The sequence below is a fragment of the Rattus norvegicus genome, chromosome 7, assembly GCF_021556685.1.
Source record: "Rattus norvegicus strain SHRSP/BbbUtx chromosome 7, alternate assembly SHRSP_T2T, whole genome shotgun sequence".
In the NCBI taxonomy this organism is placed as follows: domain Eukaryota; kingdom Metazoa; phylum Chordata; class Mammalia; order Rodentia; family Muridae; genus Rattus; species Rattus norvegicus.
In genome coordinates, this window is record NC_141540.1 from 9,534,812 (window position 1) to 9,606,900 (window position 72,089).

Here is a 72,089-nt window from a genome sequence, read left to right on the forward strand (position 1 = left end):
GCATCTAATGAAATGATCATGTGGTTCTGTTCTTTCAGTTTGTTTATATAATGGATCACCTTGATGGTTTTCCGTATATTAAACCATCCCTGCATGCCTGGGATGAAGCCTACTTGATCATGGTGGATGATTGTTTTGATGTGCTCTTGAATTCGGTTTGCCAGAATTTTATTGAGTATTTTTGCGTCGATATTCATAAGGGAAATTGGTCTGAAGTTCTCTTTCTTTGTTGTGTCTTTGTGTGGTTTAGGTATAAGAGTAATTGTGGCTTCGTAGAAGGAATTCGGTAGTGCTCCATCTGTTTCAATTTTGTGGAATAGTTTGGATAATATTGGTATGAGGTCTTCTATGAAGGTTTGATAGAATTCTGCACTAAACCCGTCTGGACCTTGGCTCTTTTTGGTTGGGAGACCTTTAATGACTGCTTCTATTTCCTTAGGAGTTATGGGGTTGTTTAACTGGTTTATCTGTTCCTGATTTAACTTCGATACCTGGTATCTGTCTAGGAAATTGTCCATTTCCTGAAGATTTTCAAATTTTGTTGAATATAGGTTTTTATAGTAAGATCTGATGATTTTTTGAATTTCCTCCGAATCTGTAGTTATGTCTCCCTTTTCATTTCTGATTTTGTTAATTTGGACACACTCTCTGTGTCCTCTCGTTAGTCTGGCTAAGGGTTTATCTATCTTGTTGATTTTCTCAAAGAACCAACTTTTGGTTCTGTTGATTCTTTCTATGGCCCTTTTTGTTTCTACTTGGTTGATTTCAGCTCTGAGTTTGATTATTTCCTGCCTTCTACTCCTCCTGGGTGTATTTGCTTCTTTTTGTTCTAGAGCTTTTAGGTGTGCTGTCAAGCTGCTGACATATGCTCTTTCCTGTTTCTTTCTGCAGGCACTCAGCGCTATGAGTTTTCCTCTTAGCACAGCTTTCATTGTGTCCCATAAGTTTGAGTATGTTGTATCTTCATTTTCATTAAATTCTAAAAAGTTTTTAATTTCTTTCTTTATTTCTTCCTTGAACAGGTTATCATTGAGTAGAGCATTGTTCAATTTCCACGTATATGTGGGCATTCTTCCCTTATTGTTATTGAAGACCAGTTTTAGGCCGTGGTGGTCCGATAGCACGCATGGGATTATTTCTATCTTTCTGTACCTGTTGAGGCCCGTTTTTTGACCAATTATATGGTCAATTTTGGAGAAAGTACCATGAGGAGCTGAGAAGAAGGTATATCCTTTTGCTTTAGGATAGAATGTTCTATAAATATCCGTTAAGTCCATTTGGCTCATGACTTCTCTTAGTCTGTCTACATCACTGTTTAATTTCTGTTTCCATGATCTGTCCATTGATGAGAGTGGGGTGTTGAAATCTCCCACTATTATTGTGTGAGGTGCAATGTGTGTTTTGAGCTTTAGTAAGGTTTCTTTTACGTATGTAGGTGCCCTTGTATTTGGGGCATAGATATTTAGGATTGAGAGTTCATCTTGGTTGATTTTTCCTTTGATGAATATGAAGTGTCGTTCCTTATCTTTTTTGATGACTTTTAGTTGGAAATTGATTTTATTTGATATTAGAATGGCTACTCCAGCTTGCTTCTTCTGACCATTTGCTTGGAAAGTTGTTTTCCAGCCTTTCACTCTGAGGTAGTGTCTGTCTTTGTCTCTGAGGTGTGTTTCCTGTAGGCAGCAGAAAGCAGGGTCCTCGTTGCGTATCCAGTTTGTTAATCTATGTCTTTTTATTGGGGAGTTGAGGCCATTGATATTGAGAGATATTAAGGAATAGTGATTATTGCTTCCCGTTATATTCATATTTGGATGTGAGGTTATGTTTGTGTGCTTTCATTCTCTTTGTTTTGTTGCCAAGACGATTAGTTTCTTGCTTCTTCTAGGGTATAGCTTGCCTCCTTATGTTGGGCTTTACCATTTATTATCCTTTGTAGCGCTGGATTTGTAGAAAGATATTGTGTAAATTTGGTTTTGTCATGGAATATCTTGGTTTCTCCATCAATGTTAATTGAGAGTTTTGCTGGATACAGTAACCTGGGCTGGCTTTTGTGTTCTCTTAGGGTCTGTATGACATCAGTCCAGGATCTCCTGGCCTTCATAGTTTCTGGCGAGAAGTCTGGTGTGATTCTGATAGGTCTCCCTTTATATGTTACTTGACCTTTTTCCCTTACTGCTTTTAATATTCTTTCTTTATTTTGTGCGTTTGGTGTTTTGACAATTATGTGACGGGAGGTGTTTCTTTTCTGGTCCAATCTATTTGGAGTTCTGTAGGCTTCTTGTATGTCTATGGGTATCTCTTTTTTTAGGTTAGGGAAGTTTTCTTCTATGATTTTGTTGAAGATATTTACTGGTCCTTTGAGCTGGGAGTCTTCACTCTCTTCTATACCTATTATCCTTAGGTTTGATCTTCTCATTGAGTCCTGGATTTCCTGTATGTTTTGGACCAGTAGCTTTTTCCGCTTTACATTATCTTTGACAGTTGAGTCAATGATATCTATGGAATCTTCTGCTCCTGAGATTCTCTCTTCCATCTCTTGTATTCTGTTGGTGAAGCTTGTATCTACAGCTCCTTGTCTCTTCTTTTGGTTTTCTATATCCAGGGTTGTTTCCATGTGTTCTTTCTTGATTGCTTCTATTTCCATTTTTAATTCCTTCAACTGTTTGATTGTGTTTTCCTGGAATTCTTTCAGGGATTTTTGCGATTCCTCTCTGTAGGCTTTTACTTGTTTATTAATGTTTTCCTGTGCTTCCCTAAGTGTGTTCATGTCTTTCTTGAAGTCCTCCAGCATCATGATCAAATATGATTTTGAAACTAGATCTTGCTTTTCTGGTGTGTTTGGATATTCCATGTTTGTTTTGGTGGGAGAATTGGGCTCCGATGATGGCATGTAGTCTTGGTTTCTGTTGCTTGGGTTCCTGCGCTTGCCTCTCGCCATCAGATTATCTCTAGTGTTACTTTGTTCTGCTATTTCTGACAGTGGCTAGACTGTCCTATAAGCCTGTGTGTCAGGAGTGCTGTAGACCTGTTTTCCTCTCTTTCAGTCAGTTATGGGGACAGAGTGTTCTGCTTTCGGGTGTGTAGTTTTTCCTCTCTACAGGTCTTCAGCTGTTCCTGTGGGCCTGTGTCTTGAGTTCACCAGGCAGCTTTCTTGCAGCAGAAAATTTGGTCTTACCTGTGGTCCCGAGGCTCAGGTTTGCTCGTGGGGTGCTGCCCAGGGGCTCTCTGCAGCGGCAGCAACCAGGAAGACCTGTGCCGCCCCTTCCGGGAGCTTCAGTGCACCAGGGTTCCAGATGGTCTTTGGCTTTTTCCTCTGGCATCCGAGATGTGTGTGCAGGGAGCAGTCTCTTCTGGTTTCCCAGGCTTGTCTGCCTCTCTGAAGGTTTAGCTCTCCCTCCCACGGGATTTGGGTGCAGAGAACTGTTTATCCGGTCTGTTTCTTTCAGGTTCCGGCGGTGTCTCTGGCAGGGGTCCTGCTGCTCCTGGGCCCTCCCCCACGGGAGCCCAGAGGCCTTATACAGTTTCCTCTTGGGCCAGGGATGTGGGCAGGGGTGAGCAGTGTTGGTGGTCTCTTCCGCTCTGCAGCCTCAGGAGTGCCCACCTGACCAGGCAGTTGGGTCTCTCTCTCACCGGGTCTGGGAGCAGAGAGCTGCTGCGGGCCGGGATCCGCGGGCGTAATCGAGTTGACCGTTTTTAAAAATCTGTTTGGATTTTAATTGTGATGCAGAAGTTATAGTAACAAACATTTGGTTTTGTACAGGCATTGTTTCCACTCTGGTGGATAAGCTCAATAAAGTTCAGATCCCAAAACTAGTTTTAAACTTGCTTAATAATTGGGACTTATCTCTTCGATCTCAGCAACAAGTACATTCTTTGCAGTGTATCTTTACAGTGTATTCTTTACAGTGTATCTGTAGATCAAAGTCATAAAAAGAATAAGATTCTTTAGATTGGCTTACACAATAAGTCTCCATGACCCAATAATGGCTGCCTTCACTAGTCACACTGAAACTGGCAATTGTTCAGAACTCCAAGCTGGACACTGGGGACACTACTACCATTAGCAAAAGATTCATTATCTTCAGTCCATGTTGGAAGGCCAAAGAGGCTGCTTCTGATGTCAACAAAGGAGGATGGGGGCACCTCCATCAGCAGCAGAAGCAGAAATAGGGTAGATTAAATTGACAGCAAAGCATGAAGGCAAAAAGTCAGGGATATAAACATACTCAGCTAGGCCCGTCATGTTTAGTTATGTGCATATGTATCATCACATAAATTAATACAGTAAATTTGCATTTTGACTTATTATCTGAACTCTTCTTGAAAATTAAAACAAACAAAACCTGAAATGAGCCTCTAAATCTAATGCTAACCTACAGAAAAGGACAAGGACACAGTTCGAGGCACTAATATAAACTGTTCTCCTGTGGTTAAAATAAAAGGAACATTTTTACTACTTCCAAAGAATTAGGTTAAAAGAGATCTTAATCCTTGTGTTGTGGAGCTAAACTTGCCAAGGTCCTTCAAATCCTCACATTCTGTTACAGTAAAGGAATTCTCAAGTTTGCATCTCACACATAATGTACTTCTGAATGAATAACTTACTATTGCATGCACAATATGTCCATATAAATGTATCATGTTATATATCTTAAATGTATTTGGATGTTGTCACTCATATTTTAGTGAGCTGGACAATATAAATATTTTTTTAATTTTATATACCATCTCATTTTTATATTAAATAAATGGTTAGTTGTTTTATCAAAATGCATAAAACTTATTTTTAATTAATATTAATTTTGTTAAAATGTACACTATTTTTGGGGGGACAGTCGTGATAGGCCCCATTTGGGGAGCACTGCATAGTCTCAGTAATAGTGTCAGGCCTTGGGGCCATGCATTGAGCTGGATTCCTTTCTGGGCCTGTCGCTGTACATCCTTTTCCTCAGCCTTTTCTCCATTTTGGTCCCTGCAGTTCTTTCAGACAAAAAAAAATTATGAATCAGGGTTTTGACTGTGGGATGGAAACTCCATCCCTCACTTGATGCCCTGTATTTCTGCTGGAGGTGGGCTCTCCCAGTTTCCTATTATGACTATATGGCATTTCATCTACAGTCCCTTCCTTGAGCACTGAAAGTCTCTCACATCCCAGTTCTTTGGTACATTTTGGAAGGTCCAATAAATATGAACATTGAAATTAAGTATGACATTGAAATTATATTGTAAAATGTCATTTTGTTTCATTGTGAGCACAAAGTGTTTTTTCGTTTGTTTGTTTGGTTTTTTTTTTTTTTGGCTTTACTTTTTTTTCCCTCCATCTTTATTAATTTGTGTATTTCTTATTTACATTTCAATTATTATTCCCTTTCCCAGTTTCCAAGCCAACATCCACCTAACGCCTCCCCCTCTCCTTCTATATGGGTGTTCCCCTCTCCATCCTCCCCCCATTACCACCCACCCACCAACAAACACATTCACTGGGGGTTCAGTCATGGCAGAACCAAGGGCTTTTCCTTCCACTGGTTCCCTTGGTAGGCTATTCATTGCTACCTATGAGGTTGGAGACCAGGTTAAGTATATGTTTAGTCTTTGAGTAGTGGCTTAGTCCATGGAAGCTCTATTTGGTTGACATTGTTGTACATATGAGGTCTCAAGCCCCTTCAAGCTTTTTCAGTCCTTTCTCTGATCCCATCAACAGGGGTCCCATTCTCATACCAGTGGTTTGCTGCTGGCATTCACCTATGTACTTGCTGTATTCTGGCTGTGTCTCTCAAGGGCATCTGGGTTCTTTCCAGCTTCTGGCTATTATAAATAAGGCTGCTATGAACATAGTGGAGCATGTGTCTTTGTTATATGTTGGGGCATCTTTTGGCTGTATGCCCAAGAGAGGTATATCTAGGTCCTCAGATAGTTCAATGTCCAATTTTCTGAGGAACATCCAGGCTGATTTCCAGAATGGTTTTACCAGACTGCAATCCCACCAAAAATGGAGGAGTGTTCCTCTTTCTCCACATCCTTGACAGCATCTTCTGTCACTGGAGTTTTTGATCTTAGCCATACTGACTGGGGTGAGGTGGAATCTCAAGGTTGATTTGCATTTCCCTTAGAACTAAAGATGTTGAACATTTCTTTAGGGGTTCTCAGCCATTCAGCATTCCTCTGCTGTGAATTCTTTGTTTAGCTCTGAACCCCATTTTTAATAGGGTTATTCATCTATCTGCAGTCTAACTTAGTGAATTCTTTGTAAATTTTGGATGTAAGCCCTCTACCTGTTGAACGAATGGTAAAGATCTTTTCCCAATCTGTTGGTTGCCGTTTTGTCCTAACCACTAACCTAAGGCTCTTTGTCTCTTCCTTTGGTTTTCTATATCCAGGGTTGTCTTCCATTGTACTTTCTTTATTGCTTCTATTTCCATTTTTAATTCTTCACCTGTTTGATTGTGTTTTCCTGTAATTCTTTCAGGGATTTTTGCATTTCCTCTCTATAGGCTTCTGCTTGTTTATTTGTATTTTCCTACATTTCTCTAAGGGAGTTCCTTGTCTTTCTTGAAGTCCTCCATCATCATGATCAAATGTGATTTTAAACCTAGATCTTGCTTTTCTGGTGTGTTTGGGTATTCAGTGTTTGCTTTGGTGGGAGAATTGGGCTCTGGTGATGCCATGTATTCTTGGTTTCTGTTGCTTGGTTTCCTGTGCTTGCCTCTTGCCATCACGTTGTCGCTGGTGTTACCTTGTTTTGCTATTTCTGACAGTGGTTAGACCATCGTATAGGCCTGTCTGTCAGGAGTGCTGTAGACCTGGTTGCCTGTTCTCTTTCTGCCAATTATGGGAACATAGTGTTCTGCTTTCAGGCATGTAGTCATTCCTGTCTACTGGTATTCAGGTGTTCCTGTGGGCATGTGTCCTGAGTCTACCAGACAGGTCACTTGGAGCAGAATAGTTTGTCTTACCTCTGGTCTCGTGCCTGGAGTCGCTTCTCAGAGCTGGGTTTCACCTGTCCGTGAGGGCAGCAACCGGAAGGGCCTGCCCGGTCTTCACTCAGGATCCTGTGAACAGGGGGCCCAGATGGTGTTAGTTGTTTTCCTCTAGAGTCATAAATGTGGGCAGAAAGTAATCTCTTTTGGCTTCCCAGGTGAGTCTGCCCCTCTGAAGGTCTAGCTCTTTCTCCCATGGGATTTGGGTGCAGGGAGTTCTTTGACCAGGACACTTCAGACCTGGGCAGTATCTGGACCGCAGCGTTGAGTGCCCCTATCTTTCTGTTCCCAGAGACCCTATACATTTTCCTCTTGGGCCAGGGATGTGGGCAAGGTTGGGCAGTACTGGCGGTCTCTCCTGCCCTGTGGTCTCAGGAGTTCCTACCTGTCTGGGCGGTGAGCTCTCTCTCTGAGCACAATGTGTTTTAATTGTTAATATTTAACACAATATTGTAGCCTTTTATTTTATGATACACTGGCACCTAACAAAACTAAGAATAATCCACAAAATGTATAGAAAAAATACATTTGAAAAGTATAATTAAATGTCAATTGTTTAAGGGCTCCAGGTTTTCAAGAAAGCACATTTCATAAATATTTCTGTTTGCTCATGGATTATTAGATGAGAATATATGTAAAGTAACAAATGTAACTAAATGTTACTAATGGCAATAGGTATTCAGAAGATGACAAAATTGTGTCCTTTCTGGGAAACAATTATTAACACATGCTCAAGAGAGAACCACTGGTAGCAGGGTTAGAGGCTATTGAAATATTGAGGGTTGTCTCCAGAAAATCCCCCATGGTCTACAAGACAGCAAAGCTATGGTCCAAGGCTTTTGAAGTAAAAACCTACATATGTAGACCATTTATTACACAAGTACAACTTGTCAGAAGTGTTTATAGTTATAATTGCAGAGTGGTCCCATCCTTTTGTTCTCTCCTTAAATGGTACTTCCTGAAAGGCTACTTAAAATTCAAGAAGGCTAGAGTATATTTCCATATCTCTGAGGAATTTAAATAATCTATTGTTGCATGGAGTATTTCTGTTCAATAATCATAAAAATAAAAAATTAAAGTCTGATTAATATGACTGTTGCAAATGTCCAGCAGAGCAGCCATACCTTATACTCTGTTTCTCAGAGCAAAAACCTACCCTTACAAAACAAATATACAACAATTTTTAGTATTTAATAGAAAAAATCTAAAGAATATCATATCCTCTAGTGTTGTGTTTGAATAGCTGGCAACTAATTAATTGGTGAAGATGAATGGGAACACTTTTCTATGTACATCTGGGTATCCTTGTGGATGAATGGACCTATACAATGAGTGATCTTATGTGGATCAAGAAAGCTGGGAAATAGATTATCTACCATGAAGCTTTGAAATAAGCAAAAGTATGATCAAATGGAAAAGATACTGTAGGACAATTCAAGAGACAGAGCTACTAAGACCTAAGGCAAGTAACACTTTCTCCCATTTTTGCTTTAGAGAAAAATGAAAGCAAATAGTATCTGCATCTTTAATCTCAAATGGAAAATTTTCTTATTACACTAAATGCATATCTAACTTTCTAGACATAACTAAGTGTTAAATATGTTGACTGAATTATAAGTTAATGTCTAAAGTATATATTTCCGTTTTAAAAAATAAGAAAGAAAATTAAAATTTCCATCTTAGTAATATATGTATATTATTTTTTCTCTTGTTCTTAACAGTTGGTCTACAATATTTCTATTAAAATAAGTTTAATTTCTTAAACATAGATAAAACTTTTAAATACTTTATTTGCTAAGAAGAATTATTGACTGAATTCTCATATATAAAAAATAAGAAACTGTCAATACCTTCAACAGCACTAGAGAAACATTTTTGCTTGTAGAAGGAAGTCCACTCTAACGTATATATTAACTTAAAAAGGAAAATTCATGTTTCAATGTTAACAATGATTTGTCCTAATGAGACATGAAGTAAAAATTATTGACTTTATATTCCATCTTCTAATGCTTTAACTTACAATACAAAACTTTTCCAACATGTTATACTTAAGAGGCTATTAAATAAGCTGCAATTATAAGTATATACTAAAACTATGTGATAATAATAGTTCATATCTAATTGTTATGAGTTATAGAAGATATTTTAAAACTGTATTAGAATGATATCAATCATGAACCATATCTTTCAGTTCATTTAAATATTTTTTTACCCTAAATATATTTAAAAGAGGAAATAGAAGAGGAAGCATCATCAGAAGGGGGAGAAGACAGAGGATATGAATCACGCAGAGATTACTTAATTTATCCTCTTAGGGCCTTCTGATGACCCTGACCTTAAGATTGAGATTTTCCTCCTTTTATTAATCACATACATATTAAGTGTCACTGGAAAACTGACTATCATCATTTTGACCTCTGTAGACTCCCATCTACAAACACCAATGTATTTCTTCCAGGATTTTACTTTCTTGGAAGTCTCAATTACAAGCGTATGTATCCCCAGATTTCTGGGTTCTATTGTCACCCAGAATAAAATAATTTCCTCTAACAACTGTGCTTCCCAGCTCTTCTTCTTTATCTTCATGGGAGTGTGTGAATTTTACATTCTAACTGCCATGTCCTATGACCACTATGTTGCCATATGCAAGCCCCTTCACTACACAACCACCATGAAGAGGAAACTCTGCACCTTGTTTGTGCTGTATGCCTGGCTGGGTGGTTTTCTGACTGTTTTCCCACCCCTTATGCTTTTGCTACAGCAGGATTGCTGTGCTTCTAATGTCATTGATCATTTTTCATGTGACTTTTTCCTCCTCTTACATATGTCTTGCTCAGATACATTGTTACTAGAAGTGATTGGTTTCTATGTTGCTCTGGTTGCTCTGATTTCACTTTGGCATTGGTGATTTTATATCAATGTACATTATCAGGACTATTTTAAGAATTCCATCTACTAGCCAGAGGAAAAAAGCTTTCTCTACCTGTTCCTCTCACATGATTGTCATCTCCCTCTCATATGAGAGCTACATATTCATGTATGCCAATGCTTCTGCAAAAGAAAAGGCCTCATTGACCAAAGGTGTGGCAATTCTCAGTACTTCTGTTGTCCCCATGTTGAACTCCTTCATTTATACCCTGAGGAACTAGCAACTAAAGCAAGCATTCAAAGCTGTAGCATACAAACTAGTATTTTCTGTAAGCAAATGAAATTAAAAGCACTTTAAAAAAGAATTCTACTAAGACGTAAGGAATTATAATTTAGAAAAAGTATCTTCTCTGATAAGATACTTTATGTGTTATATAGTACTAACTTAGATAGTGTCACAGTTTCTTCTCTTATCTTTACAATCATTATATATATTCTAACATATACATATGTTAGAATATATATAATATATATATATATATATATATATATATATATATATATATATATAATTCACTGCTGTTTGGAAATCTTTAATAAATATTGACAGAATGGGAAAATCCAAAGTCAAACAAATCCCAGTACTGAGACGAAACTGAGGCACAAAGTTACACCCCTAGCCTAGGAGCTCTTGGTAATTCTTGGATGCCAGGAAAAAAGAGTTTGTTTTTTCAAGATATAAACTTGGATAAAATGTTCACATTATAATGGAAAACCACACACCTTAGAATATTTGGGCAACAAAACCTGGCCTTGATGGTCATAAAAAGACAAAGACACAAAGTTGATTGAGAAGGAAGGGGACAGTTCTGGGAAGAATTGTGCAAAGGTGAATGTGACCAAACAATGTTGTACACAATTCCCAAAAAGCTAATAAAAACAATAAAATGTATTTTTCTCATAGATTTTTGGAAATGTTATGTATTTAAAAAAATATTCTATCTGAGGACATCATAACAGTTTTAATTCTGTTTATATGTCCATAATCTATATATATTCTGTCATCAAAATAATCAGAAATAGAGTTATAAATTTTATTTTCCTTATTTCAAGATAAATTGACATTTTTCATAGCATTTAAGATTGTCTATGTTCTATATACTCATTCATTGTGAGCAATAGGCTCTATTTCAATGCATCTTAAATGCAAGTTTATGTTTTGTAGATTTTAAACTGTGCCACACTTGGTTCCTCTGTAAATTAAGTGAGTTACTTCTTTAAAACACAAAAGGTAATTTGGGGATGCCCTCTAATTGGTTCAATCATTTGGGCATCAATTCAATAACTTGTCTTCTGCCTTGAGGTTGCTGATTAATAGTTACACTATGTGAGAGTTCATTTCTTTCTTTTACATTTTCCCAACTAGTTCACATTAGAAAATGTTATATCTCATATAACTTATTTCTGTGTGGGACACCATAAAATACAAACTGAAATGTGCAAATGAATAAAAGTCTTTTATACCAATTTTAATGCATTTGAGAGGGAAGTTTTAGATTTTAAATCATAAGTACATGCCAAGATCCAAAAACCAAAGCATTCCACTGTGAGAAAAATGACATATCTCTGGGGAATTTAATGTTTCAGAGTCATTTTAGCACTCTAAATATTGACCTTTTAATTAAGTATTTTCAAATGCTACTTACTATTCTCTTTATCCATTCATTCCTCCAAAAGACCCAGCAAGTAGCTGAAAGAGTCAGATAAAGATATGTGTAGTCAACCAATGAACAGAAGCTGCTAACCCTTCTGGTTGTATTAGGGAAAAGCTGGAGTAAGCTGAGGAGGAATGCAACCCTGTAGCAGGACCAGCAGTCTCAATTAACTTGGACCCCTGAGATCTCTCAGACACTGGATCACCACCCAGGTAGCATACACCAGCTGATATGAAACTTCCAGCACATATACAATGGAGGACTCCCAGGCCTGGGTTCAGTCAGAGAAGATGCACCTAACCCTCAAGAGACTGAAGGCCCCAGGAAGTTTAGAGGTCTGGTGGGGTGGGTAGGGTGGGGACATCTTTGTGGAGATGGGGGGATGGGTATGGGATGTAGAACAGTCAGGGAGTGGACCAGAAGGGGAATAAAATCTGGAGTGTAAAAATAAATAAATATATGCATACTAAATAAAGAAATGAGTCAATAAAACAAAAGATTTGTCTTGTCCCAATATAGTGATAAAGGAGAAAAAATACAAGTGTATAAAATATATGCCACAACAGATAACTTTATAAAATTTTAGCACAGCACATTGTACAAATTACCAATGATATTGAAACCTAAATAATAAACAAGTTAGTATTATCAACAGTGTATTCATTATACCAAGGAGAGAACAAACTTGCCATTGTTATTTTTCCTTATTCAGGAATAGCAAGTAGGCTTCAGAGAGAAACATGGTAAGGAAATACACATATCACAAAGTCTCAGATGAACAGACATACCCATAATAAGCAGAAAACTCTTGATATCTAAAACCCATTTAAGACGTGCTATAAAGTGGAGCTTATGAGATATGGAGAAATAATTCTTTTCTGTCACTAGACAACTTATCAATACTATAACACAATGATATGACACTTTTTTTTTGCATTTGAAGTTGAAGTGCTATGTAAACACAACTGCCATTCTAACCATTAAACTGAATTTTTCCCTCTCGTATAATATTTGTTCTATGCAACTCTTTTTTAAAAAGGGTGAAAGAAGCTTTTACTGTTTGTATACGTTTATTTGTTGTCTCTTCCAATATTGTCTATTTATGGATTCATTATAGTTGAAAAATAAATTATTAGTAAAGAAATATATTTTTGGCTAAATTGTGAAACATTATTGGTTTAATTTTAAAAATAATTTTGTGTTATTCTGTTATTGTGTGAGTATGCCACTTCCCCTTCCCTTTTCTCTTTCCATCTTTTTTTATGTACCAGACTTTCTTGCTCTTTTGTTCTCTTTCAAAATCCCATATCAAGGGCTGGGGAGCTGGCACAGTGGTTAAGAACACCGACTGTTCTCCCAGAGGTCCTGAGTTCAAATCCCAGCAATCACATGGTAGCTCACAACCATCTTTAATGAGATCTGATGCCCTCTTCTGGTGTGTCTGAAGACTGCTATAATGTATTACATATAATAAATAAACAAATCTTTAAAAAAAATCACATTTCACCATTAATCACTATTGTATACATGTAAATACAACCTAGCTAGTCTGTGTATAGGTCTGTGTGTCTGAGACCTAAATTACAACATGCCCTAAATAAAAATTCAAGAAAATTTAGACACACTAGCATTTTGAGGCTAATACTAAAGTTTATTATTACTTTAGTATGAACTTAACAACACAGAAGTGCAAATCACAACTGGAAGGAAATACCTTCCTATTTCAGAAATAAGAAAATTAGGTAAAATTGTTTTAAATGAAGTGCTGAAGATTTTTTTCCAAGACTTTAACATGAAGGGGTGTTGAATTTTGTCAAATGTTTTCTCAGTATCTAATGAGATAATCATGTGGGGATTTTTTGTTTGTTTTCTTTCTTGAGTATTTTTTTATTTACATTTCAAATGTTATTCCCTTTCCTGGTTTCTGTTCATAAGCGCTCTATCCCATTACCCTCTCTCTTCTATACGCGTGTTCCCCTCCCCAACCACACCCGCTCCTGCCTTCCCTCCCTGGCATTCCCCTACACTGGGGGAGGGAGTCCAGCCTTAACAGGACCAAGGGCTTCTCCTTACACTGGTGCCTAACAGGGCCATTCTCTGCTAAATATGCATCTGGAACCCTGGGTCTGTCCATGTGTGATCTTTGGGTAGTGGTTTAATTCCTGGAAGTTCTGGTTAGTTGGTATTGTTGTTCTTATGGTGTTGCAAGCCCCTTCAGCTCCTTCAATTCTTTCTCTAACTCCTCCAATGTGGACCCCATTCTCAGTTCATCAGTTTGCTGCAGAATTCGGCTCTGTATTTGTCATGCTCTTTTCTAGCCTCTCAGGAGATGGCAATATCATATCAGGCTCCTATCAGCATGCACTTCTTGGCTTCATCAAGGTCGTCTAGGTTTGGTGGCTAGATACATATATATAGTCCTATATATATGGGCTGGATCCACTGGTGGGGCAGTCTATGAATGACTATTCCTTCAGTCTGTGCTCCAAACTTTGTTTCCATATCTCGTCATATGAATATTTTTGGTTCTCTTTTAAGAAGAACTGAAGCGTCCACGGTTTGGCCATCCTTCTTCTTGACTGAAGATTTTTTTTAAGGAACTCTTAAAATCCTTACCTATTTTTGGTAGAAATATGAAATTATATAGCAATTCTCTATGGATTTTCCTAAAAATATTAAATATAGAAGTGCCATATAATTCAACTATTAGGTAAATGTGAAGTGAAGTCAACATGCTGAATAGCCAATAAAATGGAAAGAATATCACTGTCCACCTAAAAGAAAAACTAGGATAAATTAGCACTTATATAGAATAATTAATCGGCTGTAGAAAAGAATAGACCCTATCTCATGTAGTAACATGGAAGAAAATAAAAATCATGTTAAATAAAACAAAGCAAGCACAGAAAGTCAAATGTTAGTTGTACTCCCATGTGTACTTGAATACATAGAAGAAACTACAGAGATACTGTTGATTACTACATATTAAGTTGCAGTTAAACAGAAGTTCTGGTGCACTACACAAAGAAGGATAATGATAGACAAAGCTAATGTATTGTATATTTTGAAAACTTAGAAAATATTTTGAAATAATATACTAATTAAAATTCATATTAAATAGGCATCCTTCAGAAATCTGTATCTCATTCCTTGATACGGTTATAATTGATTTAATCACTTGACCTCTTGTTATAAATCATTGTTTTATTAACATAATTAATAAATAAAATGAGAAGTTAGTATTGAATTTCAAATGATGGCTTCTTAAAGCAAGGCAAGGAAGTATCTGAACTTCTCTGGATGAAGGAATAGCACTGTCATCACATTTCAATAGAATGAAAATCAAAACAGTACATTTATTTCAATCATGGGAAAGTATGACATTTGTTTCTTTACTAATTCTCTAAGATACTATACATTTTGTTTTGATCGTATTGAGTACCTTCTTCAACTCATTCCGGATCCATCCCCATCTCCTAATTTCATGTTCCATTTTTATTTTTAAATACATTGTATCCAATTAAAATAAATTATATACAAATATCCTGGATTAAAGGATTCCCCTGGAATGCAGACAACCTACCATGGATCACACCCTTAAAAAAAAGCTTACTCTCCCTCTCCCAAGAGCTACCAATGGTCAATATCTTCTCAGCTAATTGTGGTGTGGCACATTGTGCCTGTATCTTCAAACTAAGCTGGAACTTTGTACGGCTTGACCTTCCACAGCTCTTCAGAATGTTTTTTATGCCATTCTGAGTCTATATGTGCAACATTCCTGTTGTGTCTTGAAAACAATGCTTTGTTGTAGTCATTTACCCCCTCTAGCTGTTACACTTTTTCTGTCCCCTTTCCACAGTGACTCTTGTGCCTTTAGAGGTTAGACTATAATGTAAATGTCCTATTTAGGACTGAGCACTCTGCTAGCTTTTATTCTCTGCAGGATCACCATTTGTGGGTTTTCATATTAACTGCCATCTATTGGAAGAAGAAAATTCTCTAGTAAGTGCCAAGAGGTACACTAATTCATAGGTGTAGAGTTAAGTCATTATAAATCACTTTATTATGTCTATTTATCAAAAGGACGCCCCTAGGGCTTATGACTTTTCTATGGCAGACTTTTTGGACTAGCAATGGTGTCATAGGTATATTTTCTTGTAGAGCAGACCTTAAATCTAACAAAGAGTAAATGTTTATTATCAAAACATTCACCCCACTCCTATATCAGTGGGCATTTCTTGCTGAGATCATCTTTTTTTATGTCTTGCAATGTTCAGAACTAAGTAAACTGATGATTACTCTTCTCCTTCAATAGCATTAACACCTTTAGCACTATGAAACCCAGACTGCTGGAAGACCAACATGCATTAACACATTTAGCATAAGAAACCTAGGGGGCTTATGTCCAGAAACCGGGAAAGCGAATGACATTTGAAATGTAAATAAAAAATATACAATAAAAATTAAAAAAAAAAGAAACCAACCCTGACAGAAGAACAGCATACATTAACAACTTTGGCACTAGTAACCTAAGCTGCCTGAGAACTAGCGTGCATTAACACCTTTAGTACTGGAAACTTAGCCTACCTGAGGACCATCTTCATTTCTCTATCCTGTGGTTCAACTGTGTGTTGGTTTCTGGGATACTGTCTTGCCACCATATCCTGAGGATAACCAAGAGCAGTAACAATAATCTGCAACGTTTGGGTAGTCTATGTGTCCACTCTGGCCAACAACTATAAAAAAGGTAACTCAGTCCTTACATTGGGCCTTTTAATTACTAGCCTGTGTGTCTGGTAGAAACATAAACATTTTTTATAAATGGATATGAATGTTTTTTTTTTAAATTTTTATAATAATGGGGTTCCAGGTGAGTTTTCCATGGGATGTTTCTTGTTACCCCTTCCCGTACTTAATTAGTGAGGCAGTAAATCTCATGAAATTAAAAAAAAATTACGTTCAGAAAAGTATACCATCATTTAACTGAAAAGGCAGCTAAAAGAACAGGATAAATCTTTACCAGATATACATCTGACAAAGATTTAGTAACTATAATATACAAAGAACTTAAAACTAAACAAAATATGAGACATTAAACAGAAAATTGCCAAATGGTAAATCACAAATAACTTAGAAAAATTTCTAATGCTCAATATACTTAACCATCCAGGGAAATAAAAATTATAACTTCTTTGAAATCCATATGGCGATTCTCAGAAAACTGAGAATTGATCTACTTCCCAGAAAGCTAATCTCTATTTTATTTCTGAAGGAATGCTGATAGAAGGTGTCTGTTTTCTCCCTCATTTTGAATTTAAAATCCCATTCTTTCCAGTATATAAGATTTTTATTAAGATCTCTTCTGGTAGGCACATTGAGTCTCCTGTGAGTTATCTCCTTTTCTCTTGCTACTCTTAGGATCTACTATTTTTCTCAGGTCTCAATGGTTTGATTACCCTAACCCTTGAGGTAACTTTACTCAATATAATCTTGGTTGGAAATTTTACTGTTCCTGTCCCCATATATTTTAGCTTAATCTATAAGAAATAAACTTAAATTTTTGTAATTTCTTTAAATAAATTTTCAGCCACTTGTCTTTCTCCATCTTGAAAGTTAAGGAGTCATTCATCTCTTCTTTTGAAACTCATAAATATTTGTGTGCTATTTTCATTTTATTTTTTTCTATGAGTGTTTATTTCCAAATAACTTACCATCAGCTTAACAAATTGTTTCTTTGGGTCTTTCAGTTCTGATGATGTTGCTCTCTACCATATTTCACTTCTTTAGTACATTGATCTCTCTAAATTTATGTAAGTTTTAAGTTTCTCTCATAAATTTCTAAATATTTATCTGTACTTACTATTTTATATTTTATAATTTCATACACGAATACTGTATTCAAGTTTGCTGAACATATATTAAGACATCTATTTTGATTGTGTTTTAGATCATACCCCTCTCTTTTGAGACAAGTATGATAATATTTTTATTTACTGGGTAATATCATGGCTTCCTGGCTCTTTTTGCTTCTTGTGATTGTGTATTAATTTCTATTTTTAAGAAGTTATGCATTTCCTTTTTAAAGCTTGTTGTTCACTGGGATCATCTTATAACACTAAGTCTTTCAAGTAATTCTGGGTGAATCCCATAACATGATCATGGTCCTACACACAGCAACTATCTTCAATAAAAGTGGACAACTTAAACCAAGGTTGCCATAGACAGAGCAGCATGGAATAGGTTACTTTAGCCTCCAAGTCTGACTCAAGACCAGAGTGAAATTCTATAGCCACTAAATCAAGTGTAATGTGGAGGAAACATGAAGATCAACATCTCTGTAGCCTTTCATTCAAGGGGTTTGTCTAAAGGATGATCACTGCAGTACACTGGTTGTTATATAGATGTCAAGTTGAATTTATGATGGAATTATGGATTCCCATGTATCAGAGTATTATAGGTTATATATGTAATTTCTTCTATATGCTTTTGTGTTTGTGCACCTGGCACTTGCTGGTGTTACTGCTCTGGAAGACTTAAGGATGTTTAAGAGACAGATGTTCCTGGAAGAAAGAGATTCCTGGAGGCAGACCTTATATACCATGGATTAGCCTCAGTTTGTTTGTCTCTGATTCCTGACTGCTGACCTAAGTATCTACATCTTGAGCTAATCCCCAACTATTCCTTCCCTTCTATGATGAAATATATCACCTTAAACTGTAAGACAAAATAAAATCTTCTTATGTTTCAGATGTAACAATGATGAAAATATCAATGATTAGTATCAAGAAGTAGGTGAATAAAAGCCAACCAGAACCCCAGAGCTCCTAGGGACTAAACTAACAACCAAAGAGTACACATGGAGGGGACCCATGACTCCAGCCATGTATGTAGCTGAGGATTGCCTTGTCAGACATCAATGGGAGGAGACTTCCTTGGTCCTGGGAAGGCTTGATGCCCCAGTGTAAGGGAATGCCAGTGCAGGGAGGCAGGAGTTGGTGGGGTATTACCCTCATAGGAACAGCGGGAATCAGAAGTCACCAAGTCTGCTTGAAAACCAGCATACATCTTGAGCTGAGCAGGAGAACATGACACTGGTGACCATCTTGTACTGACTTTTCAGATCACGAGATTTATGAATCATGGGAATAATGTCCCAGAAAGCCAATATGAAACCAGTCAATGTGGCACATATTCTGATGTCACAAAGATCAAGCTTCTTTGCCTTACTTATTATAAAGTTAATCATGTATGGATCACTGTTCATATGATGTTCTATAGAGGTGTAATTCCTGGAATGCTGTTTGACAGTAGATAAATTATTCTTGTAAATTGAAAGAAGCATGAAACTTTGCAGCCTAACTAGGTTTCATTGGTTTAAAATATGATACCTGATCATCCTCTGAGTATCCTGGAAAAAAAACTGGATACATTATTGAGAAGTGTTCCATTAATTTATGTATAGGGAGTGTAATACATACTACCCCTGTGAATTAAGTTTGAAATGTTAGATAATGAAAAAAGCTAGAGTTAATAAAAACTAGAAATGAATAAAACCCACAAATGTCAGGAGAAAGGGATAAAGAGATCTAAGCAAGTCACAATTTAAAATATTTAAAATGATGTTATGCCTCTTTACCTCCACCTGAAGCAGGTGGCTCCTAGGGCCTGAGAGTCCCTGCCCCTTACTTGGGAAAAGCTGGAGAATTAGCCCTAGTGTTTCTGGTGTGGGATTGCTGGAGGGTTGACCAACTCAGTTTCCACTCAGAAGGCCTAAATCCAGGACTCTGAATTGGCCTATCCCAACATCAACCCCAAATATGAACTGCTATAATACATAAAGGGGGCTGGTCCTCAGGTCTAAGGCTATGGGATCTCTATGACACAGGGCAACAGCAGAATATCTGAAAGGAATCCCCAAAAGGATTAATCCCCAGTTAATAGTGTAGCAGAAGCCAGAGGCCTTGAACCAGACCAATGACACATTGTAAGTTAAGACGTTTAAGCAAAAGGGTACACTATGTGATACACTGCAGTTTCCATGCCAATGTGGGATTAGGTACATGGTGTGAAAATCACAAATAATCAATAATAAGTGAAAAAGTTGTGGATCTCATAAATCATATGCTGTGGTGTGTTTTACCATCACTAAAAGAGAATAGCCACATGGCAGCATCTGCTTATGAAATGACTTTGCTTTAATAAACAGAGAAATATATATATATATATATATATATATATATATATATATATATATATATATATATATTATGGAGGAGAAATGCTAGGAGTTTTCAAAACTGCTGCTTTGCTCATAGATATTTTCCATTTTCCTTATAAAAATTAATAAGAACTGCACTTCTCACAATTACAGATATGATCAGGGAAATATAGCAAATCAACATCTCCCTTCCTCAAGCTTTTATATGAATTATCACTATATCAATATGTGGGACCTCATACAGTTTTATTCCATTAGAGGTAGTTTACTCAGAGTATTATTGATACATTTATCTTCATTAGGGTGTTAATGGAATAAAATAGGCAAATATCCCCAAAACTAAAGCAGAGGAATAAAACTTTCCTGAACATGAACTAAATTTTCCATATTTCTACATGAATATTTTGAATCAATTATTGTTATATAATGTATCACTTCAACTCTTACATTTTAACTGAGGGATTTTTAATCATTAATTTAATTTTCATTGGCAGTTACTCCTAGCTTTAAAACCTTTCAGTGACTAGCACTTAAGGAATTAAATGCAAATATGTTTTAAGTTTTATTTGTACCTGAAAAGAAGATAAAGAGAAATTGTGAAGTGCAATGTAAATTGAAAATACATTTTCCACATGTATTTTCCAGTTCATAATTATTTTCACAAATAGAGAATTCATATATCCAGAAGTATAAGCAAAACATAGTTAAAATGAGTGATATAGTGGATGGAAGCAGCTAGAAGGTTATAAATGTAACTTGAAGATATCTTCTCTGTGATATTATCATGAAAAACATTGAGAGGATTTTCCAGAATATTAAAAATTGAGAGACAGCCAAATGTGTGGTTTCCCCAACATTATGAATTTCAAATTACATTTAAGTCATACAAGAAATCAAAATAATATCTCATTGTTATCCAAGAAAAGGACTTCCTTGGATTAGTAAAGTCAAAGGATGTAAGCATGACAATTCCCTTGAAGACATGTCCAGAAGAAAAGTATAAACTTATGCAATCAAATAGATTAATAAATAAACCTCAGGGTTGTATAGATTACTTAGTCATTAAGAACATATCCTGCTCTTCCATAGGATCTGAGTTTAGTTCTCAGTATTTGCACCTGAAGGCTGCCCACCTATAACTCCAGTTCTCAGAAATCCAATGCATCTGGCCTCTATAGGCACTCACACACACATACACATACACAACCCTGATATTCACATTGTTAAAAGCAAAAGAAAGTTAAATTGCATTGCATATTGTTCATATGTCTGCCTCATTGGCTCTCAGTTTTTTGTGAACTTCCTGTTAATACTAACAAAAAAGAACATATCAATGGCTCATCTGGGTCTTAATGATGTCTTTCAATGACATGCTCTTTTCACCAATTCCCGTGGGCTGACAGAAAGACAAAGATAAGTTGAGTCTAAGTCCAGGTCCATTTTGAAAGATACCCAGATAGAAATCTTCCTTATTTTTGATTATTTAAGATATCATTTGCAACAACAATAACAACAACAACAACAACAAATTCTCTTAAGCCTAATGAAAATATTACTTATTTTGGAAGTATAAGTTCTATTGCTGCAAAATCTTCAGCTAAAACACCTATGTAAAGGCAGAAGAAAAAGTTTTAGTAAGTCCTTTGTGCTATATGAATAAGCTAATGAAAGAGGAAATCATCAGCCCAGGCTTTCCTTGTCTAAGGAAGAACAGAAAATCATGGCTCTCTATTGTAATCGGACACATTGTCTCAAAGTTCATAGAGTAACTGAAATTCAGCATACAATGAGTTAAATACTACTAGTCTCTAAGAAAAGGAAATACAATCTGGAGAGACACAGTTCATTCATCTTATTTGTCTCAGCAAAGATGAAATCAAATGTTACTGAGTCAACTTGCCAGCTCTAAAATCACTATTTAAGAAAGTAGGATTTCAGACTTCATTTTTAAGATGAACTCAAAAGTTTGTTATCTTCATATATTATAAATATTCCAATTTACTTTAGCATTCACAATGTTATCTGCACATAACATATACAGAATGAGAAAACTAAAGTAGGTCTTATCAGGGATATAAAGGAAGGAAGGAAGGAGAGAGTGTGACGGAAAAAAGACTAAATATCACACTCACATACAGAATCTAGATTTAAGGGTATGTGTCTGTCTGTCTGTCCTCTGTGCAAGTCTGTCTCTGTATCTCTGTGTGTGTCTCTGTCTGTCCACCTGTCTCTGCCCATTAGTTTCTCTCTGTCTCTACCACTCTTCGTGTGTGTTTTGGGGGGGTGTCTGTGTGGCTGTGTGTCTGTGTGTCTGTGTGGGTATGTGTGTGTATTAGTTTGTGTGAGATGAAAGCAAAGAGAGAGTAGGAAGGAGACCAAGGAGAGGAAAGAGGAGAGATGATGAAGAAGGACCTTACTTTTGATTTATGCATATTGCAAGATACAATGATGTATATCCATTAAAATGTCAGAATAAAACCCACTATATTGCATTCCAAGTAAAAATATTTTATATGTATTTTTGATGGAATTACAGTTCTTTTAACACGTAAGTAGAATAAATGTTGTCACAGAAGACACTGTTAATTAGACTCCTAAAGCAGAAAGTCAGCAATAAGTACTGGATTGTTTTCCTACCTTATCTTTAATGTTATACTCTGGTAGAAAGAGAGTCTTTACAGGACATTTTCAATTATTTGAAAGGATAGCTTCTTCCCTGTAAATGCTACTTTGACCATCTAGTGTTTATTTATATAGCACTGCTGTATTAAAATTATACATTTGTAAATTAATTTTTTCTAGCTAACCACTTAGTGTTTCACAAAAGATTTTCCTTTCTTATTCTCTGGTCTTTGTATTTTAAAAGAAATTAACACAGGGAGAAGAATGTCATTATATAAAGAACCTGAAGTATGAAATATTGAAGAGAATACCTGAATATACCCATGAGAATGCAGGTTGCTTCTCCAATGAGATGGTCATTTGAGCCAATTTTTGTTGAAGATTTTAGTTACCAAAACCACAATGCACACAGTTTTATAAAATGTAAATCTGAAGCTGAGACAAGATTACCTCTATAAGCTTTTGAACTATATTTTTAGACTACAAAATGTTCTAGATATATTTTTACAATCTTGAGGAAAAGGAGATCAGTTACACTATTTTACACTCTTCATTAGGTAACTTGGTAATTTTTAAATTATTATAGTATACATATGACACAAATAAAAGTATAGTATAACTATTACAAAGCAGTAGAAATAATGATTTAAGTGATATCATCAGAATTTTTAATCCATATTTATAGCTCCAATGTATTTTCCTGTCAACAGGTTGAACAACAGATGCTATTTGTCATTTGAATGGAAAATAAGGAAGGGCAGATTTTTATTTCATAAGCCTATTCTTCTTTAAAAATGACTTCTACAAAGTAACACTAGATATAATCTGATGGCGAGAGGCAAGCATAGGAACCCAAGCAACAGAAACCAAGACTACATGGCATCATCGGAGACCAATTCTCCCACCAAAGCAAACACAGAATATCCAAACACACCAGAAAAGCAAGATCTAGTTTCAAAATCATATTTGACCAAGATGCTGGAGGACTTCAAGAAAGATGTGAAGAGCTCCCTTAGAGAACAAGTAGAACCCTAAAGAGAGGAATCACAAAAATCCCTGAAAGAATTCCAGGAAAACATAAATAAACAAGTAGAAGCCCATAGAGAGGAGTCACAAAAATCCCTGAAAGAATTCCAAGAGAACACAAGCAAACAGTTGAAGGAATTAAAAATGGAAATAGAAGCAATCAAGAAAGAACACATGGAAACAACTCTGGATATAGAAAACCAAAAGAAGAGACAAGGAGCTGTAGATACGAGCTTCACCAAAAGAATACAAGAGATGGATTAGAGAATCTCAGGAGCAGAAGATTCCATAGAAATCATCGACTCAACTGTCAAAGATAATGAAAAGAGGAAAAAGCTACTGGTCCAAAACATACAGGAAATCCAGGAATCAATGAGATCAAACCTAAGGATAATAGGAATAGAAGAGAGTGAAGACTCCCAGCTCAAAGGACCAGTAAATATCTTCAACAAAATCACAGAAGAAAACTTCCTTAACCTAAAGAAAGAGATACCCATAAGCATACAAGAAGCCTACAGAACTCCAAATAGATTGGACCAGAAAAGAAACTCCTCCCGCCACATAATAGTCGAAACACCAAACGCACAAAATAAAGAAAGCATATTAAAAGCAGTAAGGGAAAAAGTCAAGAAACATATAAAGGCAGACCTATCAGAATCACACCAGAATTTTTGACAGAAACTATGAAAGCCAGAAGATCCTGGACTGATGTCATACAGACCCTAAGAAAACACAAATGCCAGCCCAGGTTATTGTATCCTGCAAAACTCTCAATTAACATAGATGGAGAAACCAAGATATTCCATGACAAAACCAAATTTACACAATATCTTTCTCCAAATCCAGCACTACAAAGGATAATAAATGGTAAAACCCAAAATAAGGAGGCAAGCTATACCCTAGAAGAAGCAAGAAACTAATCATCTTGGCAAAAAAACAAAGAGAAGAAAAGCACAGAAACATAACCTCATGTCCAAATATGAATATAACAGGAAGCAATAATCATTATTCCTTAATATCTCTCAACATCAATGGACTCAACTCCCCAATAAAAAGATATAGATTAACAAACTGGATACATAATGAGGACCCTGCATTCTGCTGCCTACAGGAAACACACTTCAGAGACAAAGACAAACACTACCTCAGAATGAAAGGTTGGAAAACAACTTTTCAAGCAAATGGTCGGAAGAAGCAAGCCTGAGTAACTATTCTAATATCAAATAAAATCAATTTTCAACGAAAAGTCATCAAAAAAGATAAGGAAGGACACTTCATATTCATCAAAGGAAAAATCCACCAAGATGAACTCTCAATCCTAAATATCTATGCCCCAAATACAAGGGCACCTACATACGTAAAAGAAACCTTACTAAAGCTCAAAACACACATTGCACCTCACACAATAATAGTAGGAGATTTCAGCACCCCACTCTCATCAATGGACAGATCATGAAAACAGAAATGAAACAGAGGTGTAGACAAACTAAGAGAAGTCATGAATCAAATAGACTTAACAGATATTTATAGAACATTCTATTCTAAAGCAAAAGGATATACCTTCTTCTCAGCTCCTCATGGTACTTTCTCCAAAATTGACCATATAATTGGTCAAAAAACTGGCCTCAACAGGTACAGAAAGATAGAAATAATCCCATGCGTGCTATCGGACCACCACGGCCTAAAACTGGTCTTCAATAACAATAAGGGAAGAATGCCCACATATACATGGAAATTGCACAATGCTCTACTCAATGATAACCTGGTTAAGGAAGAAATAAAGAAAGAAATTAAAAACTTTTTAGAATATAATGAAAATGAAGGTACAACATACCCAAACTTATGGGACACAATGAAAGCTGTGCTAAGAGGAAAACACATAGCGCTGAGTGCCTGCAGAAAGAAACAGGAAAAAGCATATGTCAGCAGCTTGACAGCACACCTAAAAGCACCCAGGAGGAGTAGAAGGCAGGAAATAATCAAACTCAGAGCTGAAATCAATCAAGTAGAAACAAAAAGGACCATAGAAAGAATCAACAGAACCAAAAGTTGGTTCTTTGAGAAAATTAACAAGATAGATAAACCCTTAGCCAGACTAACGAGAGGACAGAGAGAGTGTGTCCAAATTAACAAAATCAGAAATGAAAAGAGAGACATAACTACAGATTCAGAGGAAATTTAAAAAATCATCATATCTTACTATAAAGGCCTATATTCAACAAAACTGGAAAATCTACAGGAAATGGACAATTTCCTAGACAGATACCAGGTACCTAAGTTAAATCAGGAACAAATAAACCAGTTAAACAACCCCATAACGCCTAAGGAAATAGAAGCAGTCATTAAAGGTCTCCCAACCAAAAAGAGCCCAGGTCCAGATGGGTTTAGTGCAGAATTCTATCAGACCTTCATAGAAGACCTCATACCAATATTATCCAAACTATTCCACAAAATTGAAACAGATGGAGCATTACCGAATTATTTCTATGAAGCCACAATTACTCTTATACCTAAACCACACAAAGACCCAAAAAAGGAAAGAGAACTTCAGACCAATTTCCCTTATGAATATCGACGCAGAAATACTCAATAAAATTCTGGCAAACCGAATCCAAGAGCACATCAATACTATAATCTGCCATGATCAAGTAGGCTTCATCCCAGACTTGCAGGGATGGTTTAATATATTGAAAACCATCAACGTGATCCATTATATAAACAAACTGAAAGAACAAAACCACATGATCTTTTCATTAGACGCTGAGAAAGCATTTGACAAAATTCAACACCCCTTCATGATAAAAGTCCTGGAAAGAATAGGAATTCAAGGCCCATAACTAAACATAGTAAAAGCCATATACAGCAAACCAGTTGCTAACATTAAACTAAATGGAGAGAAACTTTAAGCAATCCCACTAAAATCAGGGACTAGACAAGGCTGCCCACTCTCTCCGAACTTATTCAACATAGTTCTTCAAGTTCTAGCCAGAGCAATCAGACAACAAAGGACGTCAAGGGGATAGAGATCGGAAAAGAAAAAGTCAAAATATAACTATTTGCAGATGATATGACAGTATATTTAAGTGATCCCAAAAGTTCCACCAGAGAACGACTAAAGCTGATAAAAAACTTCAGCAAAGTGGCTGGGTATAAAATTAACTCAAATAAATCAGTAGCCTTCCTCAACACAAAAGAGAAACAAGCCGAAAAAGAAATTAGGGAAATGACACCATTCATAATAAACCCAAATAATATAAAGTACCTCGGTGTGACTTTAACCAACCAAGTAAAGATCTGTACAATAACAACTTCAAGACTCTGAAGAAAGAAATTGAAGAAGACCTCAGAAGATGGAAAGATCTCCCATGCTCATGGATTGGCAGGATTAATATAGTAAAAATGGCCATTTTTACCAAAAGCGATCTACAGATTCAATGCAATCCCCATCAAAATGCCAATCCAATTCTTCAAAGAGTTATACAGAACAATTTGCAAATTCATCTGGAATCACAAAAAACCCAGGAATGCTGAAACTATCCTCAACAATAAAAGGACTTCAGGGGGAATCACTATCCCTGAACTCAAGCAGTATTACAGAGCAATAGTGATAAAAACTGCATGGCATTGGTACAGAGACAGACAGACAGACCAATGTAACAGAATTGAAGACCCAGAAATGAACCCACACTCCTATGGGCACTTGATTTTTGACAAAGGAGCCAAAACCATCAAATGGAAAAGAGATAGCATTTTCAGCAAATGGTGCTGGTTCAACTGGAGGTCAACATGTAGAAGAATGCAGATCGATCCATGCTTATCACCCTGTACAAAGCTTAAGTCCAAGTGGATCAAGAACCTACACATCAAACCAGATACACTCAAACTAATAGAAGAAAATCTAGGGAAGCATCTGGAACACATGGGCACTGGAAAAAAATTTCCTGACCAAAACACCAATGACTTATGCTCTAAGATCATAAAACTGCAAAGCTTCTGTAAGGCACAGGACACTGTGGTTAGTACAAAACAGCAACCAACAGATTGCGAAAATATCTTTACCAATCCTACAACCGATAGAGGCCTTATGTCCAAAATATACAAAGAACTCAAGAAGTTAAACCGCGGGGAGACAAATAACCCTATTAAAAAATGGGGTTCAGAGCTAAACAAAGAATTCACAGCTGAGGAATGCCAAATGGCTGAGAAATACCTAAAGAAATGTTCAACATTTTTAGTCATAAGGGGGATGCAAATCAAAACAACCCTGAGATTTCACCTCTCACCAGTGAGAATGGCTAAGATCAAAAACTCAGGTGACAGCAGATGCTGGTGAGAATGCAGAAAATAAGGAACACTCCTCCATTTTTGGTGGGATTGCAGACTGGTACAACCATTCGGGAAATCAGTCTGGAGGTTCCTCAGAAAATTGGACATTGAACTACCTGAGGATCCAGCTATACCTCTCTTGGGCATATGCCCAAAAGATGCCCCAACATATAAAAAAGACACGTGCTCCACTGTGTTCATAGAAGCTTTATTTATAATAGCCAGAAGCTGGAAAGATCCCAGATGCCCTTCAACAGAGGAATGGATACAGAAAATGTGGTACATCTTCACAATGGAATATTACTCAGCTATCAAAAACAATGACTTTATGAAATTCATAGGCAAATGGTTGGAACTGGAAAATATCATCCTGAGTGAGGTAACCCAATCACAGAAGAACACACATGGTATTCACTCATTGATAAGTGGCTATTAGCCCAAATGCTTGAATTACCCTAGATGCCTAGAACAAATGAAACTCAAGACGGATGATCAAAATGTGAATGCTTCACTCCTTCTTTAAAAGGGGAAGAAGAATACCCTTGGCAGGGAATAGAGAGGCAAAGATTAAAACAGACACAGAAGCAACACCCATTCAGAGCCTGCCCCACATGTGGCCCATACATATACAGCCATCCAATTAGACAAGATGGATGAAGCAAAGAAGTGCAGGCTGACAGGAGCCGGATGTAGATCGCTCCTGAGAGACACAGCCAGAATTCAGCAAATACAGAGGCGAATGCCAGCAGCAAACCACTGAACTGAGAATAGGACCACCCTTGAAGGAATCAGAAAAGAACTGGTAGAGCTTGAAGGGGCTCGAGACCCCATATGTACAACAATGCCAAGCAACCAGAGCTTCCAGGGACTAAGCCACTACCTAAAGACTATACATTGACTGACCCTGGACTCTGACCTCATAGGTAGCAATGAATATCCTAGTAAGAGCACCAGTGGAAGGGGAAGCCCTGGGTCCTGCTAAGACTGAACCCCCAGTGAACTATATTGTTGGGGGGAGGGCGGCAATGAGGGGAGGATGGGGAGGGGAACACCCAGAAAGTAGGGGAGGGGGAGGGATTAGGGGGATATTTGCCCGGAAACCGGGAAAGGGAATAACACTCGAAATGTAAATAAGAAATACTCAAGTTATATAAAATGATTTCTAAATACCATGCTGGGTTTTCAATATTCTTGTATGTATTTTGTGTTTTGGAGGATTATACTTTGAATATTTAAAGAGAAGTTTCACAATGAAAAACCGCAGTGCCCACAGAATTATTCTATTAGGACTGTCAGATGACCCTGGGCTTCAGATTGTTATATTCCTTTTTTAATCTCTCATGTGCATACTAAGCATCACTGGAAACCTCACCATAATCATGCTCACCTTGGCAGACCCTCATCTACAAATCCCCATATATTTCTTCCTCTGGAACTTCTCTGTTTTAGAAATAACCTTTGAAACTGTCTGTATACCTAGATTTCATAGCACAATTGTTACCAGAGAAAAAACTATTTCCTACATTTGTTCTTCTTTATCTTCTTGTATGTCAGTGAATTTTACCTTCTAACTGCTATGCCTTATGATCACTATATGACCATGTGCAGACCATCAATACACAACCATCATGAACAGAAGAGTCTGCATATTGCTGTTTTTTCTGTCTTGCTGACAGGGTTCCTAAACATCTTCCCACCTATCATTCTCTTTTCTTCAGTTAGATCACTGCGGCTCCAGCATCATTGATCACTTTGCTTGTGACTACTTCCCCCGCCTGCAGTTATCCTACTCACACACATGGCTTCTGGAAGTTATTGGGTTTTATTAGGCAGTAATGATACTGCTCTTCACTTCAGCATTGGTCATTTTTTCCTACATGTTCATCGTCAAGGCAATTTTGGAACTTCCAAATGTTAGTCAGAGGAAAAAGGCTTTCTCTACATGCTCTTCCCATATGATTACCATTTCTATCTCATATGGCAGCTGTATATTCATGTATGCTATCCCTTCAACCAAAGAAAGAGCATCACTGTCCTAAGGAGTAACTACTCGCAATACTTGTGTGGATCCTATGATTAATCCATTTATCTACACCCTGAGGAACCAGCAAGTAAAGAAAGCCTTTAAGGACACCATCTAAATCGTAGTGCTTTCCCCTGGCAAATGAAAACATTTGTAATCTGAAAAGCACAAGTTCTTATTTCCAAGTCTATAGGTAGCAGAGATAAAGCATGATTTATGATAGGGTTGGCATTTTGATATTTTATGATATGCCATGTTCAGGGTAAGCATAATGTTTTGCACATCCAGTTCATTTCTATGTGTTCTCATCAATCTACTGGTCTCCATATTTATCATGTACTGTGTATACACTTTTCCTAAAAAAATAAAATCCTTTCAGATGTTTCTCGATTGTGCAATCCATATCTGGGTTCTCCTTCCTTACCATTATTTGGTAGCTTACCATCTTACTATAATTTTATCCTCCTTATAGTTTAAAAAAATTGGGAAAACTGCAAACTGCTTTTAATATTTTCTAATATTTCAAATCTTTACTGTAATTTATTTACATGACATGGAATGTCTAGGCTAATAATCATGCTTTTGGATAAGAGTATGTTATTTTTGTATAGAAACAATACATTTAGTATTCTAGACAGTGCCAGGACCTGGATTTAAGAACTATCATTTTTAGCATTTAATAGGAGAGAATAATACGAGAAAATCTGTTTCTATTCAGCATTCTGCGAAATCAGATAATCACCATCATTGATGGTTTTATTAAAAATGTAAATATCCACTAAATATTTTAAATATTATAATCACATAAATCATATCTTTTTACTTTAATTATAATAAAGTGAAATGGAATAAAAGGTGAAATAAAGATATGCAGTGATTATTGAAGTGACTGTGACAGTAAATACATTCTCTGTTTTAACATTTGGTTATTGAATAGTTTTGAACAAGTTCATGAGGTATCTGCTCCCCATTAATATTCTTTTTAAGATATTGTAACTATATTAACATAAAGAAGAAATTAAACTAATACAAAGAAAACAAAATTATGATACACCTATGTCACTTCAGTTTTGACTTCAGAGACTATTTCTAATCTCAGGATCTAGGACTTTAGAATTGCTGATAGGGTATGGATTCAGTCTGAGAAGATGCACCTAATCCTCAAGAGACTGGAGATCTTAGGGAGTAGAGAGATCTGGTGGGGTGTGGGTGGAGGGTGGGAACAATTTCATGGAGCCTTAGTGGGGGCAATGTTGGAGGTATGGGATCTGAAACAGTCAGAGGTTAGACTGGGAGGGGGGTAAAATATGGAATGTAAAAATATATTAAATAAAATTTAAAAAAAGAATTGCTGATAGGAAAGCTGATGTCTACTGTATGTGTGGATACTGTGTATATTATACTTCAGCTTATACAAATTACATGAGGATTTATTTTGTAACATTGAATTCTATTATTGTGAATTTATCAAGGAGTAAGTAATATGGAATACTGGCTAATAGTTAAATATTTCAAAGTATTTAAATTGACTAACAGCAAGACTGGGAGTCAAGAAGTCAGAAAACACTGAGTTTACTATTAATAATTTACTGATAGAATCCAGGGTTATATACTCTATTGTTGATGGACTTTGCAATGTTTGGTTTATTTACTCCCATAAGTGGTGCTCTAATTTTAAAAACCAGAATAAATTCCACATACATTTTTCAAAAATTCTCATTAAGAGGAACCACCATCCAAAGAGTACACATGAAGAGACCCATGACTCCAGCCACATATGTAACAGAGGATGGCCTTGTGGTGCACCATCGGGAGGAGATGCCCTAGGCCTGCCAAGGCTCAACCCACACCCCACACAGTCTAGGGGAATGTTGGGGCAGAGAGGTGAGAAGGGGTGGTTGGGTGGGGAGCATCCATATAGAAGAGTGGGGAGAGGGAATGGGATAAGGGATTTATGGATGGGAAACAACCGGGAAATGGGCTAACATTTGAAATGTAGATAAATAAAAAAATCCCACCAAAAAGACAAAAAAGAAAAGGAAAAGTAAACCCCCCCAAAAAAAGTTGCTGATGTTTAAAAGAAAATAGGAATTGGATTTCTCTTTTGGCATCATACAATGATCACCTACTTCGTATCTTAATTTCTCTGAGACCATCATAAGTAAATATCCCCTATTTCTCCCTGTATCTCCTTTGGCTCCAGAAGCATTATAGAAAATTACCTTAATTATGTATGGGTTAAATTAAAATATCTTTGTGTATTTCATTGTATCATTAAATAATTGAAATTCATCTAAATTAAAACACCAAGTCTAAGAAACAAACTAACAGAAAAGAGGAACAAGTCAGGTATTGTTGCCATTGACAGAGACAGACAGCATGTGTCCCATCTTTGACATGATCCTGACCTGATCATTCTTGCAATTGCTGAATATGTGTTCATGTTGGCATGTAATCACAAGCCTATGATACATGAGAGATCTTGACTTCTTTCTTCACTTTAATGCTTGAGTTTCTTGATTGTCTTGGAGTCATAATCACATTACCTCCTCATTCGAGTGAATTGTTTGGATAAGAGTATGATGATCCCCAAATAGTGACAAAGATCCCCCCTTATGATTCTACATTCTTCCAATTCTATTTGTAAAGAGTTATATGAAATGGATTGTGAGTTAAGAGCACTGACTCTTCTTGCAAAGAATCAGGGTTAATTCCAGCATCAACACAGTGACTCATAGCCATCTGTAACTCCAGCTCCATGGGATTCAACACCCTCTTTCAGCCTCTACTGACACCAGGCACCCACATGTATAAGAAGACTGAATCATCCACACTTTGATTGTTCTTCTTCTTGAGCTTAATGTGATCTGTGGATTGTATCTTTGGTAATCCAAGTTTCGGGCTAATATCAACTTATCAGTGAGGGGATACCATGTATATATTTTGTGACTGGGTTACCTCAATCAGGATGATATTTTCTAGTTTCATCCATTTGCTTATGAATTTCCTGAAGTCATTGGTTTTAATAGCTGGTAGCACTACATTGTGTACATATACAACATTTTCTATATCCATTCCTCTGTTGAGAGACATCTGGGTTCTTTCCTGCTTCTGGCTATTATAAATAAGGCTGCTATGAACATAGTGGAACATGTGTCCATGTTATATGTTGGAGCATCTTTTGGGTATATAACCAGCACTGGAATAGCTGTGTACTCAGGTACTGTCTCCAATTTCTTGAAAAACTGCCAGATTGATTTCCAAAGTGGTTGTACAAGCTTGCAATACCACCAACAGTGGAGGTGTGTTCCCCTTTCTCCACATCCTTGCCACTAAGTGTTGTCACTGAAGATTTTGATTTTAGTCATTCTAACTGGTGTGAGGTGGAATCTCAGGGTTGTTTTCATTTGTATTTCCCTGATGACTAAGGATGTTGAACATTTCTTTAGGCACTTCTAAGCAATTTGAGAATCCTCAGTTCAGAATTCTCTGTTTAGCTCTGTACCTCAATGTTTAATAGGGTTATTTTACTCTCTGGAGTCTCCTTTCTTGAGTTCTTTGTATATAATGGATATTAGGCCTCTATCAGATGTAGGATTCGTACAATCTGTTGGTTGCTATGTTGTGCTAATGATAGAGTCTTTGACTTACAGAAGCTTTTCAATTTTTTGAGGACCCCCTTGTTGATTCTTGATCTTAGAGCATAAGCCGTTGTTTGTCCTGTTCAGGAAACTTTCCCCAGTGCCCATGTATTCGAGGTTCTCCCCCACTTTTTCTTTTATCAGGTTAAGTGTATATGGTTTTATGTGGAGGTCCTTGATCCACTTGGACTTGAACTTTGAACAGAGATATAAGAATTGATCAACTAGGGTTGGTGATTTAGCTCAGTGGCAGAGTGCTTGCGTAGCAAGCACAAGGCCCTAGGTTCGGTCCCCACCTCCGAAAAAAAAAAAAAAGAATCAACTAGCATTTCTCTACATACTGACCTCCAGATGAACTAGAACCATTTGTGGAAAATGCTATCTTACTCCACTGGATAATTTTAGCTCCTTTGTCAATGATCAAGCGACCATAGGTGTGTGTGTGTGTTCATTTCTGGGTCTTCAATTCTATTGCATTGATCTACCTGCCTGCCTCTGTACCAATACCACACAGGTTTTGTCACTGTTGTTTTGCAATACAGTTTGAGGTCAGGGATGATGTTTCTGCTAGAAGCTCTTTTATTGTTGAAAATAATATTCACAATCCTGGGTTTTTTGTTATTCCAAATTAATTTGCAAATTGCTCTTTCTAACTCTATGAAGAATGGAGTTTGAATTTTTGTGGGGATTGCATTGTATCTGTAGATTGCTTTGAGCAAGATGGCCATTTTAACAATAAAATTTTGCAAATGCATGACCATGGGAGATCTTTCCATCTTTAGAGATCTTCTTCAGTTTCTTCAGAGACTTGAAGTTCTTGTCACACAGATCTTTCACTTGATTGGTCAGAGTCACACTGAGATATTATTTGTTATATGTGACTACCATGAAAGGTGTCATTTCCCTAGTTTCTGTCTCAGCCTGTTTATTCTTTGAGTAGAGTAAGGCTACTGTTTGGTTTGAGTTTATTTTATACCCAGCCACTTTACTGAAGTTGTTTATCAGGCTTAGGAGTTCTCTGGTGGAAACTTTGGGGTCACTTATGTATATAATACAACAGCTGCAAGTACTGATATTTTGACTTTTTCCTTGCAATTTGTACCCATTTGGCCTTCTTTTATTGTCTGATTGCTTTGACTAGGACCTGGAATACTGTATTGAAAAGGTAGAGAGGAAGTGGGCAGCCTTGTCTAGTCCCTGATTTTAGTGGAATTGCTTCAAGTTTCTCTTCATTTAGTTTGATTTTGGCTACAGGATTGCTGTACATTGTTTTTAATGTTTAGTTATAGGGCTTGATTTCCTTTCCAAGAGGTTTATCATGAAGGGGGGTTGAATTTTGTAAAATGCTTTCTCGGCATCTAATGAGATGATTATGTGGCTTTTTCTTTGAGTTTGTTTTTATTGTGGATTACTTGGATGGATTTCCATACATTAAACCATCATTGCTTCCGTTGAATGAAGCCTATTTGATCATATTGGATGATCTTTTGATGTGTTCTTGGTTTTGGTTTATAAGAATTTTATTGAGAATTTTAAACTCAATATTAATGAAGGAAATCTGTCTGAAGCTATTTTCATGTGTCGGGTCTTTGTGTGGTTTAGGTATAAGAAGAATTGTGGCTTCATAAAAGGAATTGTGTAGTTCTTCTGTTTCTATTTTGTGGAATAGTTTGGACAGAATTGGGATTGCATCTTCTATGATGGTCTGATAGCATTCTTCACTAAATGCATCTGATCATGGGCTTTATTTTTCTTTTGGTTTGGAGACTTTAAATAATTGCTTCTATTTCTTTAAAATATATGGGACTGTTTAGATGGTTTATCTGATTTTGATTTAACTTTGATACCTGGTATTTTCTGGAAAAGTGTCCATTTCCTCCAGATTTTCCAGTCTTATTGAACATAGGCTTTTGTAGTAGATCTGATGAGTTTTTGAATATCTTTAGTTTCTATTGTTATGTCTCCCTTTTTATTTCTGAGTTTGTTAATTTGTATATAAACTCTGTACCCTCTGGTTAGTCTAGATAAGGGTTTATCTATCTTGTTGATTTTTTCAAAGAACCAACTCCTAGTTTTCTTGATTCTTTCTATAGTCATTTTGTTTCTATTTGGTTGATTTTAGGCTTCTACTCCTCTTGCTTATATTTGCTTCTTTTTGTTCTAGAACTTTAAGGTGTGCTGTTAAGCTCCTAGTATATGCTTTCTCATGGTATTGTTTTTTGAGTTACTCATAGTTGTGAGTTTTGAACTTAGTACTGCTTTCATTGTGTCCCATAAGTTTGGGTACATTTGGCTTCATTTTCCTTAAATTCTAAAAACTCTTTAATTTCTTTCTTTATTTCTTCCTTTACCATGTATGATTATGTATCATTCAACTTCCATGCTTATGTGGGATTTCTGATATTTTTGTTTTTGTGAAGACCAGCCTTAGTCAGTAGTGATCTGATACAATGCATGGAATTGTTTCAATCTCTTGTATCTAATGAGACCGCTTTTGTGACCAGTTATATGATCAATTTTGGAGTAGGTACCATGAGGTGTTGAGAAGAAGGTATTTTTTTTGATGAAATATTCTATAAGTATCTGTTAAATCCATTTGATTCATGACTTCTGCTAGTTTTATCATGTCTCTGTTTAGTTTCTTTTTCTATGATCTGTCCATTGATGAGAGTGAGGTCTTAAAATCTCCCACTATTATTGTGTGAAGGACAATGTGTACTTTGAGTCTTAGTGAGGTTTCCATTATTAATGTAGGTGCCCTGGCAGTTTGAGCATAGATATTTATAATGGAGAGTTTATCTTATTGGATTTTTCCTTTGATGAATGGAAAGTGTACTTCCTTAACTTTTTTGATGACTTTTGGATTAAACATCAATTTTATTCTATATTAAAATGGCTACTCCAGCTTGTTTATTTGAGTCATTTGCTTGTAAAGTTGTTTTCCAGCCTTTTACTCTGAGTTAGTGTCTATCTTTGTCATTGAGGTGTGTTTCCAGTATGCAGCAAAATGCTGTGTCCTCATTACATAGCCAGTGTGTTAATCTATGACTTTTCACTGGGGAATTGAATCTATTCATATTAAGAGATGGTAAGGGGCTCCCAAAACTGGTAAGAGAGAGAGCTCACCACCCGGACAGGTGGGCACTCCTGAGATAGCAGAGCGGGAGAAACCAGCAATACTGCCAACCCCTGCCCATGTCCCTGGCCCAAGAGGAAACTGTATAGGACCTCTGGGAACTGGAAGACATGGACACAAGAGTGACAGGTCCCCTGCAGTCCAGATACCACACGGACCTGAAGGGACCGACCAACAGTTCTCTGAACCCAAATCCTGTGGGAGGGAGAGCTAAAATTTCCGAGGGGCAAACACGCCTGAGAAGCCAGAGGAGACTATATTCTGCCCACATTTCTGACTCCAGAGGAAAACACCTAACACCATCTGGGACCCCGGTGCACAGGGGCTCCAGGAAAAGGCTGGGCAGGCCCTCCTTGTTTCCGCTCTCACAGAGAACTCAAAAGCACCCCCCTACAACCAACTTGAGCCGCGGGACCACAGATGAGACCAACTTTTCTGCTCCAAGCAAGATGAATGTTGAACTCAAGACACAGGCCCACAGGAACAGCTGAAGACCTGTAGATAGGAAAAACTACACGCCCGAAAGTAGAACACTCTGTTCCCACAACTGGCTGAAAGAAAACAGGAAAACAGGTCTACAGCACTCCTGACACACAGGCCTATAGGAAGGTCTAGCCACTGTCAGAAATAGCAGAACAAGGTAAGACCAGAGACAACATGATGGCAAGAGGCGAGCACAGGGACCTAAGCAACAGACCAAGATTACATGGCATCATCAGAGCCCAATTCTCCCACCAAAGCAAACACTGAATATCCAAAAACACAAGAAAACCAAGATCTATATTTAAAATCACATTTGATCATGATGCTGGAGGATTTTAAGAAAGACATGAAGAACTCCCTTACAGAAAAGCAGGAAAACATAAATAAACAAGTAGATGCCTATAGAGAAGAGTCACAAAAATCCCTGAAAGAATTCAAGGAAAACACAATCAAACAGGTGAAGGAATTAAAAATGGAAATAGAATCAATAACGAAAGTGCAAACGGAGACAACCCTGGATATAGAAAACAAAAGGAAGAGAAAAGGAGCCGCAGACACAAGCATCACCAACAGAATAAAAGAGTGAATCTCAGGAGCAGAAGATTCCATAGAAATCATCAACACAACAGTCAAAGATAATACGGAAAAAGCTAACTGGTCCAAAACATACAGGAAATCCAGGACTCAATGAGAAGATCAAACATAAGGATAATATATTTAGAAGAGAGTGAAGACTCCCAGCTCAAAGGACCAGTAAATGTCTTCAACAAAATCATAGAAGAAAACTTCACTAACCTAAAGAAAGAGATGCCCGTAAACACACAAGAAGCCTACAGAACTCCAAATAGATTGGACCAGAAAAGAAAAGCCTCCTGTCACATAATAGTCAAAACAGCAAATACATAAAATAAAGAAAGAATATTAAAAGCAGTAAGAGAAAAATGTCAAGTAACATATAACTGCACACCTATCAGTATTACACCAGATTTCTCACCAAAGACTATGAAAGCTAGAAGATCCTGGACAGATGTTATACAGACCCTAAGAGAACACAAATGCCAGCCCAGGTTACTGTATCCTGCAAATCTCACAATTAACATAGATGGAGAAACGAAGATAATCCATGACAAAAACAAATTTACACAATATCTTTCTACAAATCCAGCCCTATAAAGGATAATGAATGGTAAAGCCCAACATAAGCAGGCAAGCTACAGCCTAGAAAGAGCAAAAAACTAATCATCTTGGCAACAAAACAAAGAGAAGAAAAGCACACAAACATAATCTCACATCCAAATATGAATATAACGGGAAGCAATAATCATTATTCCTTAATATCTCTGAATATCAATGGTCTCAACTCCCCAATAAAAAGACATAGATTAACAAACTGGATACACTATGAATACCCTGCATTCTGCTGCCTACAGGAAACACACCTCAGAGACAAAGACAGAAACTACCTCAGAGTGAAAGGCTGGAAAACAACTTTACAAGCAAATGGTCGGAAGAAGAAAGATGGAGTAGCCATTCTAATATCGAATAAAATTGATTGTCAACTAAAAGTCATCAAAAAAGATAAGGAAGGACACTTCATATTCATCAAAGGAAAAATCCACCAAGATGAACTCTCAGTCCTAAATATCTATGCCCCAAATACAAGGGCACCTACGTACGTAAAAGAACTTTACTAAAACTCAAAACACACATTGCACATCACACAATAATAGTAGGAAATTTCAACACCCCACTCTAATCAATGGGCAGATCATGAAACAGAAATGAAACAGAGGTGTAGACAGACTAAGAGAAGTCATGAATCAAATAGACTTAACAGATATTTATAGAACATTCTATCCTAAAGCAAAAGGATATATATTCTCCTCACCTCCTCATGGTACTTTCTCCAAAATTGACCATATAATTGATCATAAATCAGGCCTCAAGAGAGAAAGATAGAAATAACCCCATGCACCCTATCAGACCACCATGGGCTAAAGCTTCAATAACAATAAGGGAAGAAGGCCCACATATATATGGAAGTTGAACAATCCTCTACTCAATGATAACCTGTTCAAGGAAGAAATAAAGAAAGAAATTAAAGACTTCTTAGAATTTAATGAAAATGAAGGTACAACATACCCACATATGTGGGACACAGTGAAAGCTGTGCTAAGAGGAAAACTCATAGCTCTGTGTGCCTCTAGAAAGAAACAGGAGAGAGCATATATCAACAGCTTGACAGCACACCTAAAAGCACTAGAACAAAAAGAAGCAAATACACCCAGGAGGAGTAGAACACAGAAAATAATCAAAGTCAGAACTGAAATCAACCAAGTAGAAACAAAAAGGACTATACAAAGAATCAACAGAAACAAAAATTGGTTCTTTGAGAAAGTCAACAGAATAGATAAACCCTTAGCTAGAATAATAAGAGGACACAGAGAGTATGTCCAAATTATCAAAATCAGAAATGAAAAGGGAGACATAACTACAAAATCAGAGGAAATTGAAAAAATCATCAGAGCCTACAACAAAGGCCTATATTCAACAAAACTTGAAAATCTGCAGGAAATGGACAATTTCCTAGACAGATACCAGGTACTGAATTTAAATCAGGAACAGATAAATCATTTAAACAACCCAATAACTCCTAACAAAATAGAAGCAGTCATTAAAGTTCTCCCAACCAAAAAGAGCCCAGGTCCATACAGGTTCAGTGTAGAATTTTATAGACCTTCATAGAAGACCTCATAGCAATTCTATCCAAACTATTCCACAAAATTGAAATAGATGGAGCGCTACCAACTTCCTTCTATGAAGCCACAATTACTCTTATACCTAAACCACACAAAAACCCAACAAAGAGAGAGAACTTCAGTCAATTTCCCTTATGAATATCGATGCAAAAATACTCAGTAAAATTCTGGCAAACCGAATCCAAGAGCACATCAACGCAATCATCCACCATGATCAAGTAGGCTTTATGCCAGGCATGCAGGGATGTTTTAATATATGGAAAACCATCAATGTAATCCATTATATAAACAAACGGAAAGAACAAAACTACATGATCATTTCATTAGACGCTGAGAAAGCATTTGACAAAATTCAACACCCCTTCATGATAAAAGTCCTGGGAAGAATAGGAACTCAAAGACCATAACTAAATATAGTAAAAGCCATATACAGCAAACCAGTAGCTAACATTAAAATAAATGGAGAGAAATTTGAAGCAATCCCACTAAAGTCAGGGACAAAACAACGCGCCCCACTCTCTCCCTACTTATTCAATATAGTTTTTGAAGTTCTAGCCAGAGCAATCAGACAACAAAAGGAGATCAGTGGGATACAGATTGGAAAAGAAGAAGTCAAAATATCACTATTTGCAGATGATATGATAGTATATTTAAGTGATCCCGAAAGTTCCTCCAGAGAACTATTAAACATGATAAACACCTTCAGCAAAGTGTCTGGGTATAAAATTAACTCAAATAAATCAGTAGCCTTCCTCTACACAAAAGAAAAACAACCCGAGAAAGAATAGTCCCAAATAATAATGAATACCTCGGTGTTACTTTAACCAAGCAAGTAAAAGATCTGTACAATAAGAACTTCAAGCCTCTGAAGAAAAAAATTGAAGAAGACCTCAGAAGATGGAAAGATCTCCCATGCTCATAGATTGGCAGGGTCAATATAGTAAAAATGGCCATTTTACCAAAAGCGATCTACAGATACAATGCAATCCCCATCAAAATACCAATCCAATTCTTCAAAGAGTTAGACAGAAAAATATGCAAATTCATCTGGAATAACAAAAACCCAGGATTGCTAAAACTATCCTCAACAATAAAAAGAGTTCTGGGGGAATCTGTATCTGAGAACTCAAGCAGTATTACAGAGCAATAGTGATAAAAACTGCATGGTATTGGTACAGAATCAGATAGACCAGTGGAATAGAATTGAAGACCCAGAAATGAACCCACAGACCTATGGTCACTTGATTTTTGACAAAGGAGCCAAAACCATCCAATGGAAAAAAGATATCATTTTCAGCAGATGGTGCTGCTTCAACTGGAGGTCAGTATGTAGAAGAATGTAAATAGATCCATGCTCATCACCTTGTACAAAGCTGAAGTCCAAGTGGATCAAGGACCTGCATATGAAACCAGATACACTCAAACTCATAGAAGAAAAAGTGGGGAAGCATCTTGAACACATGGGCACCGGAGAAAATTTCCTGAACAAAACACCATTGGCTTATGCTCTAAGATCAAGAATCGACAAATGGGATCTCATAAAACTGCAAAGCTTCTGTAAGGCAAAGGACACTTTTGTTAGGACAAAACGACAACCAACAGATTGGGAAAGGTCTTTACCATTCCTACAACAGATAGAGGCCTTATATCCAAAATATACAAAGAACTCAAGAAGTTAAACCACAGGGAGACAAATAACCCTATTAAAATTGGGATTCAGAGCTAAACAAAGAATTCACAGCTGAGGAATGCCGAATGGCTGAGAAACACCTAAAGAAATGTTCAACATCTTTAGTCATAAGGGAAATGCAAATCAAAACAACCATGAGATTTCACCTCACACCAGTGAGAATGGCTAAGATCAAAAACTCAAGTGACAGCAAATGCTGGTGAGGGTGTGGAGAAAGAGGAATACTCCTCCATTGTTGGTGGCACTGCAGACTGGTACAAACATTCTAGAAATCAGTCTGGAGGTTCCTCAGAAAATTGGACATTGAACTACCTGAGGACCCAGCTATACTTCTCTTGGGCATATGCCCAAAAATACCCCAACATATAACAAAGACACATGCTCCACTATGTTCATAGCAGCCTTATTTATAATAGCCAGAAGCTGGAAAGAACCCAGATGCCCTTCAACAGAGGAATGGATACAGAAAATGTGGTACATCTACACAATGAAATATTACTCAGCTATCAAAAACAATGACTTTATGAACTTCATAGGAAAATGGATGTAACTGGAAAATATCATCCTGAGTGAGGTAACTCAATCACAGAAAAACACATATGGTATGCATTCATTGATAAGTGGCTATTAACCCAAATGCTTGAATTACCCATGATGCCTAGAACAAATGAAACTCAAGAAGGATGACCAAAATGTGAATGCTTAACTCCTTCTTTAAAAAGGGAACAAGAATACCCTTGGCAGGGAATAGGGAGGCCAAGGTTAGAACAGAGGCAGAAGGAACATCCATTCAGAGCCTGCCCCACATGTGGCCCATACGTATACAGCCACCAAACTAGATAAGTTGGATGAAGCAAAGAAGTGCAGGCTGACAGGAACAGGATCTAAATCTCTACAGAGGGACACACCCAGAATACAGCAAATACATAAGCGAATGCCATCATTAAACCACTGAATGGAGAACGGGACCCCCATTGAAGAAATCAGAGAAAAGACTAGAAGAGCTCAAAGGGGTTCGAGTCCCCATATGAACATCAATGCCAACCAACCAGAGCTTCCAGAGTAAGCCACTACCCATAGACTATACATGGACTGACCTTGGGCTTCAACCTCATAGTTCGAAATGAATAGCCTAGTAAGAGCACCTGTGGAAGGGGAAGCCCTTGGTCCTGCCAAGACTGAACACCTAGTGAAGGGGATTGTTGAGGGGAGGGTGGTAATGGGGGGAGGATGGAGAGGGGAAGTCCTTCTAGAGGGAGAGGGGGAGGTGTTGGGGGATGTTGGCCCGAAAACTGGGAAGGGGAATAACAATCGAAATGTAAATAAGAAATACTCAATTTATTAAAGATTAAAAAAAAAAGAAAAGAAAAAAGGAAGAAATGTTAAGGAATAGTGATTCCTATTTCCTGTTATTCTTGTTGTGAGAGGTAGGATTATGTTTGTGTGGCTCTTTTCTTTTGGGTTAATTGAAAGAATCTTACTCTATTGCTTTTTCTAAGGTGTACTTTGCCTCCTTGTTTTGGAGTTTTCCATCTAACATCATTTGTTAGGCAGCATTTGTGAAAAGATATTGTGTAAATTTGGTTTTGTCATGAGATATTTTGCTTTCTCCAACAATGTTATTTGAGAGTTTTGCTGGATATAGTAGCCTGAGCTGGCATTTATGTTTTCTTAGGGTTTATATGACATCTGCCCAGGATCTTCTGGCTTTCATTGTCTCTAGTGAGAAGTCTGGTGTAATTTTGATAGGTCTGACTTTATATGTTACTTGACCATTACCCTTCCTGCTTTTAATGTTTCTAAAAAGAACAATTATATCACAGACTGACAAGTAATGTAGGAGTCAATATATCCAGCTCAGAGCAGAGGATAGAAATAGGGTTGCCAAATGTGAGGTATTAGAGAACTTGAACATTTCTTGCCAAAGGTTGTTTCATTTCAGTTATCAACTTGAATATGTCTTAAAGAGATACAGCATTATGTTCATATTTGACAATACTATACTATATGGTTAAGTTAACACAATATATTTCTGTCGGTGACCCATGCCCACACGGTACTGAGAATTGGGCGAAAGCCTGCGCGATTAAAGAAACACACACACACAGGTTATTCATGTCAAGCCAGAAGAGGAAGAGAGAGACTCCTGTAGCTTTATTCACCACTTATGTACCCAAGTTCCCCAGGTAGAAAATATCTGGGAAGCACAGTGGGAAACCCTGGCTCATGACTTCCTGGTCATGACTTTGGTAACAAAAGACCAACTATGTGACCTGAATTAATTAGGGAGAAATCCAAGAAGACCAGCCTAAATCTCAAGGACAAAGGCTGAGAAAGCAAAAGGCAGGAGCGAATTGACCACCGCCCAGGTGTGGCCCAGGTGTGGCCCAGGTGTGGCCCAGGTGTGGCCCAGGTGTGGCCCAGGTGTGGCCCAGGTGTGGCCCAGGTGTGTCGGTTCCACATGCATCAGCTGTTCTCAGCAGGGGTCAAACCTAGGAGGCTCTGACAAGTCCCCCTATTTTATTTTTTTTATAAGCAGTCCCCCTATAATAACTTCAAGCAGCAGCCCAGTCTTAGGTCACTTTGAAATAACAAGCTTCTTTCCCATCATTGGAATATTCTGCCAGCATCAGAATTTCCTGCCTTAGGCGAAGCCTGGTCCCAAAGAGTTGCCCGTTGTCAACTAACTGCTTCTCCTGAGGGCTGAGCCCAATTTGGGCAGAAGGTTTGTCTCCTATCAAGGAGAACAATGCCTGCTTAGTTGCTGCCCAAGACTGGAAGTGCTGTATGTGCATATGATAAGAAGCACAAGGGCTCTAAGGCCAAACTTGGAGGGCCATAACACCAAGGGCTGTTGTCAAGCCGCACCTGAAATAAAATTTAAAATTCCCAATTGTTAGCAACTATTCCAGAAAGTTCACCCACTGTGCTGGCCTTACAATAGATTGGGGGAGGGTAACTCCAGACACTACAGACACAATGGCTGCAGCAGTAATGGCTGCTACAATAGCAGTGAAAATGCCAAAGTCTTTCCCAGGACAGTTCAGGATTCAGCCATTCTTCTCTGGAACAACTGGCAGGCAATGGAACCATGTAAAATGACAACACCAGTCACTGCCTCAACAGCCACCAGGGGAATGAGGACGGGGAGGGGTAACAGGTGGAATCCAGTCTTCTCTGGCAAGCAGCGGTGCACCGAGGGTTGGAGCTCAGGTCTCGGTGGGACGGGACATGCAGTGGCCAGGGACCAGAACCACAAGAGTTGAATCTTGGTGTCAGCAGGCAGGACAGCTGCTTTTTCTGGAGTCCTATTGGTGGAGATCACTGCTGGCTTAAGTGTGCTCCTTGTTCCCACTGGTATCAGGATCACCATCTCCATCGGTACCAGATTCTGTGGAGACAGGACGAATGCAATGTTCAGGAACCCAAATGGGTGCTTCAGCATCTCTAGAAAAAACACAAGCAGAACCCCTAACCCTAACTAAGACAGGGTCAGGTCCCTTCCATAATCCTGAAGTCAAATCTTTCCAAAGGACCGGACCTTCCTTATGTCTTATTCCTTTCCAATGTCTATCTGCTGCTGAACAATTATTCTTATATACTAACAAAAAATTTAAAATATAGGTAATAAAGGGAAGTTTAGCAGGAGGGGAATTCTGGTCCCCTGTTTTAGTTTTTTCAAGATAATCAAATGAGCTCTTTCTACTATGGCTTGTCCTTGAGGATTATAAGGAATGCCAGTCTTATTACAATATCATAATCCTCACAAAATTTCTTAAAAGTCCCGCTAGTATATGCTGGACCATTATCAGTTTTTAATTGTCGTGGGACTCCCATAAAGGCAAAGGCCTGTAAGCAGTGACTTAACATCTTTAATTTTCTCTCCACTGTGAGCAGAGGCAAAGAGCAGGCCAGAATAGGTATCAATAGACACATGGACAAACCATAGCTTCCCAAAGGAAGAAATATGGGTAACATCCATTTGCCAAATATCCTTAGGTTGTAACACTCTTGGGTTAACTCCCAAATTGGGAGAGGAAATAAATGGGGCACACTGGGGACATTGACTGACTATTTGAGCTGCTTGTTCTTTATAGTTACTCCATTGTACTCAAAGAACTAACATTAAGGTGAAATTTTCTTATCCTTGGCGTGATTCGGTCCTGCGTGTCTGTTCTGCGAACAGTAGGCAGTTGTTTTCCATCCGGCTTCTCTTACACTGAAGTGTGTGCCTCCACCTCGTGAAAGACTCGATGGACATGGACATGAGCCCTCTTAGGCCTCAGAACTACCTTTTCGGTTGTGAACTAAAGGCTGACAAAGACTATAACTTTAAAGTGGATAATGATGAATATGAGCACCAGTTATCATTAAGAATGGTCAGTGTAGGGGGTTGGGGATTTAGCTCAGTGGTAGAGCGCTTGCCTAGGAAGCGCAAGGCCCTGGGTTCGATCCCCAGCTCTGAAAAAAAGAACCAAAAAAAAAAAAAAGAATGGTCAGTGTAGGAGCAGGGGCAAAAGATGGGTTGCACATCGTAGAGGCAGAAGCAATGAACTATGAAGGCAGCCCAATTAAAGTAACACTGGCAACTTTGAAAATGTCTGTACAACAAACAGTTTCCCTTGGGGGGCTTCAAAATTACACCACCTGTGGTCTTGAGGTTGAAGTGTGGTTCTGGGCCTGTGCACATAAGTGGACAGCACCTAGTAGCTGTAGAGGAAGATGCAGAGTCAGAAGATGAAGATAAAAAACTGTTAGGCATGTCTGGAAAGAGATCTGCTCCCAGAGGTGGTAACAAAGTCCCACAGAAAAAAGTAAAACTTGATGAAGATGATGAGTATGATGAAGATGATGATGATGAGGATGATGATGATGATTTTGATGAAGAGGAAACTGAAGAAAAGGTTCCAGTGAAGAAATCTGTACGAGATACCCCAGTCAAAAATGCACAAAAATCAAACCAAAATGGGAAAGATTTAAAGCTATCAACACCAAGGTCAAAGGGTCAAGAGTCCTTCAAAAAACAGGAAAAAACTCCCAAAACACCCAAAGGACCTAGCTCTGTAGAAGACATTAAGGCAAAAAAGCAAGCAAGTATAGAAAAAGGTGGTTCTCTTCCCAAAGTGGAAGCCAAGTTCATTAATTATGTGAAGAATTGTTTCCAGATGACTGACCAGGAGGCTATTCAAGATCTCTGGCAGTGGAGGAAGCCTCTTTAAGAAAATGGTTTAAACAGTTTGAAATAATTCTGTCTTACTTCATTTCTGTAATAGTTGCTATCTGGCTGTCCTTTTTATAATGCAAAGTGAGAACTTTCCCTACTGTGTTTGATAAATGTCCAGGTTTAATTGCCAAGAATGTGTTGTCTAAAATGCCTGTTTAGTTTTCAAGGATGGAACTCCACCCTTTACTTGGTTTTAAGTATGTATGGAATGTTATGATAGGACATAGTAGTAGTGGTGGTGTAGAACTAGAGTTTTAAAAAGGTTACTCATTGTCAGAGTCCGGATGTGCAGGGCCGGACGTGCCTGAGGGAGAGCCAGAGATAGGACTTGCCAAACCAGCCATCAGCCCCAAGGACATTGACCATCTGTAGCCACCCCCTCCCCTTCCTTCACCCCCCTGAGTGAGATGAGCCACCCTACCTGCCTGCCGAGCTGCTAGAGAGCACGTACTCTTGCTGATGTAATTTCGCACCGAAAGTAACTGTGCACCATTTGAAATGACCAATCATGTGTAACCTCGAGAATGCCCCTAACCTCCCCTATATAAACCCCTGAGTCTGGAGGCTCGGGGTCGATTCCTCTGTCTCCTGTGTGAGATACGTGTCGACCCGGGATCCCACTAAGACCCGGGATCTCGTTAATAAAGCTACCTCGTGCTTTTACATCAAGAATGGCTACTTGTGATTCCTGGGGACACCCCACCCCGCAATCAGAGCAAGAGACGCAGTTCCCCGTTTTGGGGTACGCTCTTTCAGTGGTCAGATGTGGAAATGGTAGGGAGACAAATATACATGTGAAATAAACTCAGTATTTTAATAAAGTAAAAAAAAGATGAAATTTTCTGTGCATTTGTAAAGCTTTATCATAGGCAGTGCTATTCATAGGAATTTTTATAACCTCTACCTTCCCTCCAGACACCATCACAGCACTACCATTGGAGGAACCATCAGTAAATACTAAACGAGCCTTTTGTAAAGGAGAACTAACAATAATTCGTGGAAAAATTACCGGATGTATTTTGAAAAATTGACAAATATTACTATCAGGATAATGGTTATCAAATCGACTAACAATTGTGCACATTAAAATAGCCCAATCTGTAAGTCCCTGGGCTAAATGTTGTAGCTGTTCTTTGGTATAGGGAGTAATAATAAGATCTGGTTCTTTACCAAAAGTCTGTAAGCTCATTCTTTGAGCCTTAAACAGTAATTGAGCAAGGGCCTGAGGATAAGCCATCACTATTGTCGCAGGTGAAGCTTGTAAATAAACCCACGTTAAGGGTCCATCTTGCCAAAAAAGTCCCGCAGGGGAGTAGGTAGATACGAAAATCAAAAATAAAAGAGACATAGAATAATCAATATAATTAAGGTGAGCCTCTTCCAAAGCCCGTTGTACTAAATTTAAACATTCACGAGCTTCTGGAGTTAATTGTCTAGGTGAATTTGGAGAGGGATCGCCTTTTAAAATATCAAACAATGGCTTCAACTGTCCTATGGTTAATTTTAATGTCAGTCAGAGCCAATTTACATCCCCTAATAATTTTTGAAAGTCATTTAAGATCCTCAATGTATCCAATCTAATTTTAAGTTTTTGTGGGCGAATTCCTTTTCGTAATAATTCATGTCCTAAATATTGATATGGGAAATCCTTTTGGACCTTTTCAGGGGCAATCACTAACCCTGTAGCAGCCAAATTTTCTTGTAAGTCAGCATATGCTATCAGCAACTCCTTTTCATCTGGAGCCGCTATCTCTCACAGTCTTTAGGATATAGTAGAATAGTGAAGAAACAATCCTTTAAATCAATAACTATCATATGCCAATTTTTAGGTATAGCTACAGGAGTAGGGAGACCAGACTGAGTAGGTCCCATAGGTATCATAATTTTATTGATTTCCCTTAAATCTTGTAATAATCTCCACTTCCCAGACTTTTTCTTAATCACAAAAATAGTTGTATTCCAAGGGGAAGTGGAAGGAACAATATGACCAGCTTCTAATTGTTCCTGTGCTAGTTGATGAGCTGCCTCGAATTTTTCCTTGGATAAGGGCCACTGTGGAATCCACACCGGATCATTAGACTTCCAGGTAATGGGCAAAGGTTTAACATGCAGAGGCTTATTAACAGTGACCCTTAGGATAAATTTCCCAAGCCTGCTTTATTGCTTACACTACAAGGTTTGCCTTGTAAATTTCTGCCCAATCCTCCCCGAGATGAGGCCTTGTTTCCTCAACACATTTCGTACAGGGTGAGTTGTCAGCACAGCCCCCATATCATTGAGCTCATCTCATCCCCACAAATTGGTAGTTATTTGCTCTAAAACAAAAGGCTGAAACCATCCCTCATGTCCTTCCTCGTCTCTCCATTTAAGAATCTTGCTACTTTTTACAGGGGCTGTGGCTGCCCCCACTCCTTGTAGGGTGGAGTAAGATATGCAAGCAGCCAGGCCTTTGGCCAGAAGGCTTTAGTTATTACAGTTGTATCAGCTCCCTTATCTAGGAGCCCACGAGGGAGCTTTCCTTCAACCCATAGAGTGAGTGTGGGATGCTTCTCTAAGGAGGACACACAAAATGCTCCACTAAGCCATCTCTCCAGCCCCCCACAAGCTTCATTTACCTAAACATAGAAATCCCTGAGCTGGCAGATCAAGGCTGGGAGTTGAGAGTGAGCAAATGGAGTCTTCCTCTTTCCCTGAGGGTGTGCTATCAACTCCATTACCATTTCCAAAGAGCTAGGTATGGTTCTAAAGTTAATTTAGTTGCCTGAGCCAGAGCTCAGAAAGGAAATTCACACTGAAATAATCACTCACTGATTTCATGTAGAAAACATGTCTCTAATAAAGCATTAAGTAATTGTAAAATTTGAGGATTAGTAGTATCTTAAAATAAGGAAAACTTTTTAATCAATTGTAAACCACAAGCCACACATTGGCTATCAATATATGAATTGAAAGATTGATTTTGTAACATTTAAAAAACAGCGGCTAAAGCACATAATTCAATAATCAGTGCTGAACAAGGCGAAACTCTAGAGAATAAAAAGTGGTCCAATCATATATGTAGCATTTTCATTAGATGAACCACCTATAAATACAGTAAGCACATTTTCTATGGGTTGCATGCACAAATGTACAGGAAATACAAAAGCATGCAAAGAATAAAATTATCAATTTTGCCTGAAAAAATTGTATATGTAATAGGCCAAATATAAGTATTTAGTAATAACCAATTAATTGCTGTTTGGAATAAGGTATGTTTCAACACGTTTCTTTTTAAAATACTTCCATGACTCTAGCCTACAATTCTGTATTAACACAACTAAAGCCTTATCTCCAGTGAGGATAACAAACAAACGTTTAAATCCTCTGGTAAGGTGAGGTACTTACCCAATTAACATATAAAAATGAATACTGAATCTTTTCTAGAGCAACAGCTACTCCCCAAATATTAAAGCTCATTTTGAGAGCAAAGGTTTGTAGTAAAAATTTCCATATACAATGAAAGATTCAAAGTTCTAACTTCTTACATTGAAGAAGCAACAAAATTACATAATATAAGGGTATTAGCCATTCTTTTGTAAAATTTTTAATGATATCACTTCATGGGCTCTCTAAAATTATAAGCAAGCTCACGAAATGAAAACTCCTCACAATCGTCAGGATGTAAAGAAACTGCATAAAAACAATCCTCTAAATCTATCTTGAAATGGCAGTTGGAGTAAGCAAACAGGCTGCAATGCTCTCACAAGTTCCAAAACCTCATCAATCCTTCGTAAATCCTGTAACAATCTCTACCTGTTTGATTTTTTCTTAATTAAAAATAAGTTTGAGTTAGTCAATGTAACACTGGCAATCCTTAATCACAATCCTTATGTTCTCCTTGTAACACCAGAGCACAACCACAAAGTCACCTGAGTTCTGAGTATGTGACTAGGCAGCTGTCCTTGGGGCAGTTGAATTAGCATTAAAATACAGATAACTTCAGGGCAAACCACAACTTTGAAAAGCAAAACTCAACCTCCAGCAAACAATCTAGTCTCCAAAATCCAGTCTCCAAAACACCAAGTCTGTCCTTCATGCTACAAAGTTTGACTGCCAATTCCTACATATGAACTCATGATGATGCAGTCTCTAATACCTCAACAAAGAGGCATTTCCTTAAAATCTTTTAGAAGCCTGGTTTCTAGGATAAACCTGTTTCCCTAGGCTGGCTCTTGCCACATGTTGTCTAGAATGACTCCACCGAAATTACTAGTTTTATGTCAACTTTCTGTTACCAATGTTACATTTTTTAAACCATATCCAATAACTTAAAAGCCAATAGTCCATAACCAAGGTATGTAGAGCATATTTATACATTTAAAACCAATCAGAAACAAAATTGAAGTGACTGCACATATCTTTAATATTTAGACCAAGCACCATTTTTACTCTTTCTATCTGTAATATTAAGAGAAGCACCTTGTCATCTGCTAAGTCTAATAATAAGTCAGGCATTTTTCTAAGAGAAGCAGCCATCAGCTCCCATACCATAGAAGCTGAGGAGCTGCTGAGGCCTTTAAGATCAGCTCGTCCAGGGCTGGGGATTTAGCTCAGTGGTAGAGCGCTTACCTAGGAAGCGCAAGGCCCTGGGTTCGGTCCCCAGCTCCGAAAAAAAGAACCAAAAAAAAAAAAAAAAAAAAAAAAGATCAGCTCGTCCAGACGCTCAGCCCCCGGCAGCTTCTCCAGCTTACCTAGATTCCTAGCTACAGGTACAGGGCTCTAAAGGCTTATTGAAACTGCTTTTTATTCATTGTTCCCTTCTTGAAACGTGTTAAAACAGAGTCAAGGTGTGAACGACCAGAAGATAAAGTTTTTACCATTTTTTCTTTTGAACATGAAACATAAAACATTTAAACAACGAGAAACAAAAACATCAGACATAAACTGACAGACATGGACAGCTTGGTGCACCAAGGACAGACAATACACATAGAGGGAAAAAACTAGATGGTGTTCCACCGAAGGGCCCCAGATATCCTACCTATGGAACCTAGAACCAGAAATAAACATTTCTCCAATAGGAGCCAACAGAGAGGCAGGATGTCTCCTGCCTCTCCTCTGTTCCTAGGAGAGCTCTGAAAAAGTTCCAAAGCATCTGCAGAGAGTCTGGGAGGACTGTTTCTCTTAAACCCATACATTCTCTCTCATTTCTAGGGTGTAAACTATCTCTAGTCAGGGTCCAAAGACTAAAACATGACTCTAAAAGAACACATATGCAAAAACACTTTACCATTTCCTTGTCCCTTTTTTATTGCAAGTTTTACTCACGCTAACCCAAATCATTGAGGCCTTTTCTAGCCCATCTTACCCCAATACATCCCTGCTTCTGAAAGGAAAATTATACAGATTTAAGGTTTAAAAATATGAAGTTAAAAGAGTAAGTTTCAAAATTCACAGACTCAGGCCTAAACATTGTGAAAAGCAAGTCCAGGCAGCCCGGCCCTGCCGCTAGGACTAACAGACCATAAAGATAAAGAAAAGGAATGCAGGAACCAGCCCAAGTTATCAGGACTGACCCAAACCATCTGGCAGAAAGGCACCTCCCCCAGCTTACTCAGAGTCACACCTTAACCAGATGTCCTTCAAACCCTGATACGCGCCTAGCTTCTAAAATCCTGTACACTCCAGTCAATACATACTCTCCTGCTGTGCTGTAATCTCACTGCCATGTTTAAATGAGCCAATCACTTATAGCCGCGCCAGAAATTAGCCAATTGTGTGTAACCGTGCCAAACCACCTAGCCTTCCCTATATAAACCCCTAACATTTGAGCTTCGGGGTCGACACCTCTGTCTCCTGCGCAGGATACATGTCGACCGGAGATCCCCGTAATAGATCTCCATAATAAACCTCGCCTTTGCTTATTACATCCAAAATGGTCTCTCTGTGTCTGGGGTCTGCGATTTCCCCGAGACTTCAGTAAGGGTCTCTCTTCGGGGATCTTTCATTTGGGGGCTCGTCCGGGATCGGTGTTTCCTGGGGCACGCCATCCTGAGACTCCAGTTAGGATCTTTCACTTGTGCACCAGCTTCCCGGGACATCCAGTCAGGAGACCTTTTCTTTCCTAATCTCGGATCACTGGATTCAATTCTCAGTGGGACCTCCATTTGTCGGTGCCCCATGCCCATACTGACACGGTACCGAGAATCAGGCGATGGTCTGCGGGATTAAAGAAACACACACACACAGGTTATTCGTGTCAAGCCAGAAGAGGAAGAGAAGGACTCCTGTAGCTTTATTCACCCCTTATGTGCCCAAGTTCTCCAGGTAGAAAATATCTGGGAAGCACAGTGGGAATCCCTGGCTCATGACTTCCTGGCTCATGACTTCGGTAACAAAAGAACGATTACTTGACCTGAATTAAATAGGGAGAAATTTGAGAAGACCAGCCTAAATCTCAAAGACAAAGGCTGAGAAAGCAAAAGGCAGGCGCGAATTGACCACTGCCCAGGTGTGGCCCAGGTGTGTCGGTTCCACATGCATCAGCTGGTCTCAGCAGGGGTCAAACCTAGGAGGCTCTGACATATTTCATGTAAAATATTCTTTCTAAATTATAAAGCAAAGATAAATGGGAGACATGTAATGAGTTTCAAAGTTTAGAAGTATTGTTATTCTTTTGGAACTGGGATATTTCACTCAGGATGATGTTTCTTAGTTCCATGCATTTCCCTAAGAATTTCATGAAGTCATTGTTTATTTTTGTTTCTTTTTGTTTCTTTTTTTATTAGACATTTTAAATTTACATCTCAAATGTTATTCCCTTTCCCAGTTTCCCAGACATTAGCCCCCTATCCCATCTCCCTCCCCTTCTTCTATAAGAATGTTCCCCTCTGCATCCCTCTCCCCCTTCCCACCCTCCCATCATTCCCCAACACTGGGGGTCCAACCTTAGCAGGACCAAGGACTTCTCCTTCTACTGTTGCCAAGGCCATACTCTGCTACATATGAAGTTGGAACTATGGGTCAGTCCATGCGTAGTCTTTGGGTTTTGGTTTATTCCCTGGGATCTCTGATTAACTGTATAGTACTGTATAGTAACTGTAAATGTTCCACATCATTTTCTGTATCCATTACTCTGTTGAGGGACATCTGGGTTCTTTCCAGCTTCTGGCTATTGTAAATAAGGTTGCTATGAACAAAGTGGAGCATGTGTCACTGTTATATTTTGGGGCATCTTTTGGGTATATGCTCAAGAGTGGTATAGCTTGTTCCTAAGGTAGTACTATGTAAAAGTTTCTGAGGAACCAGTATACTGATTTCCAGAATGATTTAACCAGCTTGAAATTCTACCAATAATGGAGGAATGTTCCTCTTTCTCCACATCCTTGTTAGCATCTGCTGTCCCCTGAATTTTTGGCCTTAGCCATTCTGACTGGTGTGAGGTAGGATTGCAGGGTTGTTTTTTTTGACTTGCATTTCCCTGATGACTAAGGATGTTAAACATTTCTGTAGGTGCTTCTTGGCCTTTTGTTATTCTTCAGTTGAGAATTATTTCTTTAACTCTGTACCCCATTTTAGGTGATAGTTAATTTTTTTTTAAATTTATCATCCCACTCATTTACATCTCAAATAATACTCCTCTCCCTGGTTACCCCCTCCACTAAATCCCCATCCCATGATATCCTACTTTGAAGTTACCCCTCCACCAGCAATTTAAAATATGGTTATTTGATTCTCTGGGGTCTAACTTACTAAGTTCTTTGTATATATTAAATATTAGCCCTCTATTGGATGTAAGATTGGTAATGATCTTTTACCATGGCTCCACTCGCATATGTAGCAGATGCATTGTCTGGCATTGATAGGAGAGGCCCTTTGTCCTATGAAGGTTCAGTTCCACAGTGTAGGGGAATAACAGGACATTGAGGTGGGATTGAGTTGGTTGGAGGGGGAGAATCCTCATAGAAGCAGGGGGAAGGGGATAGGGAGTTGGAATATCTGGGAAACAGGATGGCATTTGAAATGTCAATACATAGAATATCCAATAAAAAAGAATATTATCAATTAAATTGTGATGATGGTGGATGTATACATATATCAAAACAGCAAATGATGCACCTTTAATGCAGTTTCTTGCATATCAATTATGTATCACGATATCTCACATCATATTTAAAATTAAAAGAAAGAACTATTTTAAAATGAGTTAGAGTCTACAGGGAATTGTATGACTTAATATATACAAGAAGGCTGTCTTTATAGACAGATGGAAACAAATATCCTGGTATAACAGAAAGCAAATCAAGAGAAGCATTGAAAACATAAGAATAAGTGATAGTAATACCTCCTAATATTCATGAATGTTCTTTGAAGCTTCAGAGGTAAGAAGAAACTTCTTTAGACCGTGTAAGTAGCCCTTATATTTTAAAAGTACTAAATAATTTTCTCTTAAATTGTTTTATTTCTTTTTATTTAACGTATTTTTGTATAAAATGAGTTTCATTATAACATTTTCAAATGTGTATAATGTGCTTTAATCATATTTATTTCTCCAATTACTATCAGTTGTTTCCCTCAACTGATGGTACCTTTTCTCCTTCCAAATGGTTCTGTCTTTATTTTAATTTCTTCCTTATAAAGCTCATAATTCTGTATGGAAAAGTATATATTTACCTGAAATTTGCTTATTTTCCTTAAAATGATGATCTCCAATGATATCCATTTTCTGGCAAATAGCACAATTTTACTATTTATGGCTCTATGGATCAGTAAAACTCCATTGTGTGAGTGTGTGTGTGTGTGTGTGTGTGTGTGTGTGTGTGTTTGTGTGTGTGTTTCTGTGTGTGTGTGTGTGTGTATATATATATATATATATATATATATATATATATATATATATATATGTATGTATGTATTTCACATTTTATTTATCCATTCACTTGTTGATGTATATGTCAATTGAATTTTATCTATTATGGATAGTGTAACAGTAACCATTTTACAGGTATCTCTTTGAGATATGCTGACCTAATCACTTAGATATAAACCAAAAAGTAACGTTTTACAATTTTCAAGTACAAAATATCATACAAAATAGAATCAATCTTCTGGGGGAAGTTTTCTATGAAATCATTAAAAGATTTCTCTATTGTGTATTTTATTTACCTGATAATTATGAAGAAAAAGAATGTACTGGATCTTACAAGCTATTTCAGTTTTCCTTTAAGTGACATTCAAATATTAGCATTTCCCATATGTAGTATGCAAAGAAACACAAAATATAATTACAATTTTTTTAAAAAGGTTCGTAATGGTCATGGAATAAAAAGAGTAGTTAGATTCATTGGGATAAAAATTTTAAGGAGGAATAACTGCATTGAACATTACAGGATGAATGAAAATTTGCTAAGTGGACATGATGGCTAAGATGTGTATGGCTAAGTTTTGAAAAAAATTGCTTTTCAGAAGACACAGATATAAGAAGACTTTGTGGGAACAAAAGACTCTGGAATTAAACTTAGAATAGGAGACCGGTAAACAGAGGATTCATCTGATTAAGTTACTCTTCCAGAAGAGAATGCCTGTAAGGCAGAAGGGCTGTTAGAATGATCTCCTGAAAAACGACTTCTCAAAACCCAGTTCCCTAGTACAGGTTAACTTGTCTTCCCTTCAGAGAGATATCTTAAGAAAAGGGGGAATGTTGTGACTTGTGTCCTCAGACATTCTTCTTATTGAAGCGCTTAGTAGAGCAAATGTAACACATAGGTAAGTGAAGGTAAATTTAACCAAAAGCTAGTAAATTTCTCCTTGAGTTCTAGGGGTCTATGGTATATCAGTTTCATGACTTCCATGGTTTTTTGATTACTGACATCGCCAAATCAGTCACCTTACCCAGGATCCAGATAATCTAGAGGATGCTTATTTCCCAAGTCAAAAATTTCATCTATACTGATGCTTCTTTGTAAACCCCACTTTGATAGTGAATCTGGGATATGGAATAAGAGGTAAGACACAGGCCACCATGCCTCAATTCTAGAACCTTCTACCAGAAGGATGTACTTACTTTAGATTTCTTTATGGATCATGTTAGGTTGAAGTTGAATTTGAATACCCGAATGCAGGGAGCAGGAACAGTGAGCAATTAGAAACACCTCACTTCCCCTTAAGGTTAGGGAACCTGTCTTCTTATGTGTTTTAGGGCCCCTATCACCTCCTATTTATGGAGGATATAGATAATGGGGTTGAGCATGGGTGCGACCACTGTGTAGAAGAGACTAAGAATGTGGTCTGTGGTGACAGAAGATCCTGCTCTGCGTTTGATATATGTGATGCTAGCTGTTCCAAAGAAGAGGAAGACCATAAGCCAGTTGGAGTGCAGGTAGAAAGAACCTTGCAGTGGCTCTGGCTAGAAGCAGTTGCCAGAATGGCTCCCAGGATGTATGCCTAAGAAGTAACTATCAGAGAAAAGGCGATCATGAAAAAGACCACTGTGGCTGTCATCACTGATACTTCTCTCCTGTGTTTCCCAGCTCTTGCTAGCCTCAGTACTGGCAGGATATCACAGAGGAAGTGTGGGATGGTGCAAGGTAGCATGAAGATGAGGGAAGAGGGAGTGGAGCTGTGATGATGCCCATGGTTCATGAGTATCTTACCATGGCTACACAGGGCTGGTGGTTCATTAGGGTGGAGTAGTGCAGGGGCTGACAATGGCTGGATAATGTTACTAGGTCATGTCTGAGAGCAGGCAGAACTCTGAGATACCCAGGACAATGAAGAAGTACATTTGGGCTGCACAGTTATCAAAGGAGATGTGCCAGTGATGTGAGGAGGTCAAATCAGCCAGGACTCTGGGCACAATGTCTGTGGTGTAGAGAAGCTCACCATGGAGAGGTGGTGCAAGAAGTACTTGGGAGAGTGCAGCACAGGGCTTGTTTGGGTAAGAAAGATGATCAGCCTGTTGCCCAGAAAGGTTATCAGGTAGACTAGAAGTACCAACCAGAACAGTGGCCCCTGAAGGGCTCTGAGGTCAGAGAACCCCAGTAGGAGAAAAGAATGTGTTGTAGTTTGGTTTTCCTAAGTCATTACTCCAGGGCACAAGCTTTGCACAGTTAAGAAAGAGAAATATTTCTGTAATGCAATAAAACACTTTCTGTACAGTCTCTTCTCAAATCCAAAACAACTGGTGGCTTTCATTTTCAAATGAATCAGGAGTCTCAGAAATTGAACACCTCTGAACTAATAATGAGGAAATAGTATGGCTGTGATTTGACCCAGGACTTTGACTGTACAGGCGGTGTATCTGCCACTTTCACTTTCTGTCTTATCTTCCTTATAGAGAACTTTAGGTAGAGCAGTTGTGTCCTTTGTACTCAACACACTGAAACTGAAATTCAAATGGCAACACCAGGGCCAGGCCCAAGGTAGGATCTCATGATCACCACAATGTGTGTAGAATTAGGATGAGGATGCCACACAATAATGGGAATATCTGTTATATAACAGCATAGACAAGCATAATTAGGATTTTGGTACCTGTCAGGATTCCTTTCTTGCCTTTTTATCTGGGTCCCTATGATCAACTATACTAGATACATTGCCCCTGAATACTCTCTATGAGTATTTTGTGGAAATTTCACCAATCCTCCAAGCTTCAGTTGAAGTACCATTGCCATATGTATATTCCCTATACTTAGAAATATTTATCCATGACATTTCAGGATTAAAGGAGAGATGTAGGGGTAAATATTTCTATCAACAACCCTAACATTTTATGTAAAACAATTTACAAAGGTTTTGTTTGGTGTGTTTGAACAGGAGTGATGACAGGGGCTCACTATGGGACAAAGCAGTGCCTCCCAGCATTAGGCTCCTCTGCCTATAGGGAAAGTCCTAATTACAGTGTGTTTGGACAACATGTAGTGGCTTATTGAACTTCAAAGTTTTCTTTTACTAGACAGTCCTCAACTATTTGAAGAACATATTTTTGAAGAAAATCTTTCATTTTTTCCAAGATACATGCCACAGATGCAGGTTTTTTTTAGTGTTAGTTCAAGTTTGAGACCCAAAAGGACAAGTCAGAGAGAGGTTGCTCACATTTCCCAAGTGCGTCATTGATGCAGTGTATTCTGTCTAGGGCTTAGTATTTATCAAATCATGGTAAAACAGAGAAACCTGTTTTTACTGTTTTGAAGATGAGGGAGTGGGATTCCAGACAGTCCTAGTATTGTCCCCAAGCCATTTACCTACTATGTAAGACTGGACTTAAGCTGAAGTCTTTCTAACTTCATAGCTACTAATTCATCAAATATCACAGAGGTTAAGTCAAGTAGGGCAGTACTTGAAACATATCATCTTTTGCAGACAAGATGAATTAAAGAATTCCAGTTATAGAGATGAGAATGCATGAACAGAAAGATTAACTGACTTATTTAAAGTTAGGTAACTTGTTAGGAAAGGATGGAACATTATGCCCCAGTTTCCAGAAACCCAGGTCCGAAGATTTACCAGTCATTCATTCTCTATGGCAATCTCCTACATGAGTTTAGTCCATCTATTTGCTTTCTTACTTTCTTACTCAGGCAAGAGGTTGTAGTTTCTGCCATTGCTCAAGTTCTTAACCTTTGCAGCACCCTTTGTCCTTTCACTATATATTTTGCCTAAAACTTAGAATTTGTCATTGCTACATGCTTGAAATTTTATGAGTTCTCATTTTTCTATACAAAATATGGATATTAATCTAATTGTAATGGTAAAAAAGAAACAAAATCCCTCGAGGTTTAAACTACCCACCTAGGGTCACATAGTGAGCAGTAGAGAAAGAATTGTATTTCAGCCATGCAGTTTGGGAAAATGAACGAGTACCTTTGAACAGGGATATCCAGCCTCAGTGATCACAGATCCTTCAAGTGCCCACAGCAATACAGATAACCTATAATAGATTCTTTGTTTTCAGAAATTTCAAATTTTTTTCAATTAAAATCTTTTTACACACACACACACACACACACACACACACACACATATATATATATATATATATATATATATATATATATATATATATATATATATATATAAGAATTTTGATCACATTTGCTGGATTTCATTCCTCCATATAAATTGTTCTCAAGCCCCTGTTCCACAGAACATGTTACATTCTTGTAACTATAGTAGCCACATTATCTTGTTTTCTTCCAATCACTTCAATATTTTCTGTAGACATTTTATCTTGTAATTTATTGATTTTCTCCAATAACATTTAGCAAAATCGATGTATATTTTGTAATTCAAATTGTTCCATTTTGAGAATATTATATCTGATACAAATAATATCTTCATATGTATCTCTATTTTTGCTCACATATTTTTTGTGGGGTAAATTTCCAGAACTTGATGTATTTGTTGAGTATAGATGTTTTGTTTTTGTATAGTGCCATGATATATATTTTAAAAATCTCTGAAAATTTTGCTGAAAACAATTCCAATCTTCCTTCCTAAGAAAGGTGAGGGATCCTGTCTGTCTTCTCGTTTGTCATTTTTGCTATACTGTATTATTTCTTCACACCCAATCCTATGACTATAATTATAAACTCAGTATGTGATCTAAGAGGTAGGTACCAGGTTTTCTTCCAAATCCTTAGCTCTCCCTTCCCTACATCACAGCCTCCTTTGTAATTCTCTTTGACTGTTTATTGTCTTCTAAGCTTGTTGTTTGAAATGGCCGGGCTAATTCACAGAGATTCTGGCATTGAAGTCACTTTTCAAAATTTCCTACAAGAGACCAGGAGTGATAAAGAGTTACTATACTCTGAGCCACAGACAAAGGTGAGGATTATTTTTTTTTAACTTTTTTTTATTTTTCTTTGAAGAGAAGGTCTTACCATGAAATCACTATCCTTCTCTCTAAGTTTTAAAGTTTTATTTATAATTTTGGCAAACACATAAAACTTACCATGTAGTATTCATCTTTCAGGACTGTTGAGAAGATTTGAATTTCTTTGTAATAAATCTCTAGAATTTTTCATCTTTTAAACTAAAATACTGTAGCTACAAACAGTTTTTTTTTTTTTTTACTTTAAGTTGCCCACGGTACCTGAAAAAAAAAAACCTCACCAACACAGCTAGGCATATAATTTGATCAGCTAATGAAAACAGGTGGAGACACAGTGGTGCCACTGTGACACTAATGTTTCTGGCTGGGAGGATATTTGTTAGTCTTGTTGTCTCTGAATGTAGACACTGAGATTCTTAGAGGGTGAGGCTGTTCATCCTGAGTACAAATAAAAGGGGTATTCTACAGAATAGTTGGGGATATGGAAATAAGAGGGCCACAGACTTTATGATTCAACAAGGGCTGGGAGCACTGAGAGACATTTCTTCATTGGTCTATCAAGTTCACTTTTATGTTTTTGCCAAAAAATTCAATAGGAACTATACCTGTAATGCAAGCTTGTTTGTATGCATTGCATGTACTCTGTGTGTGTGTGTGTGTGTGTGTGTGTGCACGCACACGCGCGTGCACACGTGCGCTTGCACTCACACATTAGGGGAGATGTAGAGCAGCAAAGTAGAATGCAGATCTCTGTAAATACTGAGATGAAACCATTAGGAGGGCTTGAATGATGCTGGTCATAGAAATATAGAAGCTATGAATACCACCTGAGAGGCCACATGAAAATTCTCAAGCCCACATGCAGTTCATTGTTTCACCCTGTGAAGCACAAATATACACAGCATACAACAATAACTTATCAAATGGCACACCTTCCCAAAAATAGTATATGTGATTACCTTATACCTCAAAAGGTTTACATGTCTGATATATATATATATATATATATATATATATATATATATATATATATATATATGTTGTTCTCTCCTATTTTATATGGAATAAATTACAGATTTTATCTGTATATTTTTAAAGTAAAATTTTATCTGGAAGAAATTCCCCATGCTTATATATCCTTTCAGGTTATTCTCCTTGCCAAGCAAGTATGGTGCCATCTGAGTCATACATCTACAAAGAAATAGCGACGACTCAAAAAAACTTCCCCAGAATTTTTTCTCCTAATATTCAAGAACAGTTATTGTTCCCCAAACGCAGGGTTCTAAGACTCAAGTAGGCCCTGATCTTCTCTTTACCTTCTGTTTCTGTTTCTGATACTGTCTAGATTTATTAGACAAAAGCCCAAAGTGTGTACCACATTGCATTCGGCCCTTACACAGAATATGTAGAAATGTTCCCTCAGTGAGGGCAAGAGATGCTGGGCACAGGGGAGGCTACCCTTTCTTTCTTCATCTTCAAAATTATTTATTTCTATAATGTCCCCAACTATTTAGATGTTTGTATAATGCCTTCATTCTCTAGAGACCTTGGAGGCTCTGAGATATGGTAGTATCATGGGTGAGGTAATTGTGTCTGTGTCTCAAATGTCAGCTATGTTCTAATGGCTGCCCTTGCTCCGGTCTCTCATGTTCCTTCTCCTGATGTCATGGCTTTCTATTTTGTGTTTATTTAGTCAAAAATGACATGAAGCTTTAAGGTTTCACTGCCACATATGTGGACTCTCCACTGGGATATTTTTTTCCTGTTTATAAAATCTCTCCTTGAAATAATCAGGAAGTTACTCATTGCCTAACTGTGACTTTTAAATCTTCATTTTACTTATTATAGGTACCGCTTTTTGCCTGATTTTTCTTAAGTAATTTCTTCAATGTCTATGATTTCCACATGTAAGTCATTGGTCCTGGATTCTCATTATATATACAAGTGAATATCATACTTTGGATATTTTAGAGGTATCCCAAAGTTACTCAGTCTCTAATGACTTGTATTTACATCCCATGCTTTCTGTTAGGTAGGTGTACAATTTACACCCAATTGTTTAGACAAAATACAGCTCATAATTTTAACCAACATCTCTCCTGACATTGAACTACTTATTAATTTATTTTAGTTCTGCCCCAAACGTCTTACAATGGACAGTGACAGAGCTCTATCTGCACACGCCCTTTCTTTTTAATTTTTAAAATATTTTTGATTTATGAAATTATAGTTTAATTACATTTATCCATTCCCGTTCCTACATCCAAGACTTTCTCTATACTCTGCCCCCTCTTCTTCAAGTTGACGTCCTCCTTTTTACTAGTTGTTATTGCATGCATACATGAATTTTGATTACTGAAGTCTCAATTGAAATTTTGCTTATTTAAAAAGGCCTTGATTTCCCACCATAGGGGGATGCTAGAGGGATGAGGTGAGAGTAGGGGTGTGGGTGGAATACCATCTTAGAGGCAAAGGGTAAGGGGGATACAATAGGGGTCTGCAGAGGGGAGACAAGGAAGTGAGACATTTGAAATGTAAATAAATAAAATAACGAATAAAAAGTAAATGAAAACATCTTGAATACAACGTGAGTACCTTATTTCATAGTGATAGTTTCACACACCTCCAATTAATGATATTTGCTTTTGATTTCGGTGCTTAGTGCAGCTCTTTTACTACAACAAACAGGTTTTACATTTATAGTGATTATTCTAGGTTTGGAAAGACTAGTACATGGATTGTTTTGGCATAAACTGTAGAATTTTTTATTTAATTCTATTCCAACTCATACCGTACAGCTGCTTTTATATCTTCTGGAGTTTACAAAGCTAAAATTTATATTTTTCAAGCTGGGTCATACCTCAGATCCCCATATGACATTTCTCTGCCATATTGAACCTCTTGCAGTAATGATGGGAAGTAAAAGTGAGGAAGAGGCTTCTCTTGCTTATGCTCTTTCTCTCCACAATTTTAGCTCTGATTTTTCTGGTGAAAGATCTGCCAGAATGTTGGGTGAAAACACATGTTATGGTACATATGATTTTCTAGGCATGTGTAAATACAGCAGTGACATGGATTTGGATATGGTAATAAGAATAGTGTCTCTCACTCCATTTTAGTCTTTTTCTTTTCTATTTTGATATAAAAGATTTATCTAAGTGCCCCTTTCCCTTTAATACCTCCAAATCTCCCGATATACATTTCTTGTTCTCTTTTAAATTAAGGTCAATTAAAACTGTAAATAAATATATTTCTAAATATAACCTCTTTAGTCTATATATTACTTGTATTATGTTTTCAGGGATGATCATTGGACAATCAGTTGATGTGCTCTTCCCTAGGGAAGACTATTTCTTTCATTCTCAAGACTCCTTATTAGCCTCTCTCTCTCTCTCTCTCTCTCTCTCTCTCTCTCTCTCTCTCTCTCTCTCTCTTTCCCCTCTGTGTGTGTGTGTGGGGGGTGTGTGAACAGTTGAAACCTCATAGTCTTTCCACATCCCTCAGACATGTTTATTATCCTTTTTCAGTTTATGTTTAAGTAGACATTTCATTACACTTTATGTGTTTAGGTTCTGACATTGCTAGGAGACATAGTTTCACACCAAACTCCCTTATATTCTGGCTCTTAAAATCTTTCGACCTCCTCTTCTATATGTTTCCTTAGTCTAAACATAAGAAAATTTTGTAGATATATCCACTGGTGCAGGGATCCACAACTATGCAATTTGATTCACTGTAGGTTTTTTTGTAATTGTATCCATCTGTACAAAAAGAAGTTTCATTGATGTGCTGTGAGTACTGCTCTTATCTGTGGGTTTAAGAACAAATGCTTAGCTTATTGTTATAGGTTATATTGGTTTAATAAATCACATTTGCAGGTACTCCTTGAAGATACAAAGTTACACTAGCTCTGAAGAGTTGGCTAATGTATTCCTCTTGTTCAGTCATTTTAAGTCCAAGAGAAGGCTCTTGATTACCAATAAGGTATGGGTTTCACTACTGTACCCTTAAGCATTTTTTGCCATGCTGATAGTTGTGGTTTGTAGGTATCATAGCTAGATAAGCCTAATGATTGTATCTTGCCTTTGGACTCTTACATGGAATCTTCTGGTACCCTGAAAGCTAGTCTTCATGGAGGAGGCATTCAAGTCAGCTATACCTGAGGGATCCCTAGACCCTGTCTCTGCAGTGCATGGTATCTTCCAAAGAGGTACTTAAATTTTTTTATCAAGAGCAAGAACAGGAACTTGGAATTTTTTGCAACCCTTTGGACAACTCTGGGTAACAACTGAAAAGAAGGCTTCTCATATCCCGTGTTCCAGTTTTTCTTAGGTGATCTTTGGCTATTGAAGGGAGTATCATCAACTTAGATGAGAAAAGTTCATTAAATTATACAAGTATACTTATTTATATACTGAGTTATGAATGATAGATTTTTTCAGTAGATAAGTAATAATAAATAATTCTGATGTGCTTTCATGATGTCCTTCCTGTTATCTTACCATCCTGTCTCATTCTTCTGTGTTTTTTCCCTCTAGAAAGAAAAGCCACATTTTAAAATTCCTAGGTCAGATCACTATTAACTTTGTAATTCCCATCTATGTTGCTTCCCAACAACCCCTATCCTGGCAAAAGATCCTACTGGTTTCCACAGATGCTCCAAGTTATATACTCATATCTGGAGACCTGAAGATATGGGCCTCCAATGAAAGAGAAGATGCAACATTTATGTTTCTGAGTTGGGTTTATCTCACTCAATGCAATCTTATGGATTCTACCCATTTACCACCAATGTTCGTAGTTTCATATTTATTTATTCTATTTATTTATTTATTTATTTATTTATTTACTTATTTATTTATTTACTTCTATATTTATTTGTTTACTTATTTATTTTACACTCCAGATTTTATTCCACTCCTGGTCCACCCCCAAAGAGTTCCAAATCCCACAACTCCTACCCATACCCCCACTGTCTCTCCATTCCCATCTTCACAAGGATATCCCCACTCTACCCCCACGTCCCAGCCAGACTTCTAAACTTCCCAAGGCCTTCAGTCTCTTGAGGTTATGTGCATCTTCTCTGAATGAACCCAGACCCAGGAGTCATATGCTATATATTTGTTGGAGGCCTCATCTCAACTGGTGCATGCTGCATTGTTGGTAATCCAGTATCTAAGAGATCTCAGGGGTCCAGGATAATTGAGACTGCTGGTCCTCCTACATGTTTGTTATCCTCCTTAATTTCCTCCAGCGTTTTCCTAATTCAACCAGAAGGGTTAGCAGCTTCTGCTCATTGGTTGGGTACACAAATCTGCATCTGATTCTTTCAGTTGCTTGTTGGGTCTTTTGGAGGGCAGTCATGGTAGGTCCTGTTTTGTAAATGCCCCTTAACTTCAGTAAAGGTGTCAGGTCTTGAGGCCTCTCCTGGAGCCAGGACCTACTTTATGCCTGCTGCTGGATCTTGTTTAACTCAGGCTCTTCTCCATTTCCATCCATGCATTTATTTCATATTGGAAGAAATATGGGTAAGAGCTTTGGCTGTGGGATAGCAATCCCACTCCTCATTGATTCCCTATTTTTCTGCTGAAAGGAGAATTCCAGTAAGTTCCCTCTCTCCACTGTAGGGTCTTTCAAGTAGGCTCTCCTACTTTGCATACTGAGAGCAACTCAGTTCCAAGGTCTCTGGTACATTCTAGAGGGTGATCCAAGCCTCCTTCCACCCATGGTCTCAAGTTTCCTTTGGCTGACCCTCAGGGATTGAGGACTTTCCCACCATCACATACTCAATGTCATTGTCTAGATCCATTAATTTGCCTGCAAATCTTAGAATGTCCAAATTCTAAGTTGAGTAGTATTCAATTTGTATGGAAGGAAACAGAGTTGGGATGAATGTTTCTGTCTTGGAAACATTCCTTGGGAAATAGATAGGTAAAGAGGTTGCTGCCAGCCTCAGAGAGAGACCTGTGAGAGTGATATATGGAATAGAGAAGAGCAGGTAAGACCCTTCGCTGACAGAGAATTATGATATCAAGCAGAAATATTGGGAAAATGACATGCCAAACAAAGAGAAGGTAAAAGAGAGCATTTTCGTTTTTATATTTTACAAAAAGAGAGGGCAAACCAAAGAAATGGGCAAGAGTCCACTAGTAATCCAAAGAGTTGAGAGATAGTTTTAATTTCTAAGGAAGAGGAGGCCAGCACCATGTTAAGTCATGTGATAAATCAAGATGAGGAATTTAAACAAAGAAACAGGGAAGTAGACTGGGTTGGCAGGCTGTAAGTCCATGCCATGTGAAAAGTAATGGCAGATCATAAAGAGAGAGAATTAAATCTGCTATTTAAAGAATGTTGATTTGAAATTCTTTCAGGATACTCACATTCCTGTTAATGTGAGCTGCACGGGAATTTTGCGTTTAATTCCTAGTTAGACAAGCTGCTTCTTAATGACAGTTTTCTTAAAAGGTGAATAAGTTCATTTCTAGAAAGAAGAGATTAAAGATATTACTCAAATGATGTGGGGATTTTCATCCATGGCTTGGGACTTAGAGAGGGGTAAATTGGTTAATCACTAAAGTACAGAGTTGTAATAAATGTCTGTTACACCTGTCAGAGTGAATACAGCCATATATTATAGAAGATATGAAGATTAAATAAAATTCTGTGGCTCTGGGTATAGAGCTTAACAGGTAGATACATTTTGGGCTAAAGATTAAGATTTCTAGCCTATATCTTGGGACACTGACTTGCTGGAACTGCGGAGGTAAAGAACAGCCTGTTATTTTAAATACTTTGACAAGGAAAGATGGTGACACAATGCAATGGGAAAGAGTCAACTAGTAATACAAAGAGTTGAGAGATAGTTTTATTTTCTAAGGAAGAGGAGGCCAGTGCCATGTTAAGTCATGTGATAAATCAAGATGAGGAATTTAAACAAGGAAACAGGGAAGTAGCCTGGGCTGGCAGGCTGTAAGTCCCTGCCATGTGAATAGTAATGGCAGATCTTAAACAGAGAGATTGAAATCCGTTATTTAAAGAATGTTGTTTTGAAAGTCTTTCAGGATACTCATATTCCTGTTAATGTGAGCTGAACGGGAATTTTGTGTTTAATTCCTAGTTAGACAAGCTGCTTCTCAATGACAATTTTATTAAAAGTTGAATAAGTTCATCTTTAGAAAGAAGAGATTAAAGATATTACCTGAATCAGGTGGGGACATTCATCCATGGATGGTACTTAGAGAGGGGTACGTTGGTCACTAACTCCAAGTAGAGAGTTGTGATAAATATCTGTAACACCTTTCAGAGCGAATAAAGGCATGTATTGTAGAAGATATGAAGGTGAAATAAAAATCTGTGGCTGCGGGCATAGAGCTTAACGGGTTGATACGTTTTGGCCTCAAGTCCTGTATTTAAGTTGCTTTTTGGTATTAGAATTGGTAGGAGGTGTTTAAGTTTGTTTTAAGGAGACTACAGAGATGACTCGAATCACATGGGGATTTTCATCCAAGGATCAGAACTTAGATAGGGAAAAATAAGTCACCAACTCCAAGTAGAGGATTGTGTTACTTCCAGATAATTCAGGTCAAGTAAAACCTGTGGCTTCAGGTAGAGAGCTTAATAGATGGATATATATTTAGGGTATTAATGTTAAACAAAAATCTTTAGTCTGAAATGAATCCATCTGTTAAGCTCTCTACCCCTAACCAAAGTCCTAGATTGAAACATTGCTTTTTGGTATTAGATTTGATAGAACTTTTAAGTTTGTTTTATGAATTACACCGCTAAAGGACATGTGGCTCGTTGATACCGGGTAGCAAGGATTTGGGTTACCTTTTGCTATTGACCACAATGGGAAGCACGCATTCTCTTTAGGTGGGTCCCACCGGAATAATGGGTTCATATCCTGATATCACAGAGGACAAAAGCCTATCAGACTCATTGTTTAGCTTCCTCCCGCTTTTAAAAATTGTTTAATCTTCAAAATGGGTGCGACTTTGTGTTTTATGGTTATATTGTTTTCCTCGCAATGAGTGCAAGGTAGAAACTTTTCTGGTTACAGACTAAGGAACACAGTATTTTGGGAGAAATGTTTTGTCTCTGTTTTACAAAGTGTGATTAGGCTCTGGAAAACTCACAGAGTCCTACTGATCACATTTGACAGAGATAGACGGCCTGAAAAAATTGATTCAGGAGAATCAAACAAAAAGATATCTGGATCCTAAACATTGGTCTTGAGAGTTGTATTTTGTGGAGTGAGCCTACTTGGATTTCTAGTCTCAAGACTTTAAGCCGGGTCCAGTCAGGACACATCTGCTACTGCATTTTGCTTCATTCTTCCTATCCCCTACCACCATGGATATCTCATCGCCCATGTACAGCATGAAGAAGTTATGGAGGAGTCGTCGCCCCAATACCGTAGACATTTGGGGGACTGAAAGTGGTTATTCTGAAGTTGTTTTCATGAGGAATTTAGAAATGGTTGTAATTTACCAGGGAGGAAGTAGCTAGATTGAGATATAGAGTCGCTATCTCATTGGGTAACTAATCTAAAATCATTAACTGTGCTTTGGTATAGAAATTGTTTGACAAAAAAGCATGTAACAGTACAAGATTTTGATCCATTCCTCCTATTGATGTTCTTACGAACTTGTGAGTTGATGACACCTGTGAATAAAGGGCCAAATAAATACATGGCTCCGTGTTGTGAGAATACTTTCAAGATAACATTTAAGATTTGGAGACAACAGTCCAGATACTTAAGGTAGATCGATGTTTTTCAAAAACGTCAGAAATCTACAAAATATGAGATTTAAAGTTATTTATGCTTTGTTGAGACATTACTGCTCCTCAGAGTTCCTCTTTGGTTGATTTAATGAAGAATTTGAACATGTCTATCCTCCAGGTGAGGCAATACTTTTGGGCTTTGCAACCTCGGGAAAAAACTGCCTATTTCATCTGCAGACCAATACTGTCCAGAAAAGGACAAATCATGCAGAATAGTTGACTGATAAGCCATGCCAAGACAGGGTGAACAGCCCTACAACATCTGCATTTCAACAGTCTATCAGTTGATTGTTGTGCAGAAGGCTGAAGACCTGCCCTCACGTGGTGCTAACAGGGGACTGTGCTAGGGGAGGGTGGTCTCTACATCCTCTCAGTACTGGAAGCCATGATAAGCTTCCTCTGTGTATAGATGTTTGTTCATCCTCAGATTTCTGACGTGGTTGAAGACTGATTATAGTCTCATAGCTTATCAGACTGTTTAACACTGAATATACATATTTTATTGGATAGTTACCAGATATTAAATAAGTTAGTCAAGATGAAATACAGGTTTTACACCTTGCTCAACCTGGAATGAATAACTCAATGTTCTATTTAACTGATAGTGTTGGACTGTGTGTTAGATATATTTTATGCTTTTAAGTACAAAATGATAATAGTTGTGCTTAGCTTATATTTGAGAGAAACAATTTTTTAATTAGACGAAAGTGTGAAATGTTGGATGTTGTCACAGGTGAGGCAGGTACAAGATAGAATGAGGCCTGTCATTGAAAAAGAAGGAAGCATGGGTGGAAAAGACTTTGAAGGTGGAGGAGACCGGAAGGGAAAGGGGAAGAGAAAGGAGTGAGAGCAAGAAAAGCCTTGGCGGCAAAATATGGCCAGTGCCTTTATGATTGTAAGCTGGGCCTTAAAGGTTGTTAAAAATGTTTTTAAGGGGGGTATGTTTATTGAGCTTTGTACGTTTAGGTGGTCAATTATATCTTATAAATTGGGCCAAAGGTTATTGTGCTGTGTTCCTCCATGTAGTGATTTATGTGTAAGGAAGTGCGTGGTCCATGGTCTGGGTGACCACGGAGTTGGGAATCTGTGTTTCTGGAATGGAAACCTGCCTTGGGAAATAGGTAGAGAGATTGCTGCCAGGCTCAGAGTGAGGCCTTTGCCTGTGTTAGAAGGATGGAGTGGAGCGGGCAAGACACTTTCCTGACTGAGAATTAAGATTTCTGGCTGATATCTTGTGGCACTGAATTGCTGGAACAGCGGAGGTAAATGACAGCCTGTTAATTTTTATACATTGACAAGAAAAAATGGTGACCCATCACGATGGGCAAGAGTCCACTAACAATCCAAAGAGTTGCGAGATAGTTTTAATTTCTAAGGAAGAGGAGGCCAGCGCCATGTTAAGTCATGTGATAAATCAAGATGAGGAATTTAAACAAAGAAACAGGGAAGTAGCCTGGGCTGGCAGACTGTAAGTCCCTGCCATGTGAATAGTAATGGCAGATCATAAACAGAGATTGAAATCTGCTAGTTAAAGAATGTTGTTTAGAAAGTCTTTCAGGATACTCACATTTCTGTTAATGTGGGCTGCATGCGAATTTTGCATTGAATTCCTAGTTAGACAAGCTGCTTCTTAATGACAATTTTATTCAAAGGTGAATAAGTTCATTTTTAGAAAAAGAGATTAAAGATATTACCTGAATCAGTTGGGGACATTCATCCATGGTTTGGTACTTAGAGAGGTGTAAATTGGTCACTAACTCCAAGTAGAGTGTTCTGATACATGTCTGTAACACCTTTCAGAGTGAATACAGGGAGATATTGTAGAAGATCGGAAGGTGAAATAAAATTTGTGACTGCAGGCATAGAGCTTAACAGGTTGATATGTTTTGGGCTCAAGTCCTGAATATAAGTTGCTTTTTGGTATTAGAATTGCTAGAAGGTGTTTAAGTTTTTTTCAGGATAGTACAGAGATGACTTGAATCACATGGCGATTTTCATCCAAGGATCGGAACTTAGGGAAAAATAAGTCACCGACTCCAAGTAGAGGATTGTGTTATTTACAGGTAATTAAGCTTATATAAAACCTGTGGCTACAGATAAAGAGCTTAACAGATGGATATATATTCATGGTATTAATGTTAAACAAAAATCTTTAGCTTGAAATATATCTATCTATTAAGCTCTCTACCAGTAACCAAAGTCCTGGTTTGATACATTCCTTTTTGTTAAAGAATTTTTTGGACAAATAAGTTTAAAGGTTCAAGGTTTAGAGCCAGTCCTTCTATTGATGTCATTACAATCTTCTGAGTTGATGACACCTGTGAGTAAAGGGACAAATTATAAATTCATGGCTCTGAACTTGTGAGAATTGTTTCAAGATAATGTATAAGGTTTGTAGACAACAGTACAGATTACTATAGGTACATCGATGTTTTTCAAAAAAGTCAGACTTCCACACAATTTGAGATTTAAAGTTATTTATCCTTTGTTGAGACATATCTTCTCCTAACAGTTCCCCTTTGGGTGATTTAATGAAGAATTTGAACATCTCTACCTCCAGGTGAGGCAATACTTTGTGGCTAGGCAGCCACGGGAGAGAACTGACTGTTTCATCTGCAGACTAATACTGTCCAGAAAAGGACAAATCCTGCAGAATAGTTGACTGATAAGCCCTGCCAAGACAGGGTGAACAGCCCTACAACATCTGCATTTCAACAATCTGTCAGTTCATTTTGTCCAGAAGGCTGAAGACTTGCCCTCACATGTTGCTAACAGGGGACTGTGCTA

At 37.7% G+C, this 72,089-nt stretch overlaps 4 pseudogenes; 3 read left to right on the forward strand and 1 right to left on the reverse strand.

Moving 5' to 3' along the window:
- Or6c3g-ps1 (olfactory receptor family 6 subfamily C member 3G, pseudogene 1) lies at positions 9,256–10,126 on the forward strand (annotated as a pseudogene).
- On the forward strand, positions 29,003–29,893 carry Or6c237-ps1 (olfactory receptor family 6 subfamily C member 237, pseudogene 1; annotated as a pseudogene).
- On the forward strand, positions 45,719–46,817 carry Npm1-ps11 (nucleophosmin 1, pseudogene 11; annotated as a pseudogene).
- A 10,038-nt stretch (positions 46,818–56,855) lies between these two features.
- Positions 56,856–57,769, reverse strand: LOC148004427 (olfactory receptor 10P1-like; annotated as a pseudogene).
- Positions 57,770–72,089: the final 14,320 nt, after the last annotated feature.